Genomic DNA, 69,164 nt, shown 5'->3' with positions numbered 1-69,164 from the left:
AGCCGGCCGTATTCACGCGAGATCACGCGAGAATCCTGGACGTATGCGAGACCCCGCGATAAACTGTGTGTAAAGAAAACAACAACAACAAACAGCTGACTTTGCTTCTCTGACGTGTAGGAGATTATAAAAAGCATCTGTTGTGTCATAACTGATTGTGTGTTGTTCCACTTCAACAATTAGTCTCTCATCGTTCATATTGAGACCCTTTGATCGATCTTTGATCACCTGGTGCCACCGGTCATGACGTAACGTTGATGTGAAGTTGTGATAAGTGACATAAACTGCGTATTGTGTTTTATTTTGAAAGGGGGCGGAAGTTTATTACGTTGATTCTGTGTTGGATTTCCTGTCTGGTGCGCAGTGCTCTGTTGAAATTTACGAGGTTTAGCAGCGGCTCGCCTCAAAAATAGAAATGCTACGGAGAGCTCGCGCCGTGGCGTGGAGAGCCGCTTCTGAGACGCGCCCTGTGTGAGTGCTCTCATTGACTAGGCTATTTGCTACGGTGACTGCGGCGCAGCCGTTACGGGCTCAGCAGGCAACAGATGGCAGTGCTCAAGAACCAGACAGAAAGACAGACCCAGCTGTTGGAGGTGGATCTGGCAGGGGCGGCTTTCCAGACCCCTCACTCGTTGGCTCATGCTCCACAAAATGTCTGGGCGTCCTCTCCCGAGCACATGAGGGTCGGCCAGCCTTTTGCGGCTTTCCCACACCGGCACCCCGGAAAAGACCTGCGCCGGCATTAGCGCAATCAGCTGTTTCCCAGAGTAAACAAAGGCAGAGAGAGGGCTGGCTCAATTCGTGGCAGCGGCAGCTACTAGTGGCATTTCCGGTGGCAGCCCGGGCTGCCCCCGGAAATGCCACAAAGTGACACACACACGCAGCAGTTGAGAGATTAATTAAAACCTGCAAATTAATGCAGAACTCACGTAATACCAACTAGCTATTACCAACGAGGCTAATACAACTCTGACTCTGTTTTATAAAATAAAATTAAAAACAGATGCCCATAACACCAGCCTCAGATACCGCTAAGGCAGTGGCAGCTGCCTCAGAATGCCACTAGTAGCTGCCGCTGCCACGAATTGAGCCAGCCCCTGCAGCAAAGGCAGCTGTCCAGGTGGAAGCGGCATTTAAAAAACAACACCAAGAAAAACCACGAGAAAAACACGACAAAACTCTCTAAACTGCTAGAGAGATCAGGACTCCACAGGGTTACAGTGAAGATACAAAAACGAACAAAAGAGAAAAAAAGTAAAAAAGCGACCTGAGAGGCTGGAGCAGCTTTGAGAATAGATTAATAGTGATATTTTTTTTATCGACCGATAAGAGTCTCACGATAACGCAGCACAATAACGCCGATAACGGCCCACCACGAGTAAAGACAGAACAGCCTAGATGTTGTTGATTTGGTGAATGCTGACATGTTAGATATAAACACCCTAAATTTAATTTCAATTCATGAACACGCTCAAATCATACGGCTACTGTATAGTATGCAGTGGTCAAACCAGCTGCATTTTCCGCTCTGTGATCTGTGACACTGGGAGACCAAAAAGCCCATTACTGTAAGTGCGAACAAAAGATTGAGCAACAAGAATGCTAATGAGGTGTGTAAGCTACGTCATCTCTAGGTAGAACAACTGTAAAAAAGTTCTGTGAGAGAAGCGCCATCTCCTGGTCATACCCTGTAATTACATGAATGGGTGGAGTTACAGTAAAAAATAGACATGCCCAGGAGAAGGAGGGGTGTCACTCCGGTCACGGAACTTAGCAGGCAGCTGGCTGGAAGTCAGCTGGAAGACGGCTGCCATTCAGTTTGCGTTCAGCTTGAACAGGAACTTTTAAGTTGCTACTACTGTATTTTTTTGAATCGTCAAAATAAAAATGACATCAAAAATATAGTATTTCTTTATTGCATTTCTTTAATTTCATCAAATCAATGAAACATAATTCATTAATATTGTAATGAAGTTAAACTTGAGGCGGAATCGTACAACAGAGCAGTCATGTGGTGTGTCGTTCTCTACAGAATACACTGCAGGGAAAATAAACATTTAATCATGAATGCTCATTATGTATTTGTAGCCAACTTAGTCGTTTTGATAGTAGGCTAATATAGCTAATATAGATACAGCATGTGTTGCCTTCATTATAAGGCTTATATAAGGCTTTTAATTTTTTGTGGCTCCAGACATTTTTGTTTTTTTGGTTCAATATGGCTCTTTCAACATTTTGGGTTGCCGACCCCTGGTCTAGTGTCTAAGATTTAGTGACATCGAGTGGTCAAGCTACAGATTGCAGCCAAGTAAATACCCCTCATTCCACAACCTCCTTTAAAACATATATGACAAATGTGACACATTATGATGGCTGTGAAACTCGCTAAATATACAACAGGCCCTATCTGGAACCAGTGTTACAATTGTCCGTTCTGGGCTACTGTTGACATGTGGCGGTTCCATATAAGAGACTTCATGTGAGACGATCTGCTCCCTCTGTAGATATAGGAACCTCAATTTGAAATGATTATACACTACTGAAAACATATCATACTCCATTTCACTAACAAGGACCACGCCCGTGCAGATGAAGTTTAAACATGTTTATTACAAGTGACGTTCGGGAAGCACGGGTGATATGCTGCGGGAGGGTTTAGGGAAAGAGAAGGTTAGAGGGTTTGAGGGATGGAGGGATGGTGGGATGAGGGGTGTTAGGGTGAGGGATGAAAGGAGGGAGGAAGGGATCAGGGGAGGAAAGGTGAGAGGGATGAAGGGAGAGGGGGAGGAGGGATGAGGGGAGGAAAAGTGAGAGGGATGAGGCGGGACCATCGGCAGAGTGGTCCTGAGGTTGACCGGAGGAATCCTGGGAGGAACCTGGGGGGATGGAGACTCTGAGTGGGGGAACCGTCTCTCTGCGACTCTACGGATTAGAGCCCCAAGAGAAAACTTCATGTGGAGAGAAGCGTGTGTGCATTTCGGATGTCGTTCAGGTCGTTGCGGACGTAGGCTAGGTACGCGGTTGAGGCCCAGCGGCCGAGTATTTTGGTGATATTGTCGGGTATGCCGGATCGGAGCAGGATCTGGCGGAAGTGGTGGTGGAACCAGGAGCGCGTGGCTACTCTGCCGGTCTCTGAAATGAACAGAGGTCTATGGGGGAAGCTTGGCAGGCTAGGCGGGAGTTGATGTAATTGAGAACAGGTTCGTATGGGCTCAAGGGTGAATTCAGTCGAAAGAGGTAGACTGGTTGAAGTTGCCCGGACTGGTTGGTTTTACTGCGTTTGAGAAAATATATTAGGGTATCGGAGGAGAGGACAGAGATGTCGGATAATGATGGGTGACGTGATGGATCGTAGAGCAGGGTGGAAGCGGTGAACTCGGAGCAGTGTAAGAAGCCGAAGAATGCCAGGAGGAATATGGATTCTAGGACTTTGTCTGTGCTTGGGGATAAGTAGCCTTTGCGGAGGGTCTCGATGCAGCGGGCTAGGAGATCGGAAGTGAGGAGGAGTCGCTTCGGCGTAGGGCGTGGTTTGGCCTTGCGAAGGCCTTTGAGGAGCATGTTAATGTGGGCGTGAGCCAAGGCGGGGCACGGAGACCCCGAAGATATTTTAACAAGGAAGTTAATTCCACTGAGGTAAACTTGTATGGTAGATGATTTTATTTTTTGGATCGAATGGGCGAATGTGATGAAATTGGTGAAGGTGAGGACGTCTAAAGTAGGGAATGGGAGGTTATGTGGGGCTTTGAAGCATTTCCAGCCGGTTAGGTACGAGGAGAGGGTTCGTGGAGTGACGCTGTTGAGGATGGAGTCTCGTGACGCAGTGACCAGGTGTTCCAGCTGCGGAGTCAGTTGAAGATGGTGGCTGAATACGGTGGGATCGGAGTTGGAAGGGGATCGGAATCTGGAGCCAAGAATTTGAATTTCTGGAGAGAGAAGTGGGAGAGAGAGTCAGCAATGGCGTTTTTGTGGCCTGGAATGTGCGATGCTCGGATGATGAATTGGTTGTGCGGAAACCAGTGGGAGCCTACGGATGAACTGCATGATGTCAAGGGAGTGGGACCGGCCTTTGTTTATGATGTCTACTGCGGCGCTGTTGTATTTTCGGGTGGCTATGCCGATGGGGCTGATTCTGAAGGAGGGGAACGGAGGGCTGGAGAAAGGACCAATCATGAAAGTTTCTGAGACTTCCTTAGCCAGAAGTCTGTCTACTGTGTTAGGGTCTGATATGGCAGATTGTAGATTGTGGCATGAGAAGGAGAAATCTGGCATGGCGTGTAAACCTGGGTGAAAGCTGTGGGTGAACCCCTGGATGACGAACTGGCGGTCTGGGTGGTTTATTAAGACAGAGGAGAGGGCGTGGATGTTAGTACTTAGATACTTAGTTAGTACTTAGATACTTGCATGGACCGTGCTTGGTAGGGTTGTGGGGACAGGTGACTCTGGCGTGGGCTCCGCTGCAAAAGGAGCAGGTGTGGAGGAAACAGCAACTGGACGAGCTGCACCCCAGGTCATTGAAGTTATTGCAGAGCATCCTGCCCCCCCTGGTAGAGGATGGGTCCGCCTCTCTTGTTGACTCCTTTGGGGGCGGGGCCAAGAGAGGCTGGCTGTGGGGTGGCTGGTTTAGGGGTGATGGACGGAGGGGGGGCTGCGGGGGGAAGATTTCGGGAAACTGCCTGGTTGCGTTTCTGTGGGATTGAGGTATGGGGTAGCGGTGTGGTGATGGAGCAAGTGGTGGCTGGATGTGATGGTGCACCGCACTGATCGCAGTGGAGGGATGAACGTGCTGCAAAGGTGCGGCAGTAGAGCTCTATGTCGAGGGTGCCCCAGTATGTGCCCTGGTTAAATTGATGGAGGCGCTCGGCGGCTTGGGATGCAAACATAATGTGGTAGGAATAGAAACCATTGCCGCCGAACCGCAAAGCTAGGTCGATAATAAGGGACAGGTAGTCGTCCAGCTCTGACCTGCGGTCGGGGAAGGCTGAACGGATCACGTCGCGGTACAGGGAGAAGGCAAGGGTGAATTCGGGAGCTGTGAGCTCTTTGGAGTGGGTGGTGAGTGGTTGTTTGAGTTGGAAGGTGCCCAGGGCTGTTTGCAGTTCCCTGGGGATGTGGGGGTTGTATGTGGATGGATGAATGAGTTGGGCTAGATCGACATAATTACCGGAAAGAATCTGCTGTCTGAGGGCGGATGACACCGGGGATGGTCTTGGAGACGCTGTGGGGCGCGCTGGAGGTGTGGCTGTGGCTAGAGAGTGGTTGGAAGGCAGGGGGGGATAGAGAGGGAGGGAGCAGGAGCCTGCTGGAGGGGAAGCTGTGAAGAGAAGGGGGGCATTCAAGGTGGGAACAGAAATGCTGGCGACATGAGGGATAAGGGTAGGGATGGGGGGGTAAGGGTAAGGGAAGGGAGTGGGAAAAGAAGGAGCAGGAGGAAAAAAGGGGGTTTGACTGGACGTGCCGCCGTGGGTTGCTGTGGAGGCTGCGGTGGTCTGGATGGGTGCCAGAGGGGCTGCAGTAGCTGTGGAGGGAGGAATAGAAAGGCTAGGATTGAAAGAAGAGGGAGGGATGATGGGATGCATGTGCACGGGAAAAGAGTGGAGCTTGGGGGACAGTAGAGGAGGAGTGGGAGGCGGGAACCGAAAGTGTGCGGTTCAATACAACCTGGCCCTGGGTAAGGGCTGAAGGAGAGGGCTGAGCCGAAGACAGTGGTGTGACGTCATCGTTGTGGCGACGGCGACCCGGAAGTGGTGTTCGGCTCGTGGAGTTGTGGAGGAAGTTTTGAAGATGGCGAAAAAGTGTGGCCTTTATGTCGGAGTGGTGGAAAGGGATGTTATGATGAGTGAGAGACCGTTTCAGGCTGGTGACTGTCGAGTCGGCTATGCCTGTGAGTGAAGGGCGGACGGCGAGTTGCCCAGGGGAAATTGCCTCGCGGCGGTTCCGCCGGTCGCTGGCGCGTCTGGATTGGGAGCAGGTTGGAGAGGAGCGTCTGGAGTTGCCAGTGTCTGACGGGCGACGGAGACGGGTTCTCCCCCTGGGCCTGTGAGGTGGAGAAGGCCCGATGGCGTTGGAGCTGTCCGAAATGGATGATCTCAGACGCCGGCGGACCTGGACTACGGAGCACAGCCGTGGTGGCTGCCCGGAGGGGATTACCGAGGACGGAGATGTTTTGGACACTTTGGGAGTGTTGGATATTTCATCGAGCAGGTCGCTGTCGGAAGCGTTAAGGGCGAGTGTTTCGTCCATGATGCGGATGTGACAGCAGCGTCAAAGAAGGAGTGGAAGGAAAAGGAGTGCTTAAGTACATGGAGTACGAGGCGTGGCCCTTATTCCCGAACCCAGTTTATAAAAACTCCATTTATGCAAAAAAAAAAAAATACACTGAATTTTTAATTAATTGAAGTTTGTCCTGAAAAATAAGCAACTCATATCATCCTTATGATTATTGGACTTTCTTGCTGTAATTAAAAACTGTATTTTGATACATATTTTTTATAGAACATTTAATAATTTAGTATTAGAAAGATACAAACTTTGAAATCTTAAATAGCTTGATTTATGTTACTGTTTCTACAGTTTACTATGTAAAAAGTAACTGAAGAGAACAGCACATCAGTAACAGTAGCATCATCTTTTAAAACTAAAAAAAAAACATTATTTTTTATTCACAGCTTTCCCATGACATGTTTCTTAGTGTTTTTCTCTGGCTTGATCAATATTATATAACATTTAGGTGCAAAAATGCAAAGCAATAAGCCAAATGCTGAAGACAAAATTGCAAATATTTCCACTGCTACAGTAAACTTGCCAGGAGAGCTGACATATGCTGGGATGAAGGTGATCCAGACAGCACAGAATATCAGCATGCTAAATGTGATAAATTTGGCTTCATTGAAATTATCAGGCAACTTCCTTGCTAGAAATGCCAGCACCAAACATGTTATTGCAAGGATCCCAATGTACCCCAGCACTGCGTAGAAAGCAGCCTCAGAGCCTGTGTTACATTCTAAAACAATCTTCTTATTGCTGTATTTGAAAACCATGTCTGGAAAAGGTGGGTTTAACTTAAGCCACAAAATACATATCAATATCTGAATCAAAGTGCAGGAGCAAACTATGATCCTTTGCTGTGCAGGACCAAACTTTGCTGCAACTTTGCTGCCAGGAACTGAGGCTTTGAAAGCTGTAACAACAACAATAGTTTTTCCTAAGACACAGGAAATACAAAATGCAAACGTCACACCAAAAGCTGTGTGACGCAGCATGCATGTCCAGACTGTGGGTCTGCCAATGAAAGTGAGGGGACAGAGAAAACACAAAAAAAGAGAAAACAATAGGAAACAACTCAGCTCAGAGTTGCTGGCCTTTATCACAGGAGTTTCTCTGTAGCGGATAAAAACCACCATCGTGGCCAGTGACAGACACGCTCCAAGCAGGGATACAACTGTCAGAGCTATTCCCATTGGCTCGTGATATGTCAGGAACTCAATTATTTTGGGAACACACTCATCTTTCTTTTCATTGGACCAGTATTCCTGTGGACAGGGTGTACAGTCTGCAGCACCTTTACATGAAAATGAACAGAGAGAATCAGCTGCGAATATTACATTTGCAGAAAATAAAATCATACTGAAGTAAAAAACGGAAAACAAAAAAGCGAAGCAAAAACATGGAGCAGTGACACTATCAATAACATTTTAAACATAAACATACAAACACTAAATGCCTGCTGTTATATTCAATCGTGTATTATTGCTTAGTATATGGCATACATGCTTTTCATACCTGATGAGTTTGCTATAGTTCCATCAGCACATGGGATACAGTCAAAACAGCAGGTGGGTTTTCCCTTTATTTGAGCTTTCCTGGTTCCTACTGGACAAACATTAGAGCACACTGATGTTGGAACCTGAAACAGAACATTTAAACAATGTAACAATAGTGCAGATATATTCAGTTGATCTAAAAAGCAATTAGTCTTAACGCTTACCTTTTCCCCCGTCCTCCACACAATTTTTTCCTCCTGGATGCTGAGCTTATAATCACCATTAGCAGCAGAGGCAAAATGACCCAGCGTGACATGTTGAACCTGCCCATCTATTAGGTGCCAGTTAATAATATCATAGGAAGCAGGAGGGTCACCATTGGCATCAAAAAACACATTATCTGCAAACTGATTTCTAAAATTCACTCTCTGTAAATGGTCAGTGACCTGTGAAAAGACACCAATTGTTAATTAGATGTTTCAGACTGGACAAATTGTGTTACTGTGGATTTCATTTTCATGATTTCTCACCTGTTTGGGCCGGATTTCTGATATATTCAAACATGACCTTGAAGTTTTTTCTCCTACTGGTTTGCAGAATACCAGCTGATGGAGGGCATGTGCAATGGCATAAACTGCTTTATACACATTATAGGAGACCCTGAGCTGTGTGACATTGAAAAACACATGCTGGGAATTCATTAATGTTTCATTGCCTGTGCATATTTTATTTGTTGTCTCTGTAACTGTGTGTTCCCCAGGTAACACAGGTTTACAACCCACCATAATCTCCCAGAAATCCCTCACAAAACTTGCACGTGGATCAGTGTAAGGGCTAATGCCTGTGAGAAATGGTTTTAGATTTGGAATGGCCATCTTTTGCACCACAAACCCCAGGGCTCCACCAAAAGCTCTGTACATTTCAGGTGTGGAAAGTTTACTAGCTGTTATCCAGGCCTCACTGGCAATCCACTGAATTCCTGTAATGTTCTGTTTCACAACCTCTATCATCAAAGGGTAAAAGTCATTCTCTGGAACAAAAGCAAGAATGACTTTCACAGTTGACTGCTTGATCATTTCCACAACATCCAGTATTTTATCCACAGGGTATGTTCGAAGAATTGTCCCAACAAATGCAATGCAAACCCCAAGCTTTTTAACCTCTTCAGTAAAAGCCAGGATCCCATTACGCCCATAGTCATTGTCTGACTGTATAGCTCCAATCCATTGCCAGCCGAAACGTTTGACGAGAGCTGCCAAAGCTTTAGCCTGGAAGTAATCGCTCGGGATTGTTCGAAAGAATGTAGGATATTTAGCTCTGTCACTGAGGCAGGCACATGTTGAAAAGTAACTTACCTATAAAAAGAACACCAAAACAAGTATGAAAAAAAAATGCCACAAAACAAGTTCTACTAAAAGCATGACATATCACAAAACACCTATGCAATAAAATAATAATAATAATAATTCTTACTACTGGCACTTGAAATGGTCCAAGAGTTCCAGCCACAGCTAAAGACTGAGATGATCCTGCCTCTGCGATGAGGGCAGATATAGCTGGGGGACATGGGGATGTCAGTTCTATTTCCTCTGGTCTACTAGCCATTGTAAGTGTAGCACGTAATGTATTTGTAGGAGATGAACACGAGTTTAGGATCCTATAACCTAGAGATACGTTTGGCAGGAGAGCAGGATCTTTGTTGATTTCTTCAATTGCAAATATCATCACTTGGGTCCACCGAAAAGCTCGCAAGTCAAACCTAAAAAATATTTTGGTGTAGGATTACAAAGCTGTTGCAGTACATGTGCATACAGTGACAGGTTTGATAGACAAGAGTAGAGAAGAATGTATGAAGTCAGATATATTACCTTGCACACTTCACTCCAGGTGGCTTGCTCTCGAATGTCGTAGAAGTCTCACTTACATCTTTGTTGAAAACCGGAAAAATCCCCCCAATCATTATGTCTCCCAGCTTGAACAAACTTGGCATGTCAAACTGGCCTAATACCTCACAGCCAGAAACTCTGTAGAGGTCAAGAACAAACAGAGATATGATAAGAGTTTTCTGCAGTTCATACATATTTGCTAGGAATTGTTTTCCCTTAAAGAAATGAGCACACAGCTCTTACAACAACTAGATAGATACATGTTGATGTGCTCTCTTCATAAAAGGTTGATTTATTTCCCGCAGGGCATAATCTTTGATGAAGTAGTCAAGGGGTGGGTCAGGTGCTGCACTTCCCTGTTAGAACAAACTTTTTGCTGTAAACTCTTTTCAAACTAACCATTAACAAAAACAGCATTCATCCATATTATTTTTAAACAATCTCAAAAGCTTCCGATTTTATTCAATAATCATTCAGCTCATGAACTTATGGCCAGGAATTTCATTGTGGCATCAGCGCTCACCTGAGAGCCTGCAGCTCACCTGTCTGTGTACAGTCGTACCTCGCTAAAACTTACTTCGCGGATTTTGTTTATTGCGGGTTATTTTTAGAACGTATCCCCCGCGATAAACGAGGGACCACTGTATCTCAAATTGCTGAAAAGTGTTCTCTTGATAAATTAATGCATAGTATCCACTAACAAATAAATCAGTTGCATTTAATAAAGTAAGATGTACGGTGGAAGTTATTGACGCAACAGAGCCATGCCTCGTGTGGTCCAGCCATGATACTGACCACGTCAGGTTCACTGTGTTCCCTCTATTATGTTATTTTTTGCAGAAAAGGTCCACATATACCATAGCGGTAACACTATGAGTTAATTAAGCTAACATTGAGATGCCAAATAACTATTGTTTGAACTCCACAAGTTATGCAAAAGTCCAGGATGTTACCTGGCCATCAGTTGGATGTCCTCCCAGGATATTCCAGCAATGTCTTTGCATGAATATGTTAACATCTATCTATTGAGCAGCTTTTATGCATCCTTAAAATTTTAAATAAAAATTCAACAAAGCCTAAAAATATGAAATCAAAGATAAAAATGTATGTATGCATGTAATGAATATGCTATTTCAAATCTGTTTTATAGGTAAGTAGACTGAGGTCCTTCAGGGTGTGCAGGTTGAGGCATTATAAATGCTATAGGAAGTGGTTAAAATAAAATACACTTTTACACTTTTTTTTCAGATCGTCCTACACTGAAATTACCACACAAAACTACTGTGAGATTAAATATTTTGGTTGAATGCCATTCATGAATTTTATACAGAAACAAACTTTGTGGTCAACATGAAGTCTGATAATAAAATTATCAAACAGAAATCAAGACAAAACCATCATGAGCCAGTGGAATTTATTTACTCAATAAATCATAGTAAGTAAAAGGTCATGCATTACAACAATGTCTTGTGTTCCAACGTTATCTATGAGACCATGCAGTAAAGTTGGTTTATTTATTGTTACATCATTTGTTTTTTTGGTACATTGGGAATTACAGAGTTCTTGGTGGTGTTTTTCCCATCAGATATTTTTTGGAATTTCTTTCTGGCCTGAAGATAATAATGTAACATTTTGGAACAAAAATGCATCCCAACAAACCAAAACTGGAGGCCAGAATGGCAAATATCTCCACAGCCACAGTGAACTTCCCAGGAGAGCTGACATAAGCTGGGATAAATGTGATCCAGACTGCACAGAATATCAGCATGCTGAAGGTGATAAATTTGGCTTCATTAAAGCTGTCTGGCAGCTTCCTAGCAAGAAAAGCAAGTATAAAACACAGGACAGCAAGAAGTCCAATATAACTCAACACAGCCCAGAATCCAACCGCTGAGCCCAGAGCACACTCTAAGATTATCTTTTCTTTATAGTACTTCATGTTCATCTTTGGGAATGGGGGGTTGATTGTCAACCAAAGTATACAAATGACAACCTGAATGAGGGTGAAAGTCAGAACACTGAGCCTCTGCTGTGTAGGACCAAACCATTTCATGACATTACTGCCCGGAAGTGATGCTTTGAAGGCCATTAACACTACTACAGTTTTCCCAAGAACACAAGAGATACAGAGGACAAATGTGATCCCAAATGCTGTGTGGCGCAGCATGCAGGACCACTCAGAGGGCCGACCGATGAAGGTTAGAGAACACAGGAAACACAGTTTTAATGAGAACAGCAGCAGGAAGCTCAGCTCAGAGTTGTTGGCTTTTACAATAGGAGTCTCTTTATGAGTCAAAAAAATAACTGATGTCAGAAAAGACAAAAATACGCCAACACAGCCACATCCAGTTAAAAGTGCTCCCATGATCTCTTGGTAGGAAAGGTATTCAATAGGTTTTGGAAGACATTGATCTCTCTTTTCATTTGGCCAAAATTCAGGTGGACAAATCAAACAATCGATAGAATCTATAAAATAAGTGAAATCATTCAGAAATGCAATCATTACACGAAATTAAATACATGTTTTTTATATACATATATTTCTATCAATTCTCTCTTCGTGCAATGGACATGAATTACACATTTTGAAATAGTTACTCACCTGTCTGATTACTTATTGTGCCCTCAGGGCACTGAAAGCAGTCGAAACAGCACACAGGCTTAAACTTGTTGATGGCCTTACGAGTCCCTGGTGGGCACGGTTCTCTGCACACAGACCTTATTACCTGGTTAGACAAAAAACACAGCATGCAAAATCAAGAATGCAATGTTTCATATGTCAGCGATACTGAAATATTTCAGAATGACATGACTATTGTGTTGAGACTGCAGCTCCACCCTGTATATTGTATATATCTGTGGAAACTGACCCACATGAGGACAGCTAACATGGACACTCATCTGTCGTGGCTACAGTAACTCATATGGTGCCTAAATGGTCTCCCCACTCAGAGAACCTGTGTAACACATGCAACCTCCATCCAATTTACCTTATTACTGTTTCCTCCCCAAACTATGTTGGTGTCGTCCTTCAGTTGGAATTTTTTGCCCTCTGGAAAAGATGTATCATATTGACCGATATTTACAATCTCAACAGAGCCATCTTCTTTCATCTGCCAGTTAACTAGGTCATACTGGGCAACTGAGTCTCCATTTTCATCAAAGAAAACCTTAGCCCCATTCTGGGTCGTAAAGTTCACATACTTGATGTGTTCCAACACCTGTAGAGAGACAGTCAACATATTTTAGAGATGCACTTAAGACATTCAGTGCTGTAATCCTAAACAAATACTCACATTTTACTTTTTGTATTAACCACAAAAAAAACAGAAACATTAAATATTAAATAAATATACAGTGTCTGATCAGCACTTACGAGGTTAGGCTGAACTTCACTCTTGTTCACACAGGGTTTTCCTGTGGTGGGATTTGAGCCATTTTCACACTGCAATAGTGCATGAAGGGCATATGCTACCAAGTACACAGCTTTGTATACATTATTCTCAGCCCTGAATTGTGTCACATCCGTGTAGTCACTGGAGACTGTCTTGAGATCCTCTGTGCCATTGCACATAGCAGAGATATTTGATGGTGTGAAACTGCAGTCAAAGAAGTTCTCCCAAACTCCTTTAACTATGTCACTCTGTGGTTCATCAGAAGGTTTTAAGCTGAGTAAGAATTCACCAAGACCTGGTATGGATGCCAGAGGGAGGGAAAAGCCCATTGCCCCCTGTAAAATGTTCATTCTCTCGACAGAAGCCAGGTCTGTTTGTGTGATCCAAGACTCACTGCCAACCCACTGCTTTCCAGTTATGTTATATTTCTCCATATTTGAAAGGAATGATTTGGTGAAAGATAAGGACATAAACAACAGGACCACCTTTGATGAGGATTTTCTTAATGTTGTTACAATTGCATTCAACTTTGAGACGAGCTGAGATGTCTTAGAGTAAGGTAAACTGTATTCAATACATATTCCAGCTTTCATTGCTTCCTTTATGAATTCAGCGGTACCCTCCTCTGAGTACAGGAGTTCAGAGTAAATAATGCCCACCCATCGCCAGTCAAAGTATTTCATAAGCTGCACCAGACCGATGATTTGGAAGCGGTCACTTGGCACAGTTCTGAAGAATGTGGGGTATATTTTTTTGTCACTTAAACAAGCACAGGTTGAAAAATGGCTTATCTTTAAAGGGAAAAAATTTTTAAAGTTAAATTGAATATAATCTCTAGATATAGTTTTGTAAAGCTGGAAATATGAATAACGAAAATGCAGAAAATGCAAATCATTTCTTCTCACCTGTGGAATTGACAGTGGGCTTAGTATCATGTTTATGGCTTTACTCAGTCCAGAAGATGAATGGGCTATGAGAGCCTGGATCTTACCACTGCAGCCCTTTGAATCCTCTCCATTTACAGCCTCTAAGGCTGCTCGTATCATGTTTTCATCCCCACAGCCATTATACAGCTTGTAGCCTAGACTCACTCCAGGAAGGAGCTTAGTGTCTCTGTTAATTTCTTCCACAGTAAAAATAACTGTTCGAGCAAACTTCAGTTCCCTGTCATTGAACCTGTAAACGTAGTGTTAAATGTTGCCACGAAACTGATGAACAAATCATTACGGCTGATGATTTCAAATCACATCAGATCAGCAAATAAAATATACTATTTTCATCAAACATTCATACAGTTTTTACATAATTTTAAGCATAGTGACTTACTTTTTACAGTATGTATATGGAAGTCCCTGGTCCCCACTTTCTATTATTAAGTGTATATTACTCATAGAGAAAAGTCCTCCTATAATAAGATCACCTTCTTTTGAAAATTCCATGAATCCTGTCTGTCCGATCAGTTTGCATGTTTGGTATTTTGACTCTGCCACTGTCAGCAGAGTAAATACGATAATAGTGATCCAACCCATCGCGATTCACACTTCCCTTCACTGAAGCAATTCTGACCTGGGAGCTGACCTTTATAGCTTTTTCTACGATAAGAGAAACAACCAGCGACCGTGAGGACACTCTCAATTCTCAAATGATTATAGTTTTCACGTCACTGCACAGGCCTGATTTACCTTTGCTGCAATAATCAACACAGATACTTTTAACGCAGTAAAATATTCAATATATTGCAAGCGCATTCTGTAATGTTATTTTGTACAGGACAAATTTTCGAGGTGGCTGTACTCAGAATATGGCAGAATTATGTCTATATCTAATATCAAAATTTTCAGTTTATAGTTTATAGTCATGCGAAAAAAAAACACTGTGGGTCCTCTTCAACAGAGACTGCCATGTTTCTACAGTAACTCAGATGGACAAACCAATCACTGACTGTTGATCATGTGTTATGTGGCCACTATAGTTATCTTACATGAGTGTAAGGAGACGGCGAGGCTTCAAGGGGTGAGTGTTACAATCAGTAAAGAGATACCATTATATCCTTCACTGGTTCTTGTTAACAACTAACAATCTATTTTGATTAATAATAATATTAATTAATATTATATTATTATTAATAATAATATTAAACACCAGGCAACAGAGAGTCAGTGCGAACTGGATAAAGTAGGTGAGTTCAGAGTTATTCACACGGACAATGGCTGTGTTTCTATGACAGAAAAAACTGTAAAGACAGCTATAGTGAGACAGGCACCCACCACAGAGGTCACTGTCAGGGCTATACCCAAGGCATCATAGGTCAAGAACTCCACCTTCTTGGGGATGCAGGCTGTTCTGTCTTTGTCCTCAGGACAAAATGTGCACTCCATCGAATCTAAAAAAACAGAAAACAACAAGAGGTATGTCAAAAACATGTATTGACATTGCAGGTTTAAAAAGAGATACCAATATTTGTTGGTTCTAACTCATCAAATCTGATAATATGTGCTGTTTTTAGACGTCACCGTGAACTGAATATCTTTGGTTGCAATTTTCAGATAGTACCCATGATGATTTCTTGTGGAAAAGCTTATTGTAATTTTTATTTATACTGACTATTAGATTATTGTAAATAAGGAAGAGGAAGATAGGAGATTAGGAACTGTATGGTAGGCTTTGAATTTCTACTGTTTACTGTATGAATGCCAAGGAACTCATATCAGAGCGCACATGAGTTATCTCCACCTCAACCTACAGAACTTCAACAGTTGGCATCTCATGAAGGTAAAAACACAGTGTGAGCAGCTTGGCTCACTCTGATGCCCTGGCCACATTATCCTGTCCTCCTGGATCACCAGCTCCTCTTTGTAAGGCAAACAAACTCAATGTTCCCACCTGTGCCTCTTTGCCAGTTGATGATATCATAGTAGGGTACTGAGTCACCCTTCAAGTCAAAGTTCACCTTTTCCGCACCAGTGTTAAATGACACTTCTTTGAGGTAGTATTGGCGCTTGAAAACCAATAGATAATATGAAATACTCGCTGGATTGTACCTGCCAGGGTTGTATATTGTTTCTTTGAGCACATGACTTGTTTTGGAAAGGGCCACTGCCAGGTTGACAGAGATGAAGGTTGTGGAGGGAATGAGTAATCGCATATACAGCCTTATAGACATTATACGCCACTCTAGGGCTGGATGTATTAATGTAAACTGAATGCATCTCAGTGTCCCAGGTTAGATTTATAGAACAGAAGGCAAGATCACTAATGTCACTAGGTACGACCAGATGTGAAAATGTATAATTACAATACAATGTTTCACATTATGCCCCCGTCTCACTCACTTCACTGTGACTTATTTTTAATGTTTTCTTTTTGTCTTCTTTCTCCCTTGTGAAACTTTTTCCTCATTCATCATCTGTCTCTTTGTGGTAGCAGATGGAGTGACAGGTGGTCTTTTGTATTCCCTAGAGCAAACTATAGTGAGTTCAGCGTGGGAACAGTCAGGGTGTAGTGCTCATGCCAGCATAGAGATCAGACTGGGAGTAATGCCTGTGTACCTGGTTGGAACTCTCATCCTCATGAGATCCTATTGTGAATGGACAGGCAGACAAACGCCCTGCAAACTTACGGTAACCATGGAAACAGCATAGATATGAATGTCAACTATTGTTAAGTGAGGAGAGTTAAATGATGTAACATTAAGTTGGTGATATCTATAACCACAGGTTAATTTGTAGCAATAGTAGTATAGTAGCATAGTAGCAATCTTGTCTTTGATGCCAACCAGACTGTTATTGTTAATTGCTAAAGTAAGGTAAAGTATCATAGTCATAACTTTAAAGCCTAACTTAAATTAATGTTTCCCAAAGACATCGAGTTGTGCACCGATACTTTGCCATGTTAAATGCCCTTCTGTCCTGTTAACTGGTATATACATGACCATAACAGCTATATACTGTTGTTGCCAGGATCAGTTTCTTATTCATGTTTGTCACTGTCAGACAGCAGTTACTGTGCATCACATGGAAAAATGTTCAAAACAATTCAAATTTGGCAGTCTGAGCATGTGCATGAGCCAACTGTAACACCGTCCACATGTCATGTCCTGCCTTTTCACGTCTTATAGAAAATTAATTATGAGGCGTGTCAATTACTCCCATCTGAAAAGATAGGATTTTCAGGATAATGATTTTCTTAATTAATGCATGCAAAGCTTTTTCAGTAATACATGCACATGTAATGGGGATTGTATGAATAGTGAATTGTAAGTTGGCTGGTTGATTAGTGGTAGAGGTCTTTGTGGTAGCAGGTTCATTCTTGGCTGACATGCATCCATGCTGTGGCCTGCTTGCGGGCCAGATCTGGCAAACAGGAGCTAGCCACCCAAGTGTCATCATTCAACATAGAATGTGGGCCTGATAAAAGTGTCAATGAGTAATTTTGCTATGTGGGTGAAGTGACAGCTGGTTTTAAGTATCACCTCAATTTACTATCAAGTTCATGACTTATGGAAAGCATTAATTAACGCATGCCAAGATTGTTCAGTAAAATATGCACCAGGAATTGGGATTGTGTGAACAGAGAGGTCTTTGAGGTAGCAGCTGAGGTGGTTTTTTGTATCCTCCAGAGGACATTTAAGTGAGTTCAGTATGGAAACAGAGAGGGTAGAGTGCTAATGTCAGCACAACATTTAACTATGAGGTTAATGACTTGGAATGCATTAATGAATGCATGCAAAGACTGTTAGATAATATTTGCATCTGTAATTTCAACTATTTCTCTTTTCATGCAAACCCAGGTAGAGTACATGGCTGCTTCAGCTACCTGTATGTGTATGCAGCAGGCAGATTACTTAACCATTCTGAAGAAACTGTACTGAAACAAGTGACAACTTTGCTACAAGTAGCATGGCATATGCTGGACAACATGTCATCTACATTTATGTAAGATTTAGACCTTGTGAAACTGCAAGTAAATATATAAATCATCTCATCCCTTATGTTTCTATTATATTTCTATAGCTCTATTCAATCTACTTAGATTTCAGAAAACCCTGTCCTTGCACAATCCTTATATGTCCTTATTGTTTCTGGCTTGCTAACATACAATTTAATGGCATTTGTTGATAGAGCGGTAAATGTATTTTTCCTCTCGATCTTTCTCAGTTGCTATTGCCCTACACTGAAGTTACCCCACAATATGACTGCAAGTTGAAACATTTTGGTTTAATGTCATTCACAAATTTTAAACAGAAACAAATGTTGTATAAACATGAATATAGTGCAGTTACAAACTGAGTGTCATTATCAAATAAAAAGAAAGAAAGAAAGAAAACCCAAGTTAGTGTATTTAATTTATCCAACACATCACAAAAAAGATATCAGATAAAAGGTTATGCATTAGATGTCACAATGTCTTGTGTTTCAACATTGTCTGTCAGACTATTCAGTAAAGTAGATTTATTTGTTGTCACACTAAGGCTATTCATTTTGGAGAACATTTTTTGGTAGGTTACAGAGTTCTTGGTGGTATTTTTCCCATCAGATATTTTTTGGAATTTCTTTCTGGCCTGAAGATAATAATGTAACATTTTGGAACAAAAATGCATCCCAACAAACCAAAACTGGAGGCCAGAATGGCAAATATCTCCACAGCCACAGTGAACTTCCCAGGAGAGCTGACATATGCTGGGATAAATGTGATCCAGACTGCACAGAATATCAGCATGCTGAAGGTGATAAATTTGGCTTCATTAAAGCTGTCTGGCAGCTTCCTAGCAAGAAAAGCAAGTATAAAACACAGGACAGCAAGAAGTCCAATATAACTCAACACAGCCCAGAATCCAACCGCTGAGCCCAGAGCACACTCTAAGATTATCTTTTCTTTATAGTACTTCATGTTCATCTTTGGGAATGGGGGGTTGATTGTCAACCAAAGTATACAAATGACAACCTGAATGAGGGTGAAAGTCAGAACACTGAGCCTCTGCTGTGTAGGACCAAACCATTTCATGACATTACTGCCCGGAAGTGATGCTTTGAAGGCCATTAACACTACTACAGTTTTCCCAAGAACACAAGAGATACAGAGGACAAATGTGATCCCAAATGCTGTGTGGCGCAGCATGCAGGACCACTCAGAGGGCCGACCGATGAAGGTTAGAGAACACAGGAAACACAGTTTTAATGAGAACAGCAGCAGGAAGCTCAGCTCAGAGTTGTTAGCTTTTACAATAGGAGTCTCTTTATGAGTCAAAAAAATAACTGATGTCAGAAAAGACAAAAATACGCCAACGCAGCCACATCCAGTTAAAAGTGCTCCCATGATCTCTTGGTAGGAAAGGTATTCAATAGGTTTTGGAAGACATTGATCTCTCTTTTCATTTGGCCAAAATTCAGGTGGACAAATCAAACAATCGATAGAATCTATAAAATAAGTGAAATCATTCAGAAATGCAATCATTACACGAAATTAAATACATGTTTTTTATATACATATATTTCTATCAATTCTCTCTTCGTGCAATGGACATGAATTACACATTTTGAAATAGTTACTCACCTGTCTGATTACTTATTGTGCCCTCAGGGCACTGAAAGCAGTCGAAACAGCACACAGGCTTAAACTTGTTGATGGCCTTACGAGTCCCTGGTGGGCACGGTTCTCTGCACACGGACCTTATCACCTGGTTAGACAAAAAACACAGCATGCAAAATCAAGAATGCAATGTTTCATATGTCAGCGATACTGAAATATTTCAGAATGACATGACTATTGTGTTGAGACTGCAGCTCCACCCTGTATATTGTATATATCTGTGGAAACTGACCCACATGAGGACAGCTAACATGGACACTCATCTGTCGTGGCTACAGTAACTCATATGGTGCCTAAATGGTCTCCCCACTCAGAGAACCTGTGTAACACATGCAACCTCCATCCAATTTACCTTATTACTGTTTCCTCCCCAAACTATGTTGGTGTCGTCCTTCAGTTGGAATTTTTTGCCCTCTGGAAAAGATGTATCATATTGACCGATATTTACAATCTCAACAGAGCCATCTTCTTTCATCTGCCAGTTAACTAGGTCATACTGGGCAACTGAGTCTCCATTTTCATCAAAGAAAACCTTAGCCCCATTCTGGGTCGTAAAGTTCACATACTTGATGTGTTCCAACACCTGTAGAGAGACAGTCAACATATTTTAGAGATGCACTTAAGACATTCAGTGCTGTAATCCTAAATAAATGCTCACATTTTACTTTTTGTATTAACCACAAAAAACAGAAACATTAAATATTAAATAAATATACAGTGTCTGATCAGCACTTACGAGGTTAGGCTGAACTTCACTCTTGTTCACACAGGGTTTTCCTGTGGTGGGATTTGAGCCATTTTCACACTGCAATAGTGCATGAAGGGCATATGCTACCAAGTACACAGCTTTGTATACATTATTCTCAGCCCTGAATTGTGTCACATCCGTGTAGTCACTGGAGACTGTCTTGAGATCCTCTGTGCCATTGCACATAGCAGAGGTATTTGATGGTGTGAAACTGCAGTCAAAGAAGTTCTCCCAAACTCTTTTAAGTATGCCACTCTGTGGCTCATCAGAAGGTTTTAAGCTGAGTAAGAATTCACCAAGACCTGGTATGGATGCCAGAGTGAGAGCAAAACCCATTGCCCCCTGTAAAATGTTCATTCTCTCGACAGAAGCCAGGTCTGTTTGTGTGATCCAAGACTCAGTGCCAACCCACTGCTTTCCAGTTATGTTATATTTCTCCATATTTGAAAGGAATGATTTGGTGAAAGATAAGGACATAAACAACAGGACCACCTTTGATGAGGATTTCCTTAATGTTGTTACAATTTCATCCAACAGTTTACTCTCAGTCTTAGAGTAAGGTAAAGTGTATTCAACACATATGCCTTCTTTTTTTGCTTCCTTTATGAATTCAGCTGTACCTTCTTCTGAGTACAAACCTATAGAGGAAATGACACCCACCCATCGCCAGTCAAAGTATTTCATAAGCTGCACCAGACCGATGATTTGGAAGCGGTCACTTGGCACAGTTCTGAAGAATGTGGGGTATAGTTTTTTGTCACTTAAACAAGCACATGTTGAAAGATGGCTTATCTTTAAAGAAAACAAACAAACAAACAAACAAAAAACATGTTAAATACAACCAATCTACATATATTTAAAACATTTACATGCAGGTATTTCTTATTCATTTGTTCTCACCTGTGGAATAGATAGTGGGCTTAGTATGAGGTTTATGTCTTCACTAACTCCAGAAGATGAGTGGCCTAAGAGAGCCTGGATCCGATCACCGCAGCCCTGTGAATCATCTCCATTTACAGCTTCTACCGCTGCACGTATCAGATTTTCGGACCCACAGCCATTGTACAGCCTATAGCCCAGACTCACTCCAGGAAGGAGGTTAGTATCTCTGTTGATCTCTTCTACAGTAAACATCACTATTCGGGCAAACTTCAATTCCCTGTGATTGAACCTGCAAACACAGTGTTTCCTTAAAATATTACAGGACATATTGGCACATAAATCATGCTTTTTTTTCCTGTAATGTTGCATATATATAGTTTAACATTTTAGGCATATACTTACCTTTTGCAGTAATCATTTGGAAGTGCCTGATAGCCATTATCTTTCAATACGCGTGTACTAGTAATAGAGAAAATCCCTCCTATAATAAGATCACCTTTTTTTGAAAATTCCATGTACCCTGTCTGCCCTATCACTTTGCATGTTTGTTTTTCTGAGTCTGTCCTCGCAAGCAGAGTAAATACGATAATAGTGATCCAACCCATCATGACTCACCCTCCCCTTCACTAAAGCAATTCTGACCTGGGAACTGACATTTATAGCTTTTTCTACCATGAGAAACACTAGCCCTAATTCTCTAGAGTATTTTGTTTTTCACATGTCAATGAAAAACAGATCCTGCTGATTGACATGTAGAAGACAGAAGCCTTTTTTTTTTTTTCACGAGAATCAACACAAGTGCATTTCAGAGTTTAACAGCACACCAATTAGCTGTTAGTTTTAGCTTATCATGATTATGTTCGTCTGATGGCTACTGACAAAATCTTTAAATCTAAATCTAAATGTTGAATTTAAATCTAAATCTAAATCTAAATGTTTTGGGTGAAACTAAATATTTAACTAATATGCAAATTCAAATGCCGGTAACCGGAAGTACCAAAATAAAAGCTCTAGGACAGGGGTGTCAAACTCATTTTGGTCCAGGGGCTGCATACAACTATGTATGAGCTCAAGGGGGCCGGAGCACAAAAATCACTGCATAAATTTGAAAATATAAAAAAATATATAGATAAAAAAATGTGCTAAAAACAAGTGCAATACAAAATCTTTTTTATTTAAAGAATTTTTCTTCAATAAAATAAAAAGCAACAACCCGAGGCTCAATGTTTGTCATATCTCACAGCAGAGCTCATAGCAGAGCAAGCAGATGACATGGAAGGCATAAGTTTGGATTATTTTAACAATATAGCTTTGAACAATAATAAAAAAATATGTAAGAAATATTCCAGGTTACATCAATGACAGAAATCAAAGCCAAGTTAGACCTCCAGTCTCCCCAAAATAATAAAAAAAGTATATTTTTCCAAAACAGCTGTTGTAGTATGACCACGAGGAGACTGTTGATGTGTGGAGTGATTTTGGAGTCATAATACTGTATAACAGTGGAGTTATTGATTTTTGTTTGCAGACGCTCCCTGCGCACTCGTCGGGCCGCTGGCTGCTCGTAGAGATCAATGTTTTGCATCCAGGTCGGAGGACGGCTTGTTCTTTTACAAAACGGGTTTTTGGTTCTTGTAGCTCAAAGTGTATGCTATTACGATGTGAAAGAGGCATCATTTGTGTTTGAACAACGTTTCGCCTCTTACTTATTGATCCCGGAAGTCCAAACTTTACCGAACTTGCCGACTCTCGTAGTGGTGTTTAAGATTGTATTCCTTTAGCACAGCCACTTGCTGCATGCACACCAAACACATAGTTTTCCCATTCATCTCCGTGAAAAAATACGAATTAGTAAATTTTTCCTGGAAGATCCGACACTCAGTGTCCACCCTTCTCTTTTTCGACAGCGACATTTTTCCAACGAGGGTGTCAAGACTGAAACAAAGTGTCCACTACAAAGCTCTCAAAGAACCAAGTCTTCATTAGCGCCCGCTCTAGTGAGCCGCGGCTATATATATATATATATATACTATATATATATATATATATTATATATCTATATATATATAATATATATAACACATGCGGTGTTAAGCGCTGCGCGGTGCATCAGTGCGCCACGATATTCAAAATTTTTTTATAAAATTAGAATTTATTAAAAATGGGCCGCGGGCCGGATGAAAAAGCTAGGCGGGCCGGATCAGTCAGTGTGTTTATAGTGGCAGATAAACACACTCTGACCTCCTCTTGGACATGGATTACGTGATAATAACTACCTAAAATAACAAACACATTTGGAGAAACTTTATTTGAAGAGTACTTTGAGTATGACCTGTAGCCACTATAGCCAGCCACGAGAGGGCTCACTTTGACTGATGTGATTGGATTCATATATAATATATTATAATATACTAATTAATAAAGTGCATTGGTGCTATTAGCAAATCTCTACTGGCTACCATTAGCTAGTTTAGTTAAGTTAGCCTTGACAAGAATCCAATGCTATGTGATTTGGAAAACATACTTACCGAGGTGGCCTGTGGTGGCCCTGTGGCGGATTTTGTATTGCCGCCAGAACGGCTCTGCCGATATTCTCATCTAATGCCGATTCATTCATTGACATGTTTGCAGAGCGACCATGGCTGACAGTAGAGTGTACCAGGTGGAGGCGGGCGGGTGTAGGATCTTGCTGGCCCTTATGCAAGCAAACATGACAGATCAGTCAAAGTGAGCCCCCTTGTGGCTGGCTATAGTAATCTGCACCCTTCATAAAAGTGACACTAAAAACTCAAAGTACTCTTCAAATAAAGTTTCTCCAAACGTGTTTGTTATTTTAGGTAATTGTTATCACGATAATCCATGTCCAAGAGTCCATTTCCCCTGATAAGATAGGGTTTTATTTGTTATTTGCCACTATAAACACACTCTGACCTCCTCGAGCTTGCGGGACTTATGACCTGTAGCCACTATAGCCAGCCATAAGGAGGCTCACTTTGACTGATCTGTCATGTTCGCTGATAAATGTTGCTGTTATTTTCAGCGTGAGGCACTTTACAAACCGCACCCCATATTTTTCATTTGACAGGGAAAGTTGAAGAAGTGACAGGTATGTGGGAAGAGAGATGGAGAATGACATGCAGCAAAGGGCCACATGTAGGATTCGGACCCTGGGCCGCTGTGGCAAGGACCAAGCTTCCGTAGCTTCTGGCAGATACTCTACCAATTGAGGTAACCAACACCCTGACAACTTGTTTTTACACAACAATTTCTTACAATTCTTCTTCGATTCATCTTATGCCTGAACCACCTCAACTGGCTCCAAGTGGTACTGCTGCCTCTGAACCTTTCAGCTCCCTATCCTAAGATAGTTAGTCTTGATTTAGTTTTATTGATCACTGAAATAACACAAGTAAGTGTGTATGCCCATGCAAATACACGTCATCCTCTGCACTGTGCTGACTGATCTTTCAAATTACAGGTCATGTTCATCTGGTCACCGTCTTGGGCTGAGCGCAATAGGTACCATGTTGAGAGAGCCATTTTCTTTTTTTCTTTTTTTCACTGCATTAATCAGTAAAACACTCTCACAAGAATTGCAAAACATGACAGCAATGGAAAATCATAGAATTTTTGACATGAAATCATGAAAATAAATTTTAATGGCCAATAACATGCTTTTATTGAACAAAATATATCATCTCTAACCAAAATGAAAGAAATGTCTTACACAAAATATATCATCTCTAACCAAAATGAAAGAAATGTCTTACATTTATTGCAAAAAACACATTGATTTTAATTGGGGACATTTTTGACCCCACTCATGGAAGAATGTAGGTATTGGTAGGTCATGCATCCAAGGGTTAAATGAACATTAAATATTTTTCAAAAGGTTAACTTATGGCATGTTACTTATTTTCTTTTCCCATTAGGTGCTGCTTTGTATTCTTTTCTGGTTTCAGTAAAATAATGTAACACTTTGGAGCAAACAAACAGAACAACAAGCCAAAGCTTGATGCCAGGATGGCAAATGACTCCACTGCATCTGCATATTTTCCAGGGGAGCTGATATAAGCTGGGATGAATGCCAGCCACACAGCACAGAAGATCAGCATGCTAAAAGTGATGAACTTGGCCTCGTTGAAGTTGCCTGGCAACTTACGGGCCAGAAAAGCTAGAATAAAACACAGACAGGCCTGTAGACCAATATATCCCAGAACGCACCAGAAGGCAAGACTGGAGCCCACACTACACTCCAGTATGATCTTTGAGCGTTCATATTGTGTATTTCGGGATGGAAAAGGAGGAGCATCAATGAGCCAGGCAGTGCAGATAACCACCTGAACCAGAGTGCTACTGAAGATAATGACCCTCTGCTGTTTGGGCCCCAGCCACTTCATGATGTTGTCCCCTGGCCTGGTGGCAGTGAAAGCAGCCAACACCACTAGTGTCTTCCCTAATATGCAGGAGATGCAAAGTGAAAAGCTGATACTGAAGGCAGTGTGGCGCAGCATGCAGGACCAAGATGTTGGCTTTCCAATAAACACCAGGCAACACAGGAAACATAGAGTCAGTGCGAACAGGATAAAGTAGCTGAGTTCAGAGTTATTCACACGGACAATGGCTGTGTTTCTATGACAGAAAAAAACTGTAAAGACAGCTATAGTGAGACAGGCACCCACTACAGAAGTCACTGTCAGGGCTATACCCAAGGCATCATAGGTCAAGAACTCCACCTTCTTGGGTATGCAGGCTGTCCTGTCTTTGTTTGACCAGAAGTCCTCAGGACAAAATGTGCACTCTATTGAATCTACAGGGAAGAGGATGAAAAAACAATGGTGATTTCATATATTATGTTTTTTAAATATTATATTCAAATATTGCATGATTGTGGTTGTGATTTATTGGTTATAAGCTCACTTGTCTGATTGCTAATTTTGCCACTGTCACATGGTACACAGTCAAAGCAGCAAACAGGCTCCCCACGACGGACAGCCTTCCTGGACCCTGGATGACAGCTGGCACTGCAGACAGACACTGGCACCTGGGGAGCAGATAATGGCTTTTAGCTCTGCCGTGTGAAATGAGTGTGTTGAAATTCCCAGTCAATTAGTCCATTGTTAAAGAAAAATATATCACTTCAATAGCTTCATTATTAAGCAATATTTGTCCAGCTTAGAAATGTTCTGGAATGTGACAATGTGCTGCTTTTCTCTTGTGAACATCATTGTAAACTGAACTAAACTTAATGTCTTTGTGACAATGCTATTCACTCCCTCTCTTCGGCCCTTTGCATCACTCTTAATTCTTGTCTGCAGTCCTCCATACTTCTTTTCTCCCCAGACCTGCCCTTCTCAAGCTGTCCCACCAGATGGCCTCGGACGTTCCCTCCTTTCACCTTTCCCTGGTGAATTCAAGAACACACCTGTTCTCACATCTGCTCTGCAGTTACCCGTCCACCCAATCACCTGTTTCCCTCATTAGCCCACCAGCACCATTTATGTTTATGTTTGTGCTTTATGCTTTCGACATAAGCCATCTGCAGGCTACACTTCAGACTAGGACTAAACAATCAACAGACTAGATAGATGGATGGATGGATGGATGGATGGATGGATGGATAGTTTTATTCACTATCTGTAATAGGAAATGAAGTACATAGTAAAATATAGTGTCCTTTGTCCTACATGCATCCATTCAACTTGTTTATTATATTGCAAAGGAACTCATATCAGATCCAGCTTGCTCTGCCGATCTGACTTACCTCCACCTCAACCTACAGAACTTCAACAGTTGGCATCTGATGAAGGTAAAAACACAGTGTGAGCAGCTTGCCTCACTCTGGTGCCCTGCCCACATTATCCTGTCCTCCTGGATCACCAGCTCCTCTCCGGCAGGCTTGGTTCCATCAAACAACCCCACGTCGACAAACTCAATCTTCCCACTTGTGCCTCTTTGCCAGTTGATGATATCATAGTAGGGTACCGAGTCGCCTTTCAGGTCAAAGTTCACCTCCTCCCCGCCAATGTTAAATGTCACTTCCTGAAGGTAGTACTGGAGCTTTAAATCCAATAGATAATATTAAATACTCTTTAAAACACAAACAAACACAATTTTAATGCAATACTGTAACAGTAAGAATGCTGGATTGTACCTGCCAGGGTTGTATGTTGTTTCTTTGAGCACATGAGTTGTTTTGGAAAGGCCCACTGCCAGGTTGACAGAGAAGAAGGTTGTGGAGGGAATGAGCAATCGCATATACACCCTTATAGACATTATATGCCACTCTAGGGCTGGAGGTATTCATGTAGGCTGAATGCTGCTCCAACAGGGATTCCTGCCCTGTGCAGGGAGGTAGCTGGGATCCAGAGGATAGAGAAGGATTGCAACCATACAGAGCTTCCCAAAGCTCTGTAACCAGAAGATTATTGGGATACATACTAGGATTTACTGTCTGTAGGTAGTCACTGAGTCTGGATATTTGACCTTTCCTGATGCCAAACCCAATGGTACCCCCCAGATAAGGGTAATACTCGCTCCCTGTGAAGACAGATGCTGTGACCCAGGCCTCGCTAGCCACCCATTGGATTCCAGTAATGTTCTGCATCATGTAATCTCTCAAGAATGGTGTCATCTCCCCCTCAGCTGAAAATACCACCACCACTTTTGCAGAAGAGGTACGCATCACCTTTTCAAGAGGAGCAGATGTTGATGAAAGTTGTCTTATCTTGGATTTTAAAAGTCTAAATATGCTGACACTTTATAAATGAGAGGGAAAGAGATGGGCTTGAGCGGCTGGGCATCAGATTTTATGTTCACTACATATTACTTTTAGAAATCTCAGAACCCATTGTCTATATTTTAATGATGATTCAGTAGCCTTTGTAGCATATGAATGCATGTGAAGATAATTTGTTTAAATTATTAGAATACAAACGGAAGCCAGAATTCTACCAAAATCTCTGTATTTTGCCAATAAATTTTGTTTTTAGAGCTTATACCTTCAGTTAACAAATCATTGAACATGCACCATTTCCTTGCAGTTAGAGGAGACTGTTTCAGGCTTAGCCACACTTTTTTTTACATAATGAAGGCCTACCATACACTGTAAACTATAAGCAGCAACACACAAACATGCACTGTGTTCAGTGAGTGTGTCATTATTAACATCCTAACCCTAGTCCTACCTTTTTATGTAGAGCATGTTTATTTTCAAGACACCAAATAATTAATTTAAATATGTGGTCCTACTGATTTCTTTTCAGCACCTACTAAAAAAAAGGTATCAAGGTAAAATCAAAACTGTAAACTACTAAAACTTAATGCATTGTGTCTTTTTATGTACCTCCATGATCTTCAGTGCCTTCTGGCGATTGTAGAGCAAAGGGATCATTTCTTGGTATGCCACACACACTTTGGTACCCTTTAATTCTCTCAGTAAACCATGTACAGCAAAGCGCCCATATTCATGGTCCCCTCGCACCAGTCCCACCCAAGTCCAGTTGAAGCGCACCAGCAGCTGAGCAATGGCCTTCACCTGGGTTCAACAGAAAAAGAGTTCAAACTCATTTGGACTGAGAACATGCAGTCAACTGAATTCTTTTTAGACTGACAAAAAATCATGTCTTGATTTAGCATAAAACTGAAACTAATTAACACAGAAAGGTATGCCATTTTCAAAAGATTACTTTTACTTTACTGTATTGCACTGAAGCATACATTAAATCATTTAAAATCTGAAGGCAAACTCTCACCTGATAATCATCATTAGGGATTACTCTGAAAAAAGTTGGAAATTTTCTTCTGTCAGAGAGGCATGCACATGAAGAAAAGTAGCTGATCTGTGTACAGAAGGGAGGAAAAAAGCACAGTATAGTATGGACAGGTTATACAATAACAAGTTTTTCTTTTGTGGTGGAGTACAAAGGAAAAGAGTTATCATTACCATTGGGATTCTGAATGGCTGCAGGATTCTTGATACTACAATAGACTGAGCAGAGCCAGATTCGCCAATGAGAGCAAGGAGCGATGAGGCACCACTACACATGGGAAAGTCATCCTCGCTTAGTCCATTCAGCACAGCCATAGCAGCCCTCTGGCCAGTCAGTGGATATGCACACGAATCAAAGATTTTGTACCCAAGTGTGTAATTGGGCAATAGCTCTAAACTATGGTTTATCTCCTCCACTGCCAGTCTCATAGTCTGAGCCCAGCGAAAAGCCCTGGGATCAAAGCTGTAGCCCAGCAGACACAGATGCAGACACCACACACCGATGAAGCCAACAAATATGTAAAAAAAAAGGTCAGATTAAATGCAAATATGATTAGATGTTATGATTTATAGTGAGTCTGAATTGCATCATTTTTGAGAAGTAACAGCAGTTTATTTTCACTTCATCCTTTCTCATTCAGATTCTTTGACAATTGTCAAAGATCATTTCTGAGATGTTACCTTAAAAGGCCCATGTAAACTTATTTTAGGAAAAATGGTTATATTGTTCAACTGGTACACTTCCAAGCATTATTTCCATTTAGTTGGTTGTGTTACCTAGAGCAAATTTCTAGTTTATATCTAAATAGTTTGAATCATGCTTACATACATTTATATCATTTTATAATCTTGTGAAAAAATTTGAAACAATTTTACAAAATCAGACATTTCATGAAATGTAGTGAAAATCATTTTCAAATGAAGGTCTTTAAACTCACCCATTGCACTTCACTGGTGGTGGTTTGTAAGTGCAGTTGAGGTCTGGCATTTCCTGGTTATAGTGAAGAGGGAAGATCGCTCCTATAACATAGTCACCCTTGGCCATGAAGCCTGGCTGAAAGCTGTTTTGAAGCATGCACACTTTGGCTGCAGACAGTGGTGGAAATGTGATGATTAAAATTGGACTGTAAGTTATAGTAAGGACACAGACAGAGTAAAGCAAGTGAAACGAGCCAACGACAGTCATACTGATACATTTGAGAGAGAGAGCAAGATATTAGGCAAGTTATATTGCGACTGTCTCATTTGCATCTAATTTATGAGAGACTGACATTGGATGGGACATCATCAGTCCCACCTTATTTACTGAAATGGGTTAATACGCATTGAATGACAAAAAATAAATTATGTAACAAGACAATGATACTAAAGATACAATGCCATATTAACACTAGAACAGCCAACATCTCCTAGAACCGCCCTGCTGCAACAGTGTCATGATTCGTAAAACATAATTTATTTTATTTTTCAAAAAGGTGAGATAATTATTTAAAATTCAGTTTGAGGTTTATTTATTCCACAGTTGCTTTAATCCATCACAGATTGAACAGGTCAAATACGTTTTAAAATCAAACATTACAAACTGTAGGGTTAAGGTTGGAGTTGGGGTTATGGGTCAACACATTACCTCTCCCTGTGCTGTCCAACAACTCAAACAGTTTGGTGTAGAGAACCAATTGGTTATGGCTAAGGTCAAGGCTAGGGTCAAGGCTAGGATTAGGGTTAGGGGTTTGGGTTTGCTTTGGGGTTGAAGTTATGGGTCAACACATTACCTCTCCCTGTGCTGTCCAACAACTCAAACTGTTTGGTGTAGAGAACCAATTAGTTATGGGGTCAGGGCTAGGGTCAAGGATAGGATTAAGGTTAGGGTTTGGGTTTGCTTTGGGGTTGGGGTTATGGGTCAACACATTACCTCTCCCTGTGCTGTCCAACAACTCAACAGTTTGGTGCAATATATAGAAATATAATAAAATAGAAGCCCTGGCGTATGTGTATATGTGTCAGACTTAATGAATGGACTGCTGCTTCCAACTCAAGCAACAGAGCAATTTTAAGCAATTTGGACTGAGACAGGAATTTAGGAATTCTAGGCAGGCACACTAATAACTAACTTGAATAGAACACATGCAAATACAATTTACTCTATGTCAATAATGAAACAAGCACCTACTAATCAAATGAGGACATGAAGTTACCTTTTGTGATGTCACAGATACTGTATCTGGGCGGTCCCCTCAGTTTTGTGTGTGCTAACTACAATATATAAATTGTCTGGAGTATTATATTCCTTTATTTGTGACCAGAAAGGGCAACTGCTATTGTATTGTATTACTATTGTATAGTAAGGTGTTACAATATTTACCGAGCTTTGGGTCTAATCAAACCTGGGTCAACTATGGCAGTGCTAGCTGGGAAGCTTCTCATATTTCTTTCTCTGTTTGATTGCAAACCTGTTTTATCTGCGGCTCTGGATAACTGTGTTTTCTTGGGGGAAGAGGAGAAACACAGTCTGTATGAAGATGGAGATGTAGTTATAGGGGGCTTATTCCCACTACACTACAGCCCTGTGTCTTCTCTTCCAACATACAAAACAAAACCAACACCTACTATGTATAAGTAGTAAGTGACTATTTTAAAGTATTTAATAGAACAGGCTTGGCAGTACACAGAAGATTTATTTTGTTATGTTTAGAATAGTTTAATATATATTTGTGCTGGGTGATGAACTGCTTTTAATTAATGTTCGCATAGTTTCAGCTCTCGTGCCTTGCGATGGATGCAGACCATGACTTTTGCAATCAAAGAGATCAACCAGCGCAGTGACCTCCTGCCACAGCTCAAGCTGGGTTTCCACATCCGTGATAGCTGTGATGACATTCCTGTGTCTCTGAGAGCATCTTTTCTGTTGGTGAACGGTCAACCAGAGAGTGTGCACAGAGACAAAGGTCCAGAAAGCAATTTAGGCTGTGCTGCTGTACAAAGGACTGTGTCTCCGGTAATCATAGGAGATGCTGCCTCTGGAGTGTCCATGGCTCTGCTTAGAAGCCTGGGTTCTTTCCATATCCCCCTGGTGAGACTGTCTGACTGCCTGAGTACTTTTGCCATGTTAATTTTAAGGATATATACATTGTCAAAATATTTTTGTTCTGAATTCTTTAAATGAATTAAGTGCTACACTGTTACAAAATGTCACATTCCTGTGAAAATATCCCCATTTCAACTTTCTGATGTTGTATTTTTCAGATAATGCCACAAGCTTTTAAAATTCCTTTTATAGCTTAATAAATATATATTTTAAGTAATCATTCATATTATTTGAACATTTACTGTAACATGGAGAGAAATGTTGCTGGTGATTGGACTTTAAGTATATAGTGTTTTGTTTGTACCAATATTGTGCTATAGTGTGAAAATTTGAAGGCTATATTTTCTTCTAACATAAAACTTTTCAAATGTCCACATTGAAAATTGGTATTAACTCATCTTTGATTTTTACACCTGAGTTGCAAAACTCCAAACTCCCCTTTTTATTTCAGGTGCAGGTTAACTATTTTTTGCTATAATACCAGGTGAGCTATTTCGCATCCTGCAGCTGTCTGAGTAATCAAAAGGAGTTCCCCACATTCATGCGCACTATGCCTAGTGACGCTTTCCAGATCAGGGCTCTGGCCCGACTCGTTAGCTATTTTGGCTGGACCTGGGTCGGAGTCATTGGGGTAGAATCTGATTATGCTCGCTTTGCCATCCAACTCTTCCTGCAGGAGTCAGTGCAGTACGGTGTGTGTGCTGCCTACACTCATTTCTACCCTGTAGTCCTGAGTCAGCAGGCTCTAGATGAACTTCTGGATGTTATTCAGGTACCTAATTGTTATGTGATTTTTTCATATTTGTAAGGGTATACAAAATAACATGAACACCTCCAATAGATGTGACCTTTGTGAAGCTTATGATGATAAACATTTTCTTTTGCTGCACAGTGAAGAAATAGAAAAAAAAATCCAGCATTACAATGAAATGGATTTCTTCAACTAGACAAAAGAAAAAAAAGTAAATGCCATCGATTTATTTAGATTCATAATACTCTTTCAATTACCACATTTAGTTTAGATCCGTATTTGATAACACACATAAGTCTAACTGTGTAAAATGTGACCCACATCTAAAGAAATTATTGTTTTGACTAAAGTATTGATTACTGATTATTAATGCTACATTTAGGCAACAAAAACAGTCAACAAAAATTAAACTGATTTACATTAGAATTAAATAAATGAATCATGAAAATACTTGAATAAAGTGCTTAGCTTAGTGCTTTTGTATTTGTGCATGTGGCATTTCATATACAATTCCATTGGTACAGTATTTTAAAGCATTACAATTGATACTATTTTAGGTGGCTAATGTGAGTTTTGAAGTGAAAATGAGAGCCCATCATACCATCATTTAATAAAAGTTCTTAAAACAGTGTAAATCCCATTAAATATTAACTACATCTACATTTTTACTGTTTAGATGGCATCCTCAAAGGTCATCATTAACTTTTCTGGTGAGTCGGAGATGCAGGGTATACTTAAAGAGATCCAACATCGGAACATAACCGGTTTACAGTGGATCGCCAGTGAGGCTTGGGCCACTGCCAAATCACTTTGGACAAAGTTTGGAGATCTCCTGACAGGAACACTGGGATTTGCCATCCGGAGAGCTGATGTGATTCCTGGGCTGGAAAACCACCTGACTAGTCTCAGACCATCCTATATTCATGAATCAGCTTTCTTGGCAGAATTTTGGGAAGAGATGTTCAACTGTCGACTGAACGGGTCAGTGAACAGCCACTCTCATGATGGCGACAACTACCTCGACAGATTACCATGTAAAGGGACGGAGGATTTAAATGACATTTACTCACCTTATTCTGATGTGACACAACTAAGAGTGTCTTATAATGTTTACAAGGCTGTGTATCTGGTGGCCCATGCCTTGCAAGATATGAGTAACTGCATAGTCGGACAGGGGCCTTTTTTCCCCAATGGCACCTGTGCAGACCCAAAATTGTTTAAACCATGGCAGGTGAGACTGAGAGGTTTAATATTATTTTAGGTCGAAATAATCATAATAATAATAAAAAATCAATCAATTGCATCATAGTTTGTGTTTCAGTTACTTGTTCTCCTTCCTCCCTCAGCTTATCCACTACATGAAACGTGCAAATTTTTCTGCACTTGGGGAGAAAGTCAATTTTGATGAAAACGGTGACCCCATTGCTTATTATGATCTCATGAACTGGCAAAGGAGGCCTGATGGCTCACTAGATTTGGTAAAAGTAGGTTTCTATGATGCCTCCTCACCTTCTGGACGCAGCCTGATCATAAATGAGTCAGTGATTCAGTGGCCTGTTGGGAAACAGGTGTGTTTTCTGCAAACTGGCTTGAGACCATGTTCACCTCTTAGACTGCTGTATGTACTGTTGATCAACACATCACTTCATTTGTTCTCATTAGTGTGCAACATACTTTACTGTTAAACAAGTAGAAGCAACAAGAAACAGACAATAGTGAAAAAGTTGTATTTTACAAGTACAAATTTCATCTCTCTCTCTCAGACACAAACATCAGTTCTCTGTTGATCATCTGGTGATGAAAATAATTCACGTTGTATGATAATTATTACAAGATCATGACACTATTAGGCTTTTCTTTCACAATGGGTTGATTATCTATTACACTAATGGGTAGTTCACATAATTCTCTATATATTTTATTGTAATACAGCTTTTGTGGTTCACACTGAATTTGGTTTGCAAAGTCTGTGTCTCTGCAGTCTGCAGAGACTATCGCAACAATGATGAATATCGATTGAAATCAGTGTCTTTCTGAGTGGCTGAACTTTGCCTCTCAGGCTTCCCGGTCTGTATGCAGCGACAGTTGTCCTCCAGGTTTCCGCATTGCCAGAAGAAAGGGGGAACCCATCTGCTGTTTTGACTGCGTCCCTTGTGCTGAGGGAGAAGTTAGCAATAAGACTGGTGGGTTGCCATTTTTCCTATGTTTTGAACTTACCAGATTTAAAGATCTAAATATGGCTTCTCTAAACTAAAAACTTCTTGTCTACCCATCTCCAGATTCTTTAGAATGCTCACGCTGTTCAGAGGACACATGGCCCAATAAAGCCAGAAATCTCTGTATCCCAAAGACTATTGAGTTCCTCTCGTATCATGAGTTGATGGGCATTGTGCTGTGTGTTGTATCTGTCCTTGGAGCTTGTATTTCCCTTTGCATCCTTTCCATATTCTTCACATACAAAGACACACCACTGGTTCGGGCTAACAACATGGAATTGAGCTTCCTTCTCTTGGTGTTTCTTGCTATCTGTTTCCTTGTTGGCCTGTTGTTCATTGGTGAGCCTTCAGACTGGCTTTGTCGTATCAGGTACCCAGCATTTGGGATCAGTTTTGCCCTGTGCATTTCATGCCTACTGGCCAAGACAGCAGTGGTCCTGATGGCTTTTAGGTCCACATTGCCAGGAAGTAACGTCATGAAGTGGTTTGGACTCAACCAACAGAGAGCCAGTGTGTTTTTAGGAACTGCTGTCCAGGTAGAAACACTTTATATACTTTCTATAATTTCTATTTCAACTGTGCAAGTCGAAAATGATCATCCAGTTTTCCCTCCTCCCAGGTAATAATCTGTCTAATCTGGCTGCTCACCAGTCCACCTCATGCCAACAACAATACAGATTACCACAGTGCTACCATCATTGTTGAGTGTGTTACTGGCTCAGAAGTTGGCTTCTGGTGTGTTCTTGGATACATCGGCATCCTGGCCTGCATGTGCTTCCTAATGGCTTTTTTGGCTCGGAAGCTGCCTGATAATTTTAATGAGGCAAAGTTCATCACCTTCAGCATGCTGATATTTTTTGCAGTGTGGATAACATTTATCCCAGTTTATGTGAGCACAGCAGGAAAATACACAGTGGCTGTCCATATTTTTGCTATTTTAGCCTCAGCTTTTGGTCTCCTTTTTTGTATTTTTGCTCCAAAGTGCTACATCATAATTCTGAAGCCAGAAAAAAACAGCAAGAAAAACATGATGCAAAGATGAAAATGGCAATGTATTCCAATTGTTAATAAAGAATTTCCATGTTTTGACATGCATTGATATGCTTCTGTGTTGTGATATAAATGATTAGATTAATGTTCAAAATTTCAACCTAGTTGAAGGTGCCGGTGCCAGGACATTGTTGGGCTGTCTTAGCTGGCATGCTTCTTTATTGTCACAGTGCCTGTGGAGTTGCAGACTGGGTTGAAGGTTGCCTGTTTTTAAAGAATAGGCGTGTGCTCCAATTATCAGGGATAGCATACTGCTCAGCACCCATGACAGAGGTTATACCACTGACCAGGAGCAGCTCTTTACCCTAGGATAGCTGAACAGGGCTACTAGGAGGGTCATGGGAGCTTGCTCATCCAGTCTGTGTGTTTTTCTTTTTTCTTTTTTTTTTTTTAGCTACTCCATTGCAGAATCCTGTGGAGGAGACTCAAGGTGTATGGATTTCGTGGGCCATTGAAATGAGCCATCCAACCTTTTAATAACCAAACAGAGAGGTCAGTTGTCAGCAGAGATTCAGTATTGTGCATCCCCTTTTTAAATTTGCAAATGCACACATACTGTACAGCTGAAATTTCTCAGGGCCCCTAAAAAGTCGAAGCACACTAACATAGTGAATGCATTAAAACTTCTATATCTAACTACTGTATCTAACTTCTGTATCTAAGAACATATATTACATGCAAATGTACATTTACATGATCTTTTTTTAGTTAGTAATTACAACTTAATTTAACACAACACTGACATACACAGAGCGGAAACCATTTATTTTAAAATGGTTAACAAGGCATGACACTACATGTTTAAGGATTTTGTCGCCTACAGTTATTACAATTGATTCAATAAATATACTAAACAAAATTATCATTGATTGACTGATGATAAATAACACATTCAATAAGTAATAAATATTGAGAAATGCATCAAATCCTTCCAATCCATGGTCGTTTTCAACAACAGTACATCTTTAATGTATTATGTATAGAACAGTTAATAATAAGTAAATATTAAGATGCAAATGTATTATATAAAATGTTACAAAATAGTAGCAGCATTTTTGGGAATTATGAAATCATATTTTTTTATTTAAATTATTTCCCAAGACATGTTTCTTTGTATTTTTTTCTGGCTTAATCAATATTATGTAACATTTAGGTGCAAAAATGCAAAGCAATAAGCCAAATGCTGAAGACAAAATTGCAAATATTTCCACTGCTACAGTGAACTTCCCAGGAGAGCTGACATATGCTGGGATGAAGGTGATCCAGACAGCACAGAATATCAGCATGCTAAATGTGATAAATTTGGCTTCATTGAAATTATCAGGCAACTTCCTTGCTAGAAATGCCAGCACCAAACATATTATTGCAAGGATCCCAATGTACCCCAGCACTGCGTAGAAAGCAGCCTCAGAGCCTGTGTTACATTCTAAAACAATCTTCTTATTGCTGTATTTGAAAACCATGTCTGGAAAAGGTGGGTTTAACTTAAGCCACAAAATACATATCAATATCTGAATCAAAGTGCAGGAGCAAACTATGATCCTTTGCTGTGCAGGACCAAACTTTGCTGCAACTTTGCTGCCAGGAACTGAGGCTTTGAAAGCTGTAACAACAACAATAGTTTTTCCTAAGACACAGGAAATACAAAATGCAAACGTCACACCAAAAGCTGTGTGACGCAGCATGCATGTCCAGACTGTGGGTCTGCCAATGAAAGTGAGGGGACAGAGAAAACACAAAAAAAGAGAAAACAATAGGAAACAGCTCAGCTCAGAGTTGCTGGCCTTTATCACAGGAGTTTCTCTGTAGCGGATAAAAACCACCATCGTGGCCAGTGACAGAGATGCTCCAAGCAGGGATACAACTGTCAGAGCTATTCCCATTGGCTCGTGATATGTCAGGAATTCAATTATTTTGGGAACACACTCGTCTTTCTTCTCATTGGACCAGTATTCCTGTGGACAGGGTGTACAGTCTGCAGCACCTGGACATGAAAATGAACAGACAGAATTAGTTCTGTCTGTGGATGTTAAATTTGCAGAAAATAAAGTCTTATTATAAGTATAAAATTAAATCAACAGATATTATCGATCTGTCTGTTAACTGTAACTGCTTATCCTTATCAGGGTCATAGTGGGTCTGGAGCCTATCCTAGCAGACTTTAAATGATAGACAGGGTACGTCCTGGACAAGTTACCAGGTCATCACAGGGCACATAGAGACATCATGTATGTTTATTTAGTATGTATTTGATACCTGATGAGTTGGCTATAGTTCCATCAGCACATGGGATACAGTCAAAACAGCAGGTGGGTTTTCCCTTTATTTGAGCTTTCCTGGTTCCTACTGGACAAACATTAGAGCACACTGATGTCGGAACCTGAAACAGAATGTTTAAACAATGTAACAATATTCTGCAATATTACTGAGTTGATCTTATATTACAACAGACTACATGGTTCAAAATCTATTGTAAAAGGCAAATGCATGAGCCTTCAGAAATACCTTTTTCCCCGTCCTCCACACAATTTTTTCCTCCTGGATGCTGAGCTTATAATCACCATTAGCAGCAGAGGCAAAATGACCCAGTGTGACATGTTGAACCTGCCCATCTATCAGTTGCCAGTTAATGATATCATAAGAAGCAGGAGGGTCACCATTGGCATCAAAAAACACATTATCTGCAAACTGATTTCTAAAATTCACTCTCTGTAAATGGTCAGTGACCTGTGAAAAGACACCAGTTATTTGTTATACGTTTCAAAATATTCCTATCAACATAAATTATGTATAGATACATTCATCATTTATTTGCAGACAACTGGAAGTATTGATGATTTTATTTCACCTTGTGATTTCATCTTTATTTGCACCTTTTTGTATCTCTCACCTGTTTGGGCTGGATTTCTGATATATTCAAACATGGCCTCACAGTTTTTTCTCCTACTGGTTGGCAGAATACCAGCTGATGGAGGGCATGTGCAATGGCATAAACTGCTTTATACACATTATAGGAGACCCTGAGCTGTGTGACATTGAAAAACACATCCTGGGAATTCAGTAATGTTTCATTGCCTGTGCATATTTTATTTGTTGTCTCTGTACCTGTGTGTTCTGCAGGTGAAACAGGTTTACAACCCACCATAATCTCCCAGAAATCCCTCACAAAACCTGCACGTGGATCAGTGTAAGGGCTAATGTCTGTGAGAAATGGTTTTAGATTTGGAATGGCCATCTTTTGCACCACAAACCCCAGGGCTCCACCAAAAGCTCTGTACATTTCAGGTGTGGAAGGTCGAGATGCTGTTATCCAGGCCTCACTGGCAATCCATTGAATTCCTGTAATGTTCTGTTTCACAACCTCTTTCATCAAAGGGTAAAAGTCACCCTCTGGAACAAAAGCAAGAATGACTTTCACAGTTGATTGCTTGATCATTTCCACAACATCCAGTATTTTATCCATAGTGTATGTTCGTAGAATTGTCCCAACAAATGCAATGCAAACCCCAAGCTTTTTAACCTCTTCAGTAAAAGCCAGGATCCCATTACGCCCATAGTCATTGTCTGACTGTATAGCTCCAATCCACTGCCAGCCAAAACGTTTGACGAGAGCTGCCAAAGCTTTAGCCTGGAAGTAATCGCTCGGGATTGTTCGAAAGAATGTAGGATATTTAGCTCTGTCACTGAGGCAGGCACATGTTGAAAAGTAACTTACCTATAGAAAGAACACCAAAATGAGTGGAAAAGAATGTCTCAAAACAGGGACAACAAAAGCATTATATATCACAGAAAAATAATGTAAGTAATGCTTACTATTGGCACTTGAAATGGTCCAAGAGTTCCAGCCACAACTAAAGACTGAGTTGATCCTGACTCTGCGATGAGGGCAGATATAGCTGGAGGACAAGGAGAAGTCAATTCTACTTCCTCTGGTCTACTAGCCAGTGTTAGAGCAGCACGTAAAGTATTTGTAGGAGATGCACAAGAATTAAGGATCCTATAACCTAGAGATATGTTTGGTAGGACAGCAGGATCTTTGTTAATTTCTTCAATTGCAAATATCATCACTTGGGTCCATCGAAAAGCTCGCAGGTCAAATCTAAAAAGGTTTTGATGATTGAAATAGGTTGTAATGTTATAGAGCTGTACATGTACATATATGGCAAGTTTGTAAGAGAAGCATCTATGAGGTATGGAAAAGTCAGACGGATTCAAACTTACCCTGCGCACTTCACTCCAGGTGGCTCACTCTCAAACATAGAAGTGCTGCTTATCTCTTTGTTTAAAACTGGGAAAATACCCCCAATCATTATGTCTCCCTGCTTGAACAAGCTTGGCATGCCAAACCTACCAAAGACCTCACAGCTATGAACTGTGCTCAGGTTAAGAAAAAACAGAGATAAGATCATGGCTCTCTGCAGTTCATGCATGTTTGCTTGGCATTTTTTTTTATTCGGTGATGACACAGGTCTTATAACAACTGTGTCAGCTGCAGATGTGCTCTCTTCACAATAGGTCGATTTATTTCCCACAGGGCACAGCAATCTTCAATGGGTAAGACAGGGAAAGGTGAACGCTATATTCAGGAAACATACTACATAGGTTAACCATACACATACACAATAAGGAATCAGAAACCAACAAATTGGATTTTTAAAATACTTTGTAATGTGCTTTGGTCATCATAATAAGGAAATTAATTGCAAGTAGGTAAATACTGATATTCTAATTCTAATTCTAGTACACAAATTAACCCTTACAATCTGTTTATATTCTGTATATATTCAATCAATGCAATGATTCTACAGAGTTCTAAAGCTGCTGTTATGAAACAATGCATTTTGCCAAATTAGTGTTAAGGTACCAACACTGCAAAAAGTTCAATTCAGTCCAATTCAATTATATTTATATCGTGCCAGATTACTTTTGCATTTGTTACACTTTATTTAATGTTAATTTGTTTTTGTATATACCAATTTTACCATGAGCAAGCACTTGGATCATCAGGACCCACGTGGGGAAATTAAATTCTGGTGACTGATAGAAGCAATTTTTAATGTTTCTGATGTGATCTGTATGTTCTTTATGAAGAAATACAAAAAAGGAGGCTCCTTGTACAGCCATTTTTATGGATTATTTTCTTAGATTTAGGGTTTATTACTGTGGGATTGATGTCTGGACTTAATGGACTTAATGAACTGAAAAAGACAGAGTAGGACACAGAAGTGCAGAACTTTTAACAGCCTGTGACATATTATTGCGGGAAAATACATGTGCTGAAAGGTATTTGTGTTACAAAATGATTTCCATAATTGTTGTTGGGGGTTCCAAATGTTTTAAAGGGGCACCAAGTTTTAGCTATTAGAAGCGGCTATGGCTCAGGAGGTAGGGCAGGTCCTCCACTAATCAGATGATCAGCAGTTTGATCCCCATCTAGATCTTCCAGTCTGCATGTCGAAGTGTCCTTGGACAAAATACTGAACTACAAATTTCTCAGTGTGTAAATGTGTATGAATGGTTAGCTCCTAAAACAAATGTGCAGCTGACTCCATCAGTGAATAAATGTGCGTGAATCCATATACACTTTAAAATAATGAGTGTAAAAGCGCTTTGAGTGGTTTGGAGACTAGAAAGGTGCTATATAAGTACAGTCCATTTACCATTATCAACGATATTCAACATCATTAAAGAAGGGGCATTGATAGCCAATTCATTTATTGATTGATATTCAGTCTCATAAAATACATTATATGTTAAGTTCTGTATGAGATGTTACATATGTTGTGCCATATATTTGTGTTTGATTACCTCACTGTCCGTGTATGTTTTCTATCACTCTTGGATCTCTGTTTTTTGAGACCTGACCTTATTCTTTTTTGGCTCTATGGTATTAATTTGCCAGTAATTAATCATATTGTACATCCACTTTGTTCACATTTACCTAAACTGAGGTTTAATTTCAATTTCATATGTATCATTTTACTCATGTATCATAATACGATTAATGGTCACACATACACATATTCTAATGGCAGCAGGAGTATTACTGTATTTCTGTAAAATTTTACATTGCTATGACAAAATAAGGCTTTAATTAAAATGAACACACAGCAGCTAATTCCCTTAAAAAGTCTTTATTATAGAGCTTTGTACAAGTGACCCTTGCAGTCAGAAATTTTGTAAAATGGTAGTAGAGCTAAGAAAAATGTAACTTCTGTCAGGTAAATGTAATTACATTCAAACTTAAATATTCACAAGGAGCGCTTGCTAAGGATCCAAATTACTGACTGATACGCTTTATTTCTATGACATATTATTCAAGCTAAAATGTTCCTGTTAGATGATCTGAGTTGGTAAAGCTGCATGCTTAAAGGGTTGAAATGAAGCTTTAACTATAGTCATTTAAATTAACCTGCTGATCTTAATAACCAGTACATACTTTGCTGGTACCCTTGAATTCTGTAGAAAGGTTATCAGTTGCACATTTAAAGGGCCATTAAAAAAAATCAATTTAGTCAAGATGAATTGTAGCAATCTGGGAAGTGAAACAAACGCACAGTACAAATTAGCCAGAAGCTGTATCTGCCCTAATACAGGCCAAGATCTTAGTGTTGATTCCACAGTGTCATCAGCAAGTATGTCCTCAAACCAGTTTTTTACATTCTTATTTGGAAAAGGAGGGCTGAAAGTCATCCAGATAAACAACACAGTAACAGGCAGAGACCTAAATTGCTGCTGTGTGGTACAAAACAGTTTCATGACTGTATGAGCAGCCCTGCAGGCAATTATCACATGTACAGTTCTTCCCAAAGCACAAGTAAGACACACTACAAAAGAGACCCCAACAGCTATCTGAGACCACTCAGACGAGTGTTGGATGGATGGAAAACATTGCAGTGTCATGGTAAAAAGCATTACCATTGTGGAGTTACTGCTATGAGCAGGACTGAGTCTGTTGGGTGATATTTTTACTTTTGTCATGTAGATTCCAAGCAGTAACACAGCTGCCAGAAAAAATCTTGCAGCCCATCTGCTGGTGTCTGTAGGCCTCACACACTCCACCCTGCCTGTGGTAATCACAAGAGATTAGATAATTATGCACCTATTTAAGAAAATAAATGACATTTTAGTTTTTTTTTTAGTATTACCTGCTTGTGTTACAAATGCTTCTTTTGGACAGTGTGGTGCATATAACTTTGATGGCATCTGTTGACAAGATATGAACATTTGTTACTGCAGACACACATTCATGCAAATACATTTGGAAACCTGCACATAGTAGATCCTGATATGGCTTATTTGATTTTTCTGAGGACATCAGGTTTACTTTGTATTCAGACAGGATCAAAATGATGAATTCTGGAAATGCAGGTCCATGTTCTCTGTACAAAAAGTCTTGCAGGATGTTGTCCTCGATTCTGCAGATGCAGATATAATCCATTGTTTTCCAGTGGTTCACTAGAACATGGATAATGATGTGGAAGCAGTAAGCCACAGATGAAGGATAGATACTTCTATAATTCAAATGTATGGTGTGATTATCAGTCTTTGTCTGCATGAAACACAAACACATATGATCATTAATACATTTCATAATAAACTGCCATGAAAAGACATTTTTTACACAAGATTGGTAATCATTGCAATATACTTCTTATTACATGCAATATGATGAATATGATTCTTCTTAACCTCTATCTCTGGCTCTCACCTGTATTATGAACAGAAGACAGCCATTCTTAGACAGAAAATACACGAAGAGCTGTTGAAACTGACATTTGCAGACATGTCTGTTTTGCTTCTCTCCATTCATAGGCTCCTTCACTCTTTGCAACAGGTTTACACAATTACCAATGCATTTCAAAGTCACCCTAGGAAAGAGGGTACAGTCTTTTATGGTCCTGTCTTGTGTGAAAATCCCCTTCAAGGCAACGTTCATTTTAGGAGATCTAAACAAAGACAGCAGATTACAAACATCAGTTCATGACTACATTATGTGGCAAATTATCAGATATTCATCCAACAGTCAGTTTGGATTTTATGGGGGTGGGATTGTATGAGGTACTTATCCTTGTTCAGAGTATTAGCTGCAGTAGATGGCAACAATTTGTTCTGTTTTTAAGATGAGTTAGGTTTCAAACCAACATGTTAAATCACTAAAGTCACACAGTGACATCTGACCAATCATGGCAGTGGTAGAACAACAACTCACAGGTTCTCTAAGGTAAAATTGCTGCTTTTGTCAAAGGAGTCTAGTGGTTTTCAAGAAAGTAATATAACGGCGTTGGTTCCCTATTGGAAAAGGTTGTCTGAAGTCAAGGTCATGCATTGAAATTTAAATATATATATATAGTGTACATTTAAATGAATATTGAATCTTTTAGCTGGATAAAATATGTTCTGCTGCAGCCAAACTCCACAGCAGGACATTATGAATAATGGATGGATTATGGATAAGTAAATCACAAAACCTCATTTCAAGAAATCCCAGTTAACTACTCTTGCACATTGCATCAATCACTTGACTGCTGACCAAGCTAAAGTGGCATTTAAAAAGCAACAAATTGTGAAATGTTGGTGAAATAACAAATCTAACAGTGCAACCTGAAAAGCATAAAAAACATAATAAGTCTCTAGGAGACTATACTTTGTATGTGATTACAGTAAATTGACTTCAAATTATAAATTAGTTATAAAAGCGCCTCAAGAGATTGTCTAATTGTTTTTTGATGGGTCCCTCAATATGGTGTTAATACAACCATAATTTAGGTTGATTCCCCACTGAGAAAATAATTAAATTACAAGGTAATTGCTGATGAATCTGAGGGAAGTCACACTGGGTAGCCAGGTCCTTGACAAAAAAGGAAAAGCAAGTTAATGAGCAAAGTACAAGTGGAGTAAATGGAGAAAACAGAAAACACTGTAATTTACCAACCGTTTACTCACCTCTTACTTGTCAGCCTCAGTTTGGTTTTGCCATGAATAGCAGCATTTGTATATGATGCATTTGAGCTGAAGCCCTTTGTCTCTTTATCATGCCCATACTGACTGAGCTCAGTACACTGGTCTGGTCTGAGCCATGTGCCAGATGACACCAACCAAGTGAACAGTGTTAAGAGGACAAATGTGACTGTTCTCATCTCAGAGCCTCGCCTTTGGCACAGCCAGGTTTCTGTCAGTTATGTGTTTTATAGCTTCGTCTCTGCTACTTAGGTATAGGAGGCAACTGAGTGGGCCATCCTCAGAGGGACATGCAAATATGCAGGTCCTACACCTGAAGGATGTCAGGCATGAAAAATAAATCTGACAAGAATACACATGGGCCCTGTTTCCTAATAACAATCAATCTTGTAGGTTTAGAGTGTTTACCAATTCGGACAAAGCCTTTAGGTTTTTACAGCTGATGTAGTTTATGTTAAATATATAATAACTACGTAGTATATATGTCATATTATATGAGGTTGTTGTAACTCAAGTTAATAAGAAATTATCTCAACAGGAAGAAGGAGTGGGCTGTCAGTCTGTCACTTCCACATAACCCGAAGCATCAAATTCCACAGACTACTTAAGTCAAAAAGGATTTTATTAAAAGCCAAAACTTGTGTAAAATGTTTATTTTGATTTTTCACGTTATTTCCTTAATAACATACATACATATGCAGTGGTGTGTGTGTGTATATATATATATATATATATATATATATATACACAAAATGATGATGCTTTGCAGTGCAAATTATGATCAATTATTGTTCAATAATTAATTTGTGGATGCAATATTGTGTACATAGTTGATATATTGATACTAGTATTTCAAGAAGAATGGTCGGTTCCTTTAAGTAAGTAAATAAGGAACATTTTAAAATGTCAGATTAACAATGAATATCTTTTGTTTTGCCCATTAAATGCTTTTTGGTATTTTGCTCTGGCCTCAGTAAAATAACATAACATTTGGGGATAAAAATACAGAAAAGAAGTCCATAACTGGAGGCCAGAATAGCAAATATCTCCACAGCTACTGTGAACTTCCCAGGAGAGCTGACATACGCTGGGATAAACGTGATCCAAACTGCACAGAATATCAGCATGCTGAAGGTGATAAATTTAGCTTCATTAAAATTATCAGGTAACTTTCGAGCCAGAAAAGCAAGAAAAAAACATAAGACAGCAAGCAGTCCAATGTATCCTAACACAGCCCAGAACCCTACAGGTGATCCGAGGGCACACTCTAGTATAATCTTCTCTTTATAGTAATTCATATTTTTGTAGGGAAAAGGGGGGTTGATTGTCAGCCAAAGTATGCAGATTACAACCTGTATGAAAGTGAAGGCCAAAACACTGAGTTTCTGCTGTGCAGGCCCAAACCATTTCATCACATTACTTCCTGGAAGTGTTGCTTTAAAAGCCATTAACACTACTATTGTTTTCCCCAGAACACAAGAGATGCAGAGGACAAAGGTGATGCCGAATGCAGTGTGTCTCAGCATGCAGGACCAATCAGATGGCTGGCCGATGAATGTCAGAGAACAAAGGAAACACAGACTCAAAGAGAAGAGCAGCAGGAAGCTCAGTTCAGAGTTATTGGCCCTTACAATAGGAGTTTCTCGAAAGTGGAAGAACACTAGTGCTATCATAGCTGTCAAAATCGCCCCCATCAAGCAAAAGAATGTTAAAATGATCCCCATGATCTCTGCATAAGACAAAAACTCAGTTGCTTTCAAGATGCACATGTCTCCTCTGGTATTCGGCCAATAATCAATGGGACATTTGAGACATTCCAAAGAGTCTGTTTTTGAAAGAGACAAAAACATTGATTAGGTCCAATGCTAATTAGGGAGAGGGAACAGCACGTTATAGACACAGCATAAATCAAACCTGTAATGTTGCTGATTTCTCCTTCTGCACATGGTATACAGTCATAACAGCAAACAGGTTTTCTTTTCTGCAGGACTTTGCGTTTTCCTGGGGGGCAGCTCTCACTGCACACTGACACAGGCACCTGATGCATGAATATGTGGAGGAGTTGTATGTGACCTACAGTGTGTTTACTTTTTTGTTATTTAAATTTCATAAAAACAAAACAAAAACAAACTTAAGTTGTAAACCACTACTTTATTCTAGGAGGTCATGAGATATTATTCAGTATAGCATTGTGACTGACAATCCAGAAATGTGAAAACAAAGCAATATGAATATGTACCGTATAACTTCCTCCTCCCCACACTATCTTCACGTCATTCATTACAAATTGATGGTCCTGGGGCAAAGTGGCATCAAAAACACCCACAGTGGCAACATGCATGGTCTCTGAGGTTACATGTTGTAAATTTATAAGTTCATATCTTGCAGGTGGATCTCCATTCTGATCAAAAGTTACTCTTTCTCCCTGACTTGTTGTGAACTTAACATTCTGTAAATAATGTAGCACCTGAGAAGGGGGATTAAACACAGTGGACTATTTTTATTGTAATTATAACTAATTTAATTCATTTATAATCAACATATCACAAATGTATTATTTCTCCCTCACCTGCCATGGTTGAACATGTTTAGTGTCAGCGCAGCTCCCACTATTGAAGGGGCCCTTCCCCTCTTCACATGTGACGAGGTCGTGGAGAGCATGTGCCACTGCATATACCGACTTGTATACATTATTAGTGAATCTCAGCCTTGAAACATCTGTAAAATATGATTCAACATTCTGCAAGCTCTCAGAGCCGTTGCATGGCTTTCTTTGTGTGTTTGATGTTTCATTCAGGGCACAGTCAAACATATATTCCCAGAAATCTCTGACAAACTGACTGTAAGGAAACAGTGACGGGTGGAGCTGCCTCAGGTGCTCCTCCAATCCTGGGATTTTAGCTTGGCTTACAACGAAGCCCAGGGAGCCCACCAGGATGCTGTGTCCTTCACTGTCAGTCAGAGAGTGATCTGTGATCCAGGCGTCACTGCCAACCCACTGCAGTCCTGTAATATTCTGTCTGTATAACTCTTTTGCAAGCAACTTAATTTCTCTGTGAGACATAAAGGCCACAATGACTTTAGAGGTTGAGTACTTCACAGTTTCAACGACATTTGTTAACTCACGAAGAGGGCCACCTTGCTCAAATGCCCGGTAATACTCTATGCACACCTCCTCTTCTTGTGCACTTTGTATAAATGTGGCAATTCCATTAATACCATACTCATTTTTGTTACTTATTGCCCCCACCCAGGACCAGCCAAAGTGCTTGACGAGCTTTGCCAGGGCTCTGCTCTGGTAATGGTCACTGGGAATAGTTCGGAAGAAGGATGGAAACTCCTCTCTGTCACTGAGGCAAGCACAGGTTGCAAAGTGGCTAAGCTGTGTAAAAATACATTTAGAGAAACATAAATAATCATTAATCATTGAACATTTTACCATACAACAAAATAATAAAATAACTTAATTAATCAAGAAGCTCTTTGGAATCGAGACATTTCCCAGATCACTATATCTCAAATGACAGTGAGTTATGATTACACATTACATGCAATTATAAAGAAGCCCATGTAACATATGGCAACTTGAGTGTTATATTCACTCTTACTGAGTAAAAGTAAAAATATTCACCACTGGTATCTGGAACCTTCCAATAATCCGAGCAAATCCCATCGTGGGCGAGGAGGCAGAGTGACCTAGTACAGCCTGTGCAGTATCAGCTTTTGTGCAGTTCCTTTCATCTATGATCTCCCTCTGTCCACTGGCTAAATCAATAGCTGACCTAATAATGTTTGTCATTCCACAGGAATTGTATATCTTATAGCCCAGTGTGTGGTTGGGGAGAATAGCAAGATTTTGATTTATTTCCTTGATTGCAAAGATCATGGCCTGGGAAAATTTGAATTCTCTGATATTGATGCTAGAAAAAGAAATGTATTATTATTTTTTTTTATATAATTTGATGAGCACAAAAATGTATTAAACAAAGAAGCACATAAGAAAACAAAAACACATACTTACTGCAGGCACGTTGGAGGATTGGGCAAAGTTTGAAAGGTGTTCATGCTGCCTATGTACCCAGTGCGAAAGGTGAAAATGCCCCCCAAGATGAAGTCTCCAGCTTGGGTCAGCTCAGGTGGTTGTGGACTCCCCTGCAGGCGGCAGACAGTCATTCCTCTCCTGATCAGAAGGGCCAGGAAGACCAGCTTGAGCAGTAGCATTGTTTCACTCTACTGGCTGATCTCTTTAATTCTGCCCCATGTGCTTCCCTTTATACCCTGCCTAGGCCTTTCTAGCCAAGTTCACATTCATGCTCATGTACCTGCTGCTTTAGGGCAAATGAGGCAGGTCCCAAGGGAAGAGAAAAGTTATTCTCCTTCTCACTCCTTTTGAAATATGTATTTCTATGTTTAAATGTTTTGCCTTACTTTTCTTTTTGTTTTTGTTTGCATATTCGAAATAAACACATCAATCAAATCAAAGCAATCAAAAGGGGTATGCAAGAGGCATGCTCAAAAATGTTGTTTATTTGTCACATTTTTTTTGTTGAAATCTGATACTAAGCAGCTTCCATGGACCTGATGGTTTCTGCAGGTTTCAACACAATTATTCTGTGAATCTCTGCCATATGGTGCTGTCAGCATGATGGCATTATCTTCATGAACCATAGAAGTCAATAAAAGAATAACTGTATTGGTACGACAAAACATTGTCATGTTTCCCACACAATGGAATATATATAATATATTTTGGTTTTGATAACTTAAAGGAGGTGAAGTTTATCTGATTTATTGTCACGATAAAGACACACAGATTTATAACCACTCTCATCTTTTCTTATTTAATTAATTGTTTAATTATTAATCACGCTGCTAACAAAAAAGACTATGTCATCATTTTTTCTATTTCTCTTTTTTCAGTGTTTTTTAAAAAGATTTTATATTACATCTCTTTCAAAGATCCATATCTGTTGAAGCCCATTTCTTCATACATGTATTGTTCCCATGATTGTCGATCAGTGTTTGGATGATGATGCAAACCATGACCCTGAACCAGATCTAATGTTTTGTAGTTGTTGTTTTTAACATTTTCTAACATAGTATATCTTCAATATATAGTATGTATCAATCTGTTGATTTCTTGTTGTCAAAAATACAAATTAGAAATACAATATGTTGCAATGTTTCACATTCTTTTGGCAAGTTTGATGCTTTCTAACGTTATTACCTACGCAATATATTTACTGTTGTGTTATTTGCATTTTCACTGCATACTGAAAATAATAAGAGAACAAAGGAAAATGGAAAAAGCTAAAAACAAAACTGATGATTAATTGTACAATTGCACTGCTTCTCTCGGCCAAATAAAAACTGCAATGCATGAAATGATGTATAACACTAAGTGATTATTAGTCATTATTTCACTTTTTATTTAAGTTATTTTGTTGTAAGAAAAATCCAATTTGAATTTACAACAGATAATATATAGGGAGGAAAAAAAGGTAGAAATCATTGAATGTGCCTTCCTGGTGTAATGCAGGCCTATCATACTACATACAGAAAAAAAAATGTTGGGGCTACAACTTTCTAAAGTTTCAGATTGATAGGTCATATTGCATAATGTTTATAGACTGAATCCTTATGGACAGCAGCTGAATGATGACAAATGCTAGGGCACATTAGACAGGAGATTTAGGGCCTTCATGGTCTCCCAGGGTGCTCTAACTAAACCTGAAACAAGATGTGAGATATAAGAAGTGTTATTATATGGTTTAAAATGCATTCTTTCTGATAATTTTTACTTCTTACTGATAAGCCAAACAATGCCACAACACATCAAGTATGATGTCATGATGTCAGACATGAAAAAAAAAAGAAGAGACAAGGTCATCAAAACAAAACCTTAATTAATTTAAAATGTAACATTTACGTGTTGTGATAACAGTGTTAATTAGTATAGACCCTTGATGCAATATGCCACCTGTGATTCATGTTGTTGTGTTAAAGGATGAAGCAATCTACGATGTTTAATCTCTTGTGTCTGTGTTTGGGGCCCTGGTGCAGCTTTCTCATTAGAGTCAAGCCACTGGGTAATGAAGTCATGCTCATGACAGATGGGGACCTATTTGTCATCCTCTGTTTTTCTTCTGTGTTGTTTTTGTGTCTCATTGTATATTTGAACTTTGAGTATCAAGTGTGCTAACGTTGTTTTTTTGTATTTTTATAAATGTCAGGGGAACTCTGGGGCTATGTTGCATCATGTTTTATTGAATCTTATCCATTGAATTGCATCATGTCTGGTAATAAAACAGGAAATGAAACCGAGCTTTTTGAATAACAAAATATCTATCTTTTATCTAACTTTAATTACACTGAATTATTTTAGTATTCCCCCTTACTACTTTGGTTCAGTTACAATTAAATGCTGGAAATATAAATATATAGTGTTGCTAATGGTGCAAGAAGGGTGTAGTAGTAGCAGATGGGTGTAAAAAGCAATACACAAAAGAATATAATTAAATATTTATTCACTGAAACAAATTCACATACATTAAAGGACACTGATACAAAATGAAAATGCACAGACTACAATTTGGTTGCAAAAAAGCAAACATTCAGATAAAATGCATGACTCTACTTTATTTAAACAATAATTAATAATTTATGTCATTTTTAGATGTCTTTCCCATTAAATGTTTCTTCGTATTCTGCTCCGGCCTAAACAAAATTATATAAGACTTTGGTAGAAAAATGCAGATAAGTAGCCCATAACTGGAGGCCAGGATAGCAAATATCTCCACAGCTACTGTGAACTTCCCAGGAGAGCTGACATACGCTGGGATAAATGTGATCCAAACTGCACAGAATATCAGCATGCTGAAGGTGATAAATTTAGCTTCATTAAAATTATCAGGTAACTTTCGAGCCAGAAAAGCAAGAAAAAAACATAAGACAGCAAGCAGTCCAATGTATCCTAACACAGCCCAGAACCCTACAGGTGATCCGAGGGCACACTCTAGTATAATCTTCTCTTTATAGTGGTTCATATTTTTGTAGGGAAAAGGAGGGTTAATTGTCAGCCATAGTATGCAAATTACAACCTGTATGAAAGTGAAGGCCAAAACACTGAGTCTCTGCTGTGCAGGCCCGAACCATTTTATCACATTACTGCCTGGAAGTGTGGCCCTGAAGGCCATTAAGACTACTATTGTTTTTCCCAGAACACAAGAGATACAGAGGACAAAGGTGATGCCAAATGCAGTGTGTCGCAGCATGCAGGACCAGTGAGAGGGCCGACCAATGAAGGTCAGAGAACACAGGAAACACAGACTCAAGGAAAAGAGCAGCAGGAAGCTCAGCTCAGAGTTATAGGCTCGTACTAGTGGGGTTTCCTTGTGGCAATAGAAGACTAGTACTGTGATCATAGTTAGAAAAATTCCCAGCAGAGAAAATAAAACTAACAGTGTTCCCAGGATTTCATTGTAGGCCAAGAATTCTATTACTTTGGGGATGCAGGCATCTTTCTGCTTGTTGGGCCAATACATCGGCGGGCATTTCATACAGTGTATTGAATCTGAAAAATAAAAAATAAAACAACTCAGAGAAAATGTGGAGTTAAGTCGATGTTTTGTTTGATGTCAACGCACATAAAATTGCATTCATGATGTTTTCTTTTTTTTCTTTTTTATCTTATGTCATCTGGCATAAGGTATGAGACACTGGTGCATTGCTTATGAAACACTGGTACATTTACCTGTTAAATTACTGATCTCGCCTGCTGGACAGGGTAGGCAATCATAACAGCAGACTGGCTTCCCTTTCTGAAGCACCTTATGAGTTCCTGGGAGACAGCTTTCACTGCAGACTGACACAGGCAGCTCCTACACACATAAACACAGTTCATGAACACAATTTGTGCACAGTCCATTTAACATTTACCCAAACCTCAGTCTCTGCTTTACCTCTGTTTGTGCATTCCCCCAGAATATTGAGATGTTATTCATGATAAACTGATGACTCTCTGGAAGAGAAGCATCATAAATGCCAACTGTTGCTCCTTCCATGGTTCCTTTGTTTGTCATTTGTAAATTAACAAGTTCATATCTTGCTGGTGAGTCTCCATTACTGTCAAAATAAACCCTTTCTCCTTCCTTAGTGGTAAAATTCACAGTGTTGAGATAGTGTAAGACCTAGGAAACAATAGAGAATTTAGAAAGGGAACAAATTACACTGTGACATAATAATTCCTTACTGTTAGCATTTTGTCATTCTGTCTAACTAGCTCCTCACCTGCCATGGTTGAATGTTTTTGATATCAGCACAGCTGCCATTTGAAAATATCCCTTTATCCTCCTCACATTTAATCAGATTGTCAAGAGCATGGGCCACTGAGTAAACTGACTTGTATACATTATTAGTGAATCTCAGCTCAGTCACATCAGTGAACTGTGACTCAACCGTCTGTAAGCTCTCAGAGCCGTTGCATGGCTTTCTTTGTATATTTGCAGTTTCATTCAGAGCACAGTCAAATGTGTCTTCCCAGAAATCTCTGACAAACTGACTGTCAGGAAATTGTGATGGGTGGAGCTGCCTCAGGTACTCTCCCAGGCCAGGGATTTTAGCTCGGCTGACAGTAAAACCTAATGAGCCCACCAGGATACTGTATCCTTCACTGTCAGTCAGAGAGTGATCTGTGATCCAGGCGTCACTTCCAACCAACTGCAATCCTGTAATGTTCTGTTTGTACAACTCTTTTGCCAGCAACTTAATTTCTCTGTGAGACATAAAAGCCATAATCACTTTTGAAGTGGCTTGTTTAATGATCTCTACTATTCTCTGCAACCGATCAGGTGGATCTGATGATGAAAATGCTTCAGAATACTCAATGCACACTCCATATTCTTGTGCTGCCTGGATAAATGCAGCTATACCGTTGAGGCCATAATCGTTATCCACAGCTATAGCCCCAATCCAAGTCCAAGCAAAGTGTTTGACAAGCTTTGCCAGTGCTCTGCTCTGGTAGTAGTCACTGGGGATAGTTCTGAAAAAAGTGGGATACTCTTTCCTGTTACTCAGACAGGCACAGGTGGCAAAATGACTGATCTGTAGTAAAAGATACAAATATTTTAGTGTTAATAAAAGAGCAGATATCTAACACAGTTGTAATTTTGCTGAATATCCTGTAGATATTTCTGTCACAGAGCATGCTCAACACAATGTTACATATGACACCAATGGTCCTTTTTCTTAGACTTACCACAGGTACCTGAAACCTTCCAACAACCTGAGCAAATGCAATAGTTGGTCTGGATCCTGAGTGTCCCAAGATAGCTTGCACTGTCTCAGTTTTAGTGCAGTTGTCATTATTGACTACTGCCTTTACTCCACTCCCCAGCGCCAATGCAGCTCTCAGTATGTCCATAGTGCCACAGTTATCATAGATCTTATAGCCCAGCGTAACATTAGGGAGTATATCAGGATTTCTGTTGATCTCATTAATAGCAAATATTGCTGCTTGAGCAAATTTGAATTCTCTAAAATTGAAGCTGGATTGGTAAAAGATAGATATTGATGTCTCAAATACAGAACAAAATACAGAATTTTTAAAATATACATAGACATAACAGTACATACTTCTTGCATTTCCGTACTTTTGGAATTGTCTGAAATGTGTTAATTACATAATCCTGCCCTGTGCGAAATGAAAAAATGCCTCCAATAACAAGGTCACCATCTTGAGCTAGTTCAGCTGGTTGTGCTAAACCTTGCAGTCGACACACAGAGTCTCCTTTCCTCATTACCAGAATCAAAAGCAGTAGCAGAAACAATGGCATTGCTCTGTTCAGTTCTTCAGACCAGGCCAATCTGCTCAGCTCCAGCTCATTGCAGGGCTTTATAAATGTTTACAACTAGGGGGCGTTGTCATGGCTGAGGCTGAACTCAAGTCTCAGAAGACAAGAGGAAACCAATATATACACCAAAGAAAAGTTTGGACACACCTTCCGCATACATTTTATTAATTAATCAATCAATTAATTAACCAGACATCAAAACTCTCAAAAATCTTTCAAATTATTAAAAGATGCCAGCAGATGTCGGTTTTCTCTCAATCAGATTCATGAGGTAGTCATCTGGAATACTTTTCAGTTAACAGCTGTGTCTTGTTAATTTGTGGAACAATGTGCTTTAGATCTGTTTTGCTCTTCAGAGGTAGTAGTGATTTGCAATCCTGTAGTAATCCATATTATAAAAAACAAAAGAAAAAAAAACAACAACTGTCCATAATTACTTTGAAGACATGAAGGACAGTCACCTCTGAGCTGACATAAAAGCTCACAGAGAGTCACAAAGTTCAAGTAGCCGACAGAACTCAAGATCAAGATGAGAGTAGCATGTGCCAAGAAACACCAAGAATATACATTCGACCAGTGGAAGTCTTTACTTTGGTCTGAGTCTCAATTTGACACATTTGGTTCCAACTATGGCTTTGTGAGAGAGGTGAACAGATGGTATCTGCATGTGTGGTCCCCATCATGAAGCATGGAGGAGGTGTGAATTTATGAAGCTAACTGAGAGTATGCCAAAAGTGTGCAAAGCTGTCATCAAAGGATAAACAGATAATAAGGAATTTTGAACGTGATTCCATATATTATTTCATAGTTCTGATTTATTCAGCATAATATATAATGTAGAAAGTAATACATGTAAGAAAGAAAAACATTATTGTGTAATTATTATAATGGCACTAAAATATCTTTGCCAAAATATAATTTTTTTAGAATGATTTTGGGGCCCCCTTCCCCATCATATTCCTTTTTGTATTCTTCTCTGGTTTAAGTAAAATAATGTAACATTTTGGAATAAATATACAAATGAGCAGTCCAAAACTTGAAGCCAGAATAGCAAATATCTCCACAGCAACACTGAACTTCCCAGGAGAGCTGACATATGCTGGGATAAAAGTGATCCATACTGCACAGAATATCAGCATGCTGAAGGTGATAAATTTGGCTTCATTGAAATTATCAGGTAGTTTCCGAGCCAGAAAAGCAAGAAAAAAACACAACATGGCCAGAAGTCCTATGTACCCAAGTACAGCCCAAAAGCCTATAGCTGAGCCCAGAGCACACTCTAAGATGATTTTGTCCTTAGATTCCTTAAAATTCTTAAAGGGAAACGGAGGAGAGATTGTCAACCAGAGGATACATATGATAACTTGTATGAGAGTGAAACCCACAACACTGAGTTTTTGCTGTGCAGGCCCAAACCATTTCATCACATTACTACCTGGAAGTGTGGCCCTGAAGGCCATTAACACTACTATAGTTTTCCCCAGAACACAAGAGATACAGAGGACAAAGGTGATGCCGAACGCAGTGTGTCTCAGCATGCAGGACCACTCAGAGGGTCGACCAATGAAGGTCAGAGAACACAGGAAACACAGACTCAAGGAGAAGAGCAGCAGGAAGCTCAGCTCAGAGTTGTTGGCTCTGACAACAGGAGTCTGTCTGTATCTGAAGAAAATGAATGCCACAACAGAAGTCATGCATGTTCCAAATAAAGAGGCTGCGGTGAGCAGTGCTCCCATAATCTCTTCATATGATAGAAACTCTGCCTCTTTCTTTACACAGGCATCTCTTCTCTCATTTGACCAGAACTCAGGATGACATCTCACACATGTGATAGAATCTGAAAAATAACAATGGAGCAGGTGTTTACATTGTATAAAGATAATTTATTGATGAATGATAATTGATGGTAAAATAATTTCTAGATGTGTGAAAGGAAAATGTAAAGGGTCACTGCTATGTTTTCCTTGAAATAGCAGACAGCCTTGGTATGTTCAGGGTTATTTGAAAGCCTGGAATTTCTATTTTCCAGTGCTACCAAGGATGTTATTGTGGACAAGAAAAGTATACCAAATTTATTAGTCAAAGTTGCTCAAATTTTTATGTAGTTTTTATTTGTTTGACTTTATTGTTAAATACTTTGTCAAAAATATACTGGTCAACATACAATTTGCCAACAGATTCTGAAGACTCCCATCGTGATCTTCTACGCCACGTGTGAACCATGTACTGCGTCTATTAGCATTAGCCTTATGAATAGAATTATATGAAAGGTATCATGCTGATGTGTTTTTCAAATATTCAGGGCTATAGCCAAAACACAATTTTCATTCAGCTTTTAATGCATTCATTCACATTAATGATCTGTATGCTCAGATACCACTAGGAGGAGACAATAAAATACTGTCTGTCTTTTTGTAATTTGAGTGAGCCAATCTATTAATAAACATTTTTTCATAATTAACTTATAGTTTGTTATAGTATCACAACATTATTAATTACTTCAATAAAGTTTAACATATAACTCAACAAATTAGTCATTTCTGACCCTTTGACTCATAGTGGTTGGACCAAAGAATACACTGCTGAAAATCCATGTCAGAATTATTTCCTTCCTATCCCATGGATGTGTACCAAGAAATTTAAACATTATTTGACTGAGAACAACACAGATTGTTCCAATTTTCTCAGGAAATTGGTAGTTCAATGGTATTCCATTTTTATTTTGGGACTTCATACTTGATGTGCATTTCCAAGACATACATCAGGCAGCCTATCAAGGAGATCAGAAAATATGCATCACTTTACACCTTATCTGACTCTCAACAGCATGATATCTGAACAATTAAGTTTTGCTTATGCTTGCCATTCAACTCACCAAATGGATCTAGCTGCACATTGTTGTCACATGTTTTATTACAGCGAATATTATGAAGTGCATGGGCCACCGATACACTCCTTTGTACACATTATAAAATAGGCATGAGTGACATATCATGAAGCTAGTTTGCATTTCAGTCACATCTTCCTGTCCAGTACATTCTCTCTCATTCCCCACTGATAAATTGACATCTTGAACTTACAACTAAATATGTCTCCCAAAACTCTGTAAACAGTTCTTGACTAGACGAATTGAGTGGCTTCACATCCCAGCATGAACTCTCTCATGCCACTGACATGTGCTTTGGGGATGGACAGCCCTAAGGCACATCCAATGTGATGCTTATCCATGGCTGCAGTTTGGGAATCAACAATCCAGCTCTCACTGCCTACCCACTGGTATCCAGTCAAGTTGTGATGAGACAACTCGTGAATAACCATATCCATATCCAAGTGGGAAAGGAAAGCCACAATCACCTTTGAAGTAGAAGCTTTGATATGTCAATTATCTTTCGTATTTGTCTGGTGGATCTGTCCTAAAAACAGCTACAGAGTACTCAAGACAGATGCCAAGCTGCTGGGCAGTTTCTATAAATATGGCCATGCCATTATTGCCATAATCATCATTTGTTCTCTAGCTCCAACCCAAGTCCAAACCAAAGTGCTTGACTAATTGGGCCAGGGCTCTGCTTTGGTGTAGTCACTGGGTATTGTTCTGAGGAAGGATGGTACCTGGTTTTATCACTGAGACAAGCACAAGTAGCAAAGTGGCTGATCTAAAAGAAAAAAATGATATCCCAGATAAAAATAAAAACATTTACACAGCCAGCACACTGCAATTGCTTAAAGGCCCCTTTGCTATAATGATATGAACAGAAAAAAACAATGCTTATTTTTCAAAAACATGATTTACATTTATACTAATGTTACCAACCATTGTGGATATAAAGGGTCCGATGACAGTGGCTATAGCCATGGAAGGAGAAGAAGCGTCTCTCCCATAATGACCTGCACTTGGGCGATCTTGTACATGGTGCTTCTGAGGGTTCAAATTCCATTTCATTACCATTAGCCAAGGCCAGAGTTACCCTTACACCTCTGGCAATGGATCCACCGTATCATAGATCTTATAGCCTAGAGAGATTCCAGGCAGTAGGTCTGTGCTGTTATTGATCTCCTCTATGGCAAGAGACATAGCCTGGGCAAACTGGATTCTCTGAAATGCAAACTTAATGCAGACAGTTATATTCAGTTGTAATTGCAAACAGTTCATCCTGAAGAATATATAGTGACTGAAAGCTTGTTTCTTATTTCTAACTTCAGTATACAGTCTGACAATCTTTTTTGTACAGTATGTTTCTCAGTTCCCCTTTGAATAGAAATATTTTTATGGCATAATTTACCTGATGCATTCCAGTGGCAATGGTTTGTGCATGTAGGTATCGCGTCTATCTTTCCAGGTGCGTGGAAAGGAGAGCCCTCCCAACATAATATCCCCATCCTTAAATAGTTGGGGGTTCTCAGGATCTCCTCTCCACTTGCATACTGGCTTTTCAGCTTGAGAGAGAGATGCCACTAACAAAAGCTGTAAAAGTGCCCAACCCTGCTCTGGCCACCTCTGTGCAGGTGTCATACTGTCTGACAGATCTTATACCACTAACTATAGCCTTAACTCATCCATTACGTAAATCAAAATGACTTGCACTGCTATTTATACGTTTGTGAGCAGCATAAACATCATGATAGAACAATGATGTTTTATCTCTGTTGACCCTCCCTGGTGGGGCGAGAGTAGGGAAGTGTCCCATCACCACAAGAGATTTGGGCCTTAGTCTAGTTGAAATATCTTAACTGTCATCCTTATATTAAACAGTGTTAATATTCATTTGTGCAGTTCAGAGTTTTTATTTTTACATTAAAATTTGAATTTATGGAACAATTGATTATTGAATTCATAATTACCAGTAAAACATAATATAGAATTTGATATGAAAGTTGAGATAGTTTGAGTTATTAGGCTTACATTATTTTAAATGATCGGCTCACTGTGTGAAAACCATATGGTGTAAAACTATTATATTTTTGCCCTCATTTTAGCTATTTAGGTCTCCATTAACTCTGATATAATAACTGTCTGAGAGTTGGTACTGGCTAGGTAGCATATTCAGTGTTTTTACTTTTGTTTTGGTGCACAGTATTGTGGCCCAGAGAGTGCAACACAATGCAAATAATAACTGCAAATAGACAAATTGCGTAAATGAGTTAAAAGGCAAATCTTTTTGTGTGTCCCAGTTGTGAACATCCCCAAATTCATGCCTCAAATACAAATAAAACATGTAAATACAGTATGTGTCTAAGTTGGTTAATTAGATAATCGAGCCTATGTAAAATGATGCCAAATAGAAAGTCTCCATCTGGGCCATTTTAGCCAGTTGTGCTGAGTGAGCCTTGCTGTCAGCACACTCTCTACATGTTACAGTATATACACTGTAGCTATGTTGAATATTACATTGTAGTATTTTATGCTGTATTCTCAATAGCTATTGTCATGTGCAGTCAGGCCATAGCTTTCTTTAAAAGCTGCTTGAATCTGTTTTGTAGAATATTAAGTTATATTTATGCTTTCAGAGGATTGGTGCCCCTTTTTCCATCATATTCTTTTTTGTATGACATATGATGGAATAAAAGTGATCCATACTGCACAGAAATATCAGCATGCTGAAGTGATATGCAGGATGCATGCTGGGGAAAAGACATCTGGAACACCACTATGGCGACCTGACCCCGAATAAACAGAAGGAAATGGATGGATGGATTGCTAGTTTTTCAACTGTCTGGTCTGGTACCAATCTATCTCTCAGACATGCCTCTATGTACCCAGCGGTCCCTTAGATCCTGCAGCTGGACTAACTGTCCTTGGGATTTTAATAAAAACACAGCCTTCATCCACTGTGTGCTCGTCTCTGGAACAGTCTACCTTTGGATGTGAGGTATCCACGAAGAGTTTGAATTGAGTTGGCTGTGTTAACTCTCTAGTTTTTCAGTTTTTCACCATAAGTAATGTAATTGTTTTTTTAAAAAGGCATGTGTACAGCCACTTATTAATAACAGCACTATTGTGTACACTGAATCACCAGAAATACCAACTCTTGAAATGTGTCTATAAATGCTGTCAACTAAATATGTTTTTTTTTTTACAAATTAATGATAGGCATGGGGAAAAAATACTACAGTTGTACAATAACATGTTTTTAATTAAATGAAGATACATGGCAGCATGACAGTCGTTTTAACAAATGATTATGCAAATATTACAAGGCACTAGAGTGCTGTTACCAACTAATTTTCAGATGATTTAGGTTTCCCTTCCCCATCATATTCTTTTTCGTATTCTTCTCTGGTTTCATTAAGATGATGTAACATTTTGGAATAAAAATACAAATGAGCAGTCCAAAACTTGAAGCCAGAATAGCAAATATCTCCACAGCAACACTGAACTTCCCAGGAGAGCTGACATATGCTGGGATAAAAGTGATCCATACTGCACAGAATATCAGCATGCTGAAGGTGATAAATTTGGCTTCATTAAAATTATCAGGTAGTTTCCGAGCCAGAAAAGCAAAAATAAAACACAAGATGGCCAAAAGTCCTATGTACCCAAGTACAGCCCAAAATCCTATAGCTGAACCCAGAGCACACTCTAAGATGATTTTGTCCTTGAATGTAACAAAGTTTTTAAAGGGAAATGGAGGAGAAATTGTTAACCAGAGGATACATATGACAACTTGTATAAAAGTGAAACCCACAACACTGAGTTTCTGTTGTGCAGGCCCAAACCATTTCATCACATCACTACCTGGAAGTGTGGCCCTGAAGGCCATTAACACTACTATTGTTTTCCCCAGAACACAAGAGATACAGAGGACAAAGGTGATGCCGAACGCAGTGTGTCGCAGCATGCAGGACCACTCAGAGGGCCGACCAATGAATGTCAGAGAACACAGGAAACACAGAGTCAAGGAGAAGAGCAGCAGGAAGCTCAGCTCAGAGTTGTTAGCTCTGACAATTGGAGTCTGTCTGTATCTGAAGAAAATGAATGCCACAACAGCAGTCATGCATGTTCCAAATAGGGAGGCTGCAGTGAGCAGTGCTCCCATAATCTCTTTATATGAGAGAAACTCTGCCTCCTTCTTTACACAGGCATCTCTTCTCTCATTTGACCAGAACTCAGGGCCGCATCTAATACAGGTGGTCGAATCTGAAAAAATATCATTAAAGCAGGGGTTATATTTGCTATTTGCATTGGATATTTGCAATACTTTTGTCTTGTTTTGTGTTTTTCAAAATACAATTACATACTTATATACATTTAAAATAGAACTGCTGCATTGAATGCTATTATGTGTGCATTGGACATTTTTGTTCCCACGTTTTCAAATAAAGTTGTACTTTATAGCAATAAATCAGGAAAAAAAAATCGGAGCAGCAGTTTTAAGTAACTGCCGTAGTTAAACACACACTGTACCATAACCTACCCCACCTCTGTGGGTGTTGTGGGGGTAAACCCAAGTTTTTATTCTCTCTGACCACCCAGCCCTGGTATTGCATTTCCATAATAGGTAGTAGAAAAAAAGTTATGATAACATGAAGTTGATCATGAAAAATGTGTCTGCAAGGCTCAGACTACCATGGATGTGACCCAAGAAGTCTGAGAATGAATGACTGAAAACAACAATACAGACTCTTTTTTGTATGTTTATATCTATAAATAAATGGATAATGATCATTTTAGATACCATTGTCTTAGATTTTTCACATTAGCAGTTTATAGTTCTGTGTTTGCATAATGTATTTTTTTAATGCAATGATGACGTCTTTCAGTTGGCTTAAAATACTTTTAAAATTGGCATGGGAAGGTTGTTCTAACCTGTGATGTTGCTCATTTCTCCCTCTGCACATCTTAAACAGTCATAGCAGCAGACAGGCTTTCCTTTCTGCAGAACCTTGCGAGTTCCTGGGGGACATTTCTCACTGCAAACTGACAAAGGCACCTGTATTAACAAAACAACTATGAGAAAAATGTATAGGGATTCACATTGAGACGGTGTTATTAATAGTGATCAAAAATAACATTCTGATACAGTAACATTAACTAACAACTTGTACAGATATAACAATTCAAAAACATGTTCATTTACAATTAAAGTGATCACACCGTAACTTACCTGTTGTGAGTTCTGATTCCAAAATAAAGATTTATTTTGCAGATTCAACTGTTTGTCTGCAGGTAAAGATGCATCATAAAGACCCACTGTCACAAACTCCACAATGCCATGTTCTGATGGCTGCCAGTTTATAATTTCATACTTTGCGGCTGGGTCTCCATTTTCATTAAAGTAAACCTCGTCTCCTTCCTTTGTTTTGAAATGAATCTGTTTTATTTGCTGTAAAATCTAAGAAGAAATGCATCAATGTAGATAATTTATTTGAAAACAAGGTATAGTATCTTAGCAACATTTTCAACAGATTGCAACATTGTTTTTCAAAATGTAAGCCACTTTCTTTGTCAGAATCATTTCATATACAAACTACACCCTAAGTCTTTGGTGTTTGACTCACCATTAATGGATCTAGCTGCACATTGTTGTCACATGTTTTATTACAGCTGAGCATATTATGAAGTGCATGAGCCACAGCATACACTCCTTTGTACACATTGTAAAATATAGGCATGAGCGACATATCAGTGAAGCTGTTTTGCACTTGAGTCACATCTTCATGTCCAGTACATTCTCTCTCATTCTCTGCTGATGACTTTGACTGTTTGAATTTACAGCTAAATAATGTCTCCCAAAACTCTATGAACAAATCATTACTAGATGAATAGAATGGCTTCACATCCAACATGAACTCTCTCATGCCACTGACATGTGCTTTGGGGATGGACAGGCCTATGGCACCATCCAGAATGTGATGGCTATCCATAGCTGCAGTTTGGAAATCAAAGATCCAGCCCTCAGTGCCTACCCACTGGTGCCCAGTCAAATTGTGGTTAGACAACTCATGTACTATCACATACAAATCCGTTGGGGAGAGAAAAGTGACAATGACCTTGGAAGTGGAAGCTTTTATGATGTCAACAATCTTTTGTATTTTGTCTGGTGGATCTGTTCTAAAGACAGATACAGAGTACTCTAGACAGATGCCAAGCTGCTGGGCAGTTTCTGTAAATGTGGCCATGCCGTTATTGCCATAATCATCATTTGTTCTAATAGCTCCAACCCAAGTCCAACCAAAGTACTTGACTAACTGGGCCAGGGCACTACTCTGGTGGTAGTCACTGGGTATTGTTCTGAGGAAGGATGGGTACTTGGTTTTATCACTGAGGCAAGCACAAGTAGCATAGTGGCTGATCTAAAAGAAAAAAAAATAGTATTCCAGATAAAAATCAGTAACACATTATAGCAAAAATAATTAAAAACATATTGGTTGTTATGATCAAGTGGAAAAATACAAAAACAGCAAAAACTGTATATATATAACTAAAATTCTACTCATCTTACTCACCAGCGGAATATGAAAGGGTCCAATGACAGTAGATATAGCCATGCAAGGAGAGGAAAAGGTCCCTCCTATGATAGCCTGCACCTGGGCAGGTCTGGCACATGGTGCCTCAGAGGGTGCTGATACCACTTCATTACCATTAGCTAAGGCCAATGTGACCCTCACACCTCTGGCAATCGAAGCACAGACATCGTAAATTTTATATCCCAAAGAGATGCCAGGAAGTAGGTCTGTGCTGTTATTAATCTCCTCGATGGCAAAAAGCATAGCCTGGGCAAACTGGAACCCTCTGAAATTCAAACTTGATACAGAGTCATTAGAGTTGAAAAAAAATAACCAATTTGTCCTTAACATTTAAAACAATAGCAAACTAAAAGAGGACATTGAATGGTATTCACACAAACCATTGCCATACTCTGTATGTTCCATTACCTTGTTTTGTACCTGTTATCAATGCCTACATTCTCTTCAACATAATATTTAATATTTATATAGATTTCTATGGTGAAATTTACCTGGTGCATTGCAGTGGTAATGGTATTTGCATGTAGATATCCTGTTTGTCTTTCCACTTGTTGTGGAAAGAGAAGATTCCCCCCAACATAATGTCCCCATCCTTGGATAGCTCAGGGTTGTCAGGATCTCCTCTAAGCCTGCACACTGGCACCTCAGCCTGAGAAAAAGATGCCACCAATAACAGCTGTAGGAGTGCCCAGCCATTCTCGAGGTTCTTCTGTGTGGGCATCATACTATCTAGTAGTAGGTAAACCTCCCACAGATCTTTATACAGTTTGGAGCAGTATAAAAAAAAACAGATCTCTGTGGACATACCAGGTGAGTTAAAGGGGTAGGGTAATAATTGGATATGTTATTAGATAGAAACATTACTTTGTGCTATTCAAGAAGTTCACATTTTTTACAATGACACTTGGTGAGACATATTACTTGTCATTATTTTTTTGTTGTTGTTGTTCTTGTTGTTTGTGTTTGTTTTTGTATTGCCTTCAATAGAAGGTGCTGTGTATGTGTTGCAGAATATATAAAGTGGTTCAAATTTTAAGTCTTAATTTGCTTTTGTTTTTGTTTATTTGTATTTTCTTGAGAGACAGTTTGATCCTGTGCACTTCAATTTGGGTACAAACAACAGGACTTTACTTTGGAACCAGGACCTAAAACCAGGAACATGAGGAATAGGACCTAAGTGCAAACTAAAAAGGCTGAACTGGTGCAGAATAATGGTTTAATATTGCAAAAGTGAATGCACAAAAGCATATGGATTGCTAGGGAGGCACAGTTGGAAACCAGGAAAAACAATCCATAGAGTGAAACAAATCAGTAAAGAAACAAAGAAGCAAGCTAAATCCAAACTCCATGAAACAGGCAAAATCCATGTCTAAACCAGACAGGAAAACAAAACACAGGGAATGGCTGAAATGAACAATGAATGAAGGTGAACTTGAACTCAAACCAATAAACATAGGGATTATATGCACAAGTGAAGGTAGGATGACAAGACACAGGTGAAAACTAATCAGGGACAAGTGAAACTAATCAGACTGGAACACACAAAACTGGTGGGAAATGCAACAATGAAAGGAAATAAAGTTAGAGATACAAGGAGAGGGGACAATTACAACATAAAAGAGGAACAAAAAACCTAAAACCATGACAGTACCCCATCCTGAAGTCCAAACAGTCTAGGATAAGACAGGTGGATGGGGTCTGGAGAAGGGACTCAGGACAAGTGGCTAAGAGCTGAAAACAAAAAGGGCTGTCCAACCCTCAGGCAGATGGCCTGAGGGTTGGACAAAGACAGAGCAGGTGGTCCGATGGGCAGCCCTAGGACTGGACAGTGTCAGAACAGGAAAACTCAGGTGGCCTGGGGTCATGGTAGATTGGCGGAGCAGGTCTGTGGGGCAACCAAGAGGCAGCGCCAAAGGGCAGAACAACTGGTGTCCCAGGTCGCCTTCAACTCATGGCCACAGGAGAGATCACCTAGGAACTCAGACATAAGAACAGACTGGATGTTAGCTGGACAGCACAGTCTCAAGCTGTGTGTTAGGGAGCCCTGCTTTCGTGTGGGAGATCTCTTGAATGCTAGCCCTATTCCCAGAAATGTGACTTCTGGGATTCAGGGAATGCAAGATCTGGTAGGTAGCGGGCTAGTCAGCTCAGGACAAGAAGGTTGGAGGCCGAACCTAATCAACCGGAGTGCAGGCTAATGACTAAGAAGCTGGGACTAACAGGCTGGGTAGTGGGTTGAAGACTAGCATGCTGGTGGCTGTCATGTTGAAAGCTAGCAGGCTAGGGGGAAAGCTGACTGGAAAAACAGTGGTGAGTGTTGAGCTCACTCAGGAAAGGAACCCCTTAGCCATGGCATAGGGGACACCTTCTGATGTACCAATGACAAGACCTTTTCCTCTACTGGAGTGGTTAGTGGTTATACTGTCTGTCACCTCATATGAATCTTCTATGAAATATCCATCTGCTGGGTCCATAATGTGGTCCAGTGCCGGTTTTAGCTATGGGCAATTTGGGCGACCGCCCAGGGTGCAGTCTCCGTGAGGGCGCACGAGCACCTGGAAAAATTTTCGCTCAGGGCGCAAATGTAGCCAGAACCAGCGCTGATGTTGTCAATTTGTACTGATGTGGTTCAAGCAGGGTAACAAGGAACCAGAAATAGGAGAATTGATGCAGAACAATGGCCTAATATCCTAAAAGTGAATGTGCAAAAGCTTGTGAAATTGCCAGACAATTAAAGTTCAAAACTGGGAAAGGCGGTCTGTACAAATCTCTAAAAGAGCAGGCTAAATCCAAATTCTTAGTTTGTGGCTCTATCCCTGGGTTACTATATACTGATCCATGTGGAGAGATGGTGGAATGAGAGTAGGGAGCAGTTAGAGGTTCTGTTCCTTGCTCAAGGGTACGTGCCCAGGAAGTAAACTGGCCCCTCTCCAGTATTAAGATGATGATGCTGTGTCAGTGCTGGATTTGAACTGACCACCCACCAGCTGCCAAGCCATTTCCCTACTGCCACAGCTCATAGTGGAAATGATAAATAAAACTTTTGGTTATAAGACGAAATTAGAGCAGCAGAGATAGGCTGGGAGGTAATATATTGTCATGTTCATGTCTCAAATACAGTATATAATACAAACAAAGTAACTAAACTGTATATAGGTCAAAACAATATGGATTTTTTTTTTACAGTTTGTTCGATTGGAATTGCTTAAAATTTGTTCACAGATTCCTGCCTTGTGCAAAGAAGGTAGCTGGATGTGCTTCGGCTTGCTGTGGAAACACAGTCTTCTTTCCCCACTAGCAGAACCAAGAGCTGCAGCCCAACAATGGCATAGCTCTGCTTTAGTCTTTAGGCCAGCCAATCATCTCTACAGCTTCATGGCAGGGTTTTATACATACTTAACAACAAGTGTGATATTATTGTCAAACTTCAGGAGACCAGTGGAAATCAAACAAATCAAGGGATATTTTTATCTGTGCAAATATTGTTTCTTTAATTACAATTTTTGAAACAACATTCATGATTTGATTTGACTTGTAATATGTTTTGATTGTGTATTGCATTACATGCATCTCATAAATGAATAATAAAAAGATGACAAATAGTAAATGTGTTTAATGCAAGTAGGATGAAGATACATGTAGATGTATACAGTCTGGGGAACAAATTAAGTGTTTTGTAAAAGTTAATGAATCTAAAATGTCTGTTTTCAGGATGATTTTGGGGCCCCCTTACCCATCATATTCTTTTTCGTGTTCTTCTCTGGTTTCAGTAAGATAATGTAACATTTTGGAATAAAAATACAAATGAGCAGTCCAAAACTTGAAGCCAGAATAGCAAATATCTCCACAGCAACACTGAACTTCCCAGGAGAGCTGACATATGCTGGGATAAAAGTGATCCATACTGCACAGAATATCAGCATGCTGAAGGTGATAAATTTAGCTTCATTGAAATTATCAGGTAGTTTCCGAGCCAGAAAAGCAAGACTAAAACACAACATGGCCAAAAGTCCTATGTACCCAAGTACAGCCCAAAAGCCGACAGCTGAGCCCAGAGCACACTCAAAGATGATTCTGTCCTTGAATGTATTAAAATTCTTAAAGGGAAATGGAGGAGAAATTGTTAACCAGAGGATACATATGATGACTTGTATAATAGTGAAACCCACAACACTGAGTTTCTGCTGTGCAGGCCCAAACCATTTCATCACATCACTACCTGGAAGTGTGGCCCTGAAGGCCATTAACACTACTATTGTTTTCCCCAGAACACAAGAGATACAGAGGACAAAGGTGATGCCAAATGCAGTGTGTCTCAGCATGCAGGACCACTCAGAGGGCCGACCAATGAAGGTCAGAGAACACAGGAAACACAGAGTCAAGGAGAAGAGCAGCAGGAAGCTCAGCTCAGAGTTGTTGGCTCTGACAATTGGAGTCTGTCTGTATCTGAAGAAAATGAATGCCACAACAGCAGTCATGCATGTTCCAAATAAAGAGGCTGCAGTGAGCAGTGCTCCCATAATCTCTTCATATGATAGAAACTCTGCCTCCTTTTTTACACAGGCATCTCTTCTCTCATTTGACCAGAACTCAGGGTCGCATTTCACACAGGTGATAGAATCTAAAAAAATACAAAAAAATATGTGCAAACAGGTGTTAGATCTGGATGCTCTCTTCTCCTTTCATGACTGTTATCTAATAAATATGAGAATGAATAGGCTAAAAACAAAATATACTGATCCAACCTTGTAGTGA

The 69,164-nt window shown here is 39.8% G+C and overlaps 10 protein-coding genes across 10 annotated transcripts in view; 1 reads left to right on the top strand and 9 right to left on the bottom strand.

Moving 5' to 3' along the window:
* Positions 1-6,659: 6,659 nt before the first annotated feature.
* On the bottom strand, positions 6,660-9,720 carry LOC113746121 (extracellular calcium-sensing receptor-like). Its single transcript, XM_027280688.1, has 6 exons — positions 9,629-9,720; positions 9,237-9,519; positions 8,543-9,115; positions 8,084-8,206; positions 7,780-7,903; positions 6,660-7,558 (listed from the first exon to the last, which is right to left on the bottom strand). The coding sequence occupies exons 1-6, from the start codon at positions 9,718-9,720 to the stop codon at positions 6,660-6,662; spliced, it is 2,094 nt and encodes a 697-aa protein (XP_027136489.1).
* A 1,478-nt stretch (positions 9,721-11,198) lies between these two features.
* LOC113746068 (extracellular calcium-sensing receptor-like) lies at positions 11,199-15,598 on the bottom strand. Its single transcript, XM_027280359.1, has 8 exons — positions 15,595-15,598; positions 15,309-15,424; positions 14,724-14,728; positions 13,947-14,217; positions 13,038-13,832; positions 12,637-12,867; positions 12,249-12,372; positions 11,199-12,112 (listed from the first exon to the last, which is right to left on the bottom strand). The coding sequence occupies exons 1-8, from the start codon at positions 15,596-15,598 to the stop codon at positions 11,199-11,201; spliced, it is 2,460 nt and encodes an 819-aa protein (XP_027136160.1).
* Positions 15,599-18,543: 2,945 nt separating this feature from the next.
* LOC104940025 (extracellular calcium-sensing receptor-like) lies at positions 18,544-23,172 on the bottom strand. The gene is made up of 6 exons (XM_027280358.1): positions 22,994-23,172; positions 21,278-21,548; positions 20,366-21,169; positions 19,982-20,212; positions 19,594-19,717; positions 18,544-19,457 (listed from the first exon to the last, which is right to left on the bottom strand). Exons 1-6 carry the CDS (start codon positions 23,170-23,172, stop codon positions 18,544-18,546), a joined length of 2,523 nt encoding a protein of 840 aa, XP_027136159.1.
* Positions 23,173-25,167: 1,995 nt separating this feature from the next.
* Positions 25,168-30,075, bottom strand: LOC104933753 (extracellular calcium-sensing receptor-like). Its single transcript, XM_027280354.1, has 8 exons — positions 29,969-30,075; positions 29,205-29,493; positions 29,008-29,100; positions 28,605-28,790; positions 27,414-27,947; positions 27,095-27,319; positions 26,180-26,303; positions 25,168-26,069 (listed from the first exon to the last, which is right to left on the bottom strand). The coding sequence occupies exons 1-8, from the start codon at positions 30,073-30,075 to the stop codon at positions 25,168-25,170; spliced, it is 2,460 nt and encodes an 819-aa protein (XP_027136155.1).
* A 1,469-nt stretch (positions 30,076-31,544) lies between these two features.
* LOC109141033 (extracellular calcium-sensing receptor) lies at positions 31,545-36,124 on the top strand. Its single transcript, XM_027280616.1, has 8 exons — positions 31,545-31,649; positions 31,782-32,100; positions 32,600-32,887; positions 33,543-34,097; positions 34,213-34,434; positions 34,926-35,049; positions 35,146-35,618; positions 35,702-36,124. Exons 1-8 carry the CDS (start codon positions 31,639-31,641, stop codon positions 36,122-36,124), a joined length of 2,415 nt encoding a protein of 804 aa, XP_027136417.1. The 5' UTR covers positions 31,545-31,638.
* Positions 36,125-37,202: 1,078 nt separating this feature from the next.
* LOC109141034 (extracellular calcium-sensing receptor-like) lies at positions 37,203-40,442 on the bottom strand. Its single transcript, XM_027280353.1, has 6 exons — positions 40,354-40,442; positions 39,946-40,231; positions 39,275-39,847; positions 38,737-38,859; positions 38,389-38,512; positions 37,203-38,116 (listed from the first exon to the last, which is right to left on the bottom strand). The coding sequence occupies exons 1-6, from the start codon at positions 40,440-40,442 to the stop codon at positions 37,203-37,205; spliced, it is 2,109 nt and encodes a 702-aa protein (XP_027136154.1).
* Positions 40,443-46,004: 5,562 nt separating this feature from the next.
* Positions 46,005-49,314, bottom strand: LOC104935871 (extracellular calcium-sensing receptor-like). The gene is made up of 6 exons (XM_027280352.1): positions 49,115-49,314; positions 48,725-49,013; positions 47,663-48,475; positions 47,333-47,560; positions 47,008-47,131; positions 46,005-46,918 (listed from the first exon to the last, which is right to left on the bottom strand). The coding sequence occupies exons 1-6, from the start codon at positions 49,312-49,314 to the stop codon at positions 46,005-46,007; spliced, it is 2,568 nt and encodes an 855-aa protein (XP_027136153.1).
* Positions 49,315-51,746: 2,432 nt separating this feature from the next.
* Positions 51,747-54,890, bottom strand: LOC104935870 (extracellular calcium-sensing receptor-like). The gene is made up of 7 exons (XM_027280351.1): positions 54,727-54,890; positions 54,350-54,638; positions 53,651-54,195; positions 53,383-53,584; positions 53,055-53,282; positions 52,847-52,973; positions 51,747-52,666 (listed from the first exon to the last, which is right to left on the bottom strand). The coding sequence occupies exons 1-7, from the start codon at positions 54,888-54,890 to the stop codon at positions 51,747-51,749; spliced, it is 2,475 nt and encodes an 824-aa protein (XP_027136152.1).
* A 977-nt stretch (positions 54,891-55,867) lies between these two features.
* On the bottom strand, positions 55,868-65,130 carry LOC104935863 (extracellular calcium-sensing receptor). The gene is made up of 6 exons (XM_027280350.1): positions 64,901-65,130; positions 64,389-64,686; positions 63,585-64,235; positions 63,047-63,274; positions 62,749-62,872; positions 55,868-56,781 (listed from the first exon to the last, which is right to left on the bottom strand). The coding sequence occupies exons 1-6, from the start codon at positions 65,128-65,130 to the stop codon at positions 55,868-55,870; spliced, it is 2,445 nt and encodes an 814-aa protein (XP_027136151.1).
* A 2,986-nt stretch (positions 65,131-68,116) lies between these two features.
* The window catches only part of LOC113746067 (extracellular calcium-sensing receptor-like), a 3,456-nt gene continuing 2,408 nt past the window's right edge, over positions 68,117-69,164 (bottom strand). The window contains exon 7 of the mRNA XM_027280349.1: positions 68,117-69,030. Within this exon, the coding sequence (XP_027136150.1) occupies positions 68,117-69,030 (914 nt within the window). The remainder of the gene's footprint in view (positions 69,031-69,164) is intronic.

Source organism: Larimichthys crocea, chromosome VII, assembly GCF_000972845.2.
Source record: "Larimichthys crocea isolate SSNF chromosome VII, L_crocea_2.0, whole genome shotgun sequence".
Taxonomy (NCBI): Eukaryota; Metazoa; Chordata; class Actinopteri; family Sciaenidae; genus Larimichthys; species Larimichthys crocea.
Note: the sequence above shows the minus strand (reverse complement) of the source record. Positions and strands in the feature narration are given on the sequence as shown.

Excerpts from the sequence above, each read along its gene's own strand:
- LOC113746121 (XM_027280688.1), bottom strand. The coding sequence starts at position 9,720 with ATGATTGGGGGGATTTTTCCGGTTTTCAACAAAGATGTAAGTGAGACT. Across the intron at positions 9,116-9,236 it reads TTGGACCATTTCAAGTGCCA|GTAAGTTACTTTTCAACATG; the intron begins GTAGTAAGAATT and ends TTCTTTTTATAG. Across the intron at positions 7,904-8,083 it reads GGCACCTAATAGATGGGCAG|GTTCCAACATCAGTGTGCTC; the intron begins GTTCAACATGTC and ends GTTCTGTTTCAG.
- LOC113746068 (XM_027280359.1), bottom strand. Across the intron at positions 12,868-13,037 it reads CCTGTGTGAACAAGAGTGAA|GTGTTGGAACACATCAAGTA; the intron begins GTTCAGCCTAAC and ends GTCTCTCTACAG. Across the intron at positions 12,373-12,636 it reads GGGGAGGAAACAGTAATAAG|GTAATAAGGTCTGTGTGCAG; the intron begins GTAAATTGGATG and ends TTGTCTAACCAG.
- LOC104940025 (XM_027280358.1), bottom strand. The coding sequence starts at position 23,172 with ATGTCGCTGTCGAAAAAGAGAAGGGTGGACACTGAGTGTCGGATCTTC. Across the intron at positions 21,170-21,277 it reads GCCCACTATCTATTCCACAG|ATAAGCCATCTTTCAACATG; the intron begins GTGAGAACAAAT and ends TTTTCTTTAAAG. Across the intron at positions 20,213-20,365 it reads GTGAAGTTCAGCCTAACCTC|GTGTTGGAACACATCAAGTA; the intron begins GTAAGTGCTGAT and ends GTCTCTCTACAG.
- LOC104933753 (XM_027280354.1), bottom strand. The coding sequence starts at position 30,075 with ATGGCCAAGGGTGACTATGTTATAGGAGCGATCTTCCCTCTTCACTAT. Across the intron at positions 27,948-28,604 it reads AGGCACTGAAGATCATGGAG|GTGATGCGTACCTCTTCTGC; the intron begins GTACATAAAAAG and ends CCTCTTGAAAAG. Across the intron at positions 26,304-27,094 it reads GGGCAGGGCACCAGAGTGAG|GTGCCAGTGTCTGTCTGCAG; the intron begins GCAAGCTGCTCA and ends TCTGCTCCCCAG.
- LOC109141033 (XM_027280616.1), top strand. Across the intron at positions 32,101-32,599 it reads GTTCTTTCCATATCCCCCTG|GTGAGCTATTTCGCATCCTG; the intron begins GTGAGACTGTCT and ends CTATAATACCAG. Across the intron at positions 35,050-35,145 it reads AGAAGTTAGCAATAAGACTG|ATTCTTTAGAATGCTCACGC; the intron begins GTGGGTTGCCAT and ends ACCCATCTCCAG.
- LOC109141034 (XM_027280353.1), bottom strand. The coding sequence starts at position 40,442 with ATGATTGGGGGTATTTTCCCAGTTTTAAACAAAGAGATAAGCAGCACT. Across the intron at positions 38,860-39,274 it reads GGGATTTCTGGGAGATTATG|GTCACTGACCATTTACAGAG; the intron begins GTGGGTTGTAAA and ends GTCTTTTCACAG. Across the intron at positions 38,513-38,736 it reads GGCAACTGATAGATGGGCAG|GTTCCGACATCAGTGTGCTC; the intron begins GTTCAACATGTC and ends ATTCTGTTTCAG.
- LOC104935871 (XM_027280352.1), bottom strand. The coding sequence starts at position 49,314 with ATGCTACTGCTCAAGCTGGTCTTCCTGGCCCTTCTGATCAGGAGAGGA. Across the intron at positions 49,014-49,114 it reads AATCCTCCAACGTGCCTGCA|CATCAATATCAGAGAATTCA; the intron begins GTAAGTATGTGT and ends TTCTTTTTCTAG. Across the intron at positions 47,132-47,332 it reads GGGGAGGAGGAAGTTATACG|GTGCCTGTGTCAGTGTGCAG; the intron begins GTACATATTCAT and ends TTCATGCATCAG.
- LOC104935870 (XM_027280351.1), bottom strand. The coding sequence starts at position 54,890 with ATGAGGAAAGGAGACTCTGTGTGTCGACTGCAAGGTTTAGCACAACCA. Across the intron at positions 54,196-54,349 it reads GAAGGTTTCAGGTACCTGTG|ATCAGTCATTTTGCCACCTG; the intron begins GTAAGTCTAAGA and ends CTTTTACTACAG. Across the intron at positions 52,974-53,054 it reads GGGGGAATGCACAAACAGAG|GAGCTGCCTGTGTCAGTCTG; the intron begins GTAAAGCAGAGA and ends TTATGTGTGTAG.
- LOC104935863 (XM_027280350.1), bottom strand. The coding sequence starts at position 65,130 with ATGCCCACACAGAAGAACCTCGAGAATGGCTGGGCACTCCTACAGCTG. Across the intron at positions 64,687-64,900 it reads TTACCACTGCAATGCACCAG|TTTGAATTTCAGAGGGTTCC; the intron begins GTAAATTTCACC and ends CTCTGTATCAAG. Across the intron at positions 63,275-63,584 it reads GACATGAAGATGTGACTCAA|ATTTTACAGCAAATAAAACA; the intron begins GTGCAAAACAGC and ends ATTTCTTCTTAG.